We start from the raw sequence: 72,089 nt of genomic DNA, 5'->3' as shown, positions 1-72,089 counted from the left end.
CAATATTAATTCTGCCAATCCATGAGCATGGAATATTTTTCCATCTCTTTGTGTCTTCCTCAATTTCTTCCAGAAGTGTTCTATAGATTTTAGGGTATAGATCCTTTACCTCTTTGGTTAAGTTTATTCCTTGGAATCTTATGCTTTTGGGTGCAATTGTAAATGGGATTGACTCCTTAATTTCTCTTTCTTCATTCTCATTGTTAGTGTATAGAAATGCCATTGATTTCTGGGTATTGATTTTGTATCCTGCCAAGCTGCCAAATTGCTGTATGAGATCTAGCAATCTTGGGGTGGAGGCTTTTGGGTTTTCTATGTAGAGTATCATGTCATCAGCGAAGAGGGAGAGTTTGACTTCTTCTTTGCCAATTTGAATGCCTTTAATGTCTTTTTGTTGTCTGATTGCTGAGGCTAGGACTTCCAGTACCTATGTTGAATAGCAGTGGTGAGAGTGGACATCCCTGTCTTGTTCCTGATCTTAGGGGAAAGGCTCCTAGTGCTTCCCCATTGAGAATGATATTTGCTGTGGGCTTTTCGTAGATGGCTTTTAAGATGTCAAGGAATGGGGGATCCCTGGGTGGCGCAGCTGTTTGGTGCCTGCCTTTGGCCCAGGACACGATCCTGGAGACCCGGGATCGAATCTCACGTTGGGCTCCCGCTGCATGGAGCCTGCTTCTCCCTCTTCCTGTGTCTCTGCCTCTCTCTCTCTCTCTCTGTGATGCCTATCATAAATAAAAAAATTAAAAAATTAAAAAATAAAAAAAAATTAAAAAAAAAAAGATGTCGAGGAATGTTCCCTCTATCCCTACACTCTGAAGAGTTTTGATCAGGAATGGATGCTGTATTTTGTCAAATGCTTTCTCTACATCTAATGAGAGGATCATATGGTTCTTGTTTTTTCTCTTGCTGATATGATGAATCACATTGATTGTTTTACGAGTGTTGAACCAGCCTTGTGTCCCAAGGATAAATACTACTTGGTCATGGTGAATAATTTTCTTAATGTACTGTTGGATCCTATTGGCCAGTATCTTGTTGAGAATTTTTTCATCCATGTTCATCAGGGATATTGGTCTGTAATTCTCCTTTTGGTGGGGTCTTTGTCTGGTTTTGGAATTAAGGTGATGCTGGCCTCATAGAACGAATTTGGAAGTACTCCATCTCTTTCTATCTTTCCAAACAGCTTTAGTAGAATAGGTATGGTTTCTTCTTTAAAGGTTTGATAGAATTCCCCTGGGAAGCCATCTGGCCCTGGACTTTTGTGTCTTGGGAGGTTTTTGATGACTGCTTCAATCTCCTCCCCGGTTATTGGCCTGTTCAGGTTTTCTATTTCTTCTTGTTCCAGTTTTGGTAGTTTGTGGCTTTCCAGGAATGCATCCATTTCTTCTAGATTGCCTAATTTATTGGCGTATAGCTGCTCATAATATGTTTTTAAAATTGTTTGTATTTCCTTGGTGTTGGTAGTGATCTCTCCTTTCTCATTCATGATTTTATTAATTTGAGTCTTCTCTCACTTCCTTTTAATAAGGTTGGCTAATGGCTTATCTATCTTATTAATTCTTTCAAAGAACCAACTCCTGGTTTTGTTGATCTGTTCCACAGTTCTTCTGGTCTTGATTTCATTGAGTTCTGCTTGAATCTTTATTAACTCTCTTCTGCTGGGTGTAGGATCTGTCTGCTGTTTTTTCTCTAGCTCCTTTATGTGTAAGGTTAGCTTTTGTATTTGAGTTCTTTCCAGTTTTTGAATGGATGCTTGTATTGCGATGTATTTCCCCCTTAGGATTGCTTTTGCTACATCCCAAAGATTTTGAATGCTTGTATCTTCATTCTCATTAGTTTCCATGAATATTTTTAATTCTTCCTTAATTTCCTGTTTGACCCTTTCATCTTTTAGCAGGATGGTCCTTAACCTCCACGTGTTTGAGGTCCTTCCAAACTTCTTTTTGTGATTTAGTTCTAATTTCAAGGCATTATGGTCTGAGAATATGCAGGGGATGATCCCAATCTTTTGGTATCGGTTCAGACCTGATTTGTGACTCAGTATGAGGTCTATTTTGGAGAAAGTTCCATGTGCACTTGAGAAGAATGTGTATTCAGTTGAGTTTGGATGTAAAGTTCTGTAGATATCTGTGAAATCCATCTGGTCCAGTGTATCATTTAAAGCTCTCGTTTCTTTGGAGATGTTGTGCTTAGAAGACCTATCGAGTATAGAAAGAGCTAGATTGAAGTCACCAAGTATAAGTGTATTATTATCTAACTATTTCTTCATTTTGGTTATTAATTTATTTAAATATTTGGGAGCTCCCACATTCGGGGCATATATATTGAGGATTGTTAACACCTCTTGTTGGATAGATCCTTTAAGCATGATATAGTGTCCCTCTTCATCTCTCACTACAGTCTCACTACAGTCTTCGGGGTAAATTTTAGTTTATCTGATATGAGGATGGCTACCCCTGCTTTCTTTTGAGGACCATTTGAATGGTAAATGGTTCTCCAATCTTTTATTTTCAGGCTGTAGGTGTCCTTCTGTCTAAAATGAGTCTCTTGTAGACAGCAAATAGATGGGTCCTGCTTTTTTATCCAGTCTGAAACCCTGTGCCTTTTGATGGGGTCATTAAGCCTGTTCATGTTCAGAGTTACTATTGAGAGATATGAGTTTAGAGTCATCATGATATCTATTCAGTCCTTGTTTTTGTGGATTGTTCCACTGAACTTCTTCTTAAAGGGGAATTTTAAGAGTCCCCCTTAAAATTTCTTGCAGAGCTGGTTTGGAGGTCACATATTCTTTCAGTTCCTGCCTGTCTTGAAAGCTCTTTATCTCTCCTTCCATTTTGAATGAGAGCCTTGCTGGATAAAGTATTAAATGTCTCACATACCCCTTATACTGCCAGACTAAAGTATTGCTGGGGAGCACCAGTAGTGGGTGATTCTATCCCAAATTACAAAGAAACATTGGTTTCTTGAGAAACATTCCTGATCTTCCACAGATAGGGAGAATTTGAGCACAACAGGCAACTGTTGTCACTGGGGTGAGGGTGTAGTGAACACATGGGGTCTCCATACTATTTGTTGGAATAGTATGTGGATCTATAATTAAGTCAATACCAATTTCTTCTTTTTTTAAAGATTTTATTTATTTGTTTATTCATGAGAGACACAGAGAGAGAGGCAGAGACACAGGCAGAGGGAGAAGCAGGCTCCATGCAGGGAGCCTAATGCGGGACTCGATCCTGGGACACCAGAATCAGACCCTGAGCTGAAGGCAGACGCTCAACCACTGAGCAACCCAGGCATCCCAAATCAATACCAATTTCAATTAAACATAAGTTATGTGGGAAAAAAAAAAAAGAAAAAAGAAAAACAATGAGTAAAACTAAAGCCTGGTTCCTTACGGACATCTATAAATCTGATAAGCCAATGGGCAAACTGATCATGAAAAAAAAAAGATACTAATTACCAATATTAAGAAAGAAAAGTGATATAACTACAGGTTCTAAAGATATTAAAAGAATACTAAAGGAAGACTAAAGCGCTAATAGTAGGCATCGAGAGAAGATGTCAGTAGTCAGGAAGAATTTTCAAGATATATTTTTTAAGTTAGTATAGCAAGACAGAAACCATAACTGACAGCAGATATACATTAAGTGACATTTTTGTTTCATTGCTATGTTCAGAATGATAATTTGCATTCCTGAACTTAAAGTTTAGTTAGGAAGACCAATATACAAATATATATCACAAGTAGCATTGATATTGAAGCTGGAAACAAATTATCGTTCAAAATATGGAACGATATTTGGATGGATATTCTGCAATGGTACTTTTTTAAAGGATTTTATTTATTTATTCATAAGAGACACAGAGAGAGAGAGAGAAAGAGAGAGAGAGAGGCAGAGACATAGGCAGAGACATAGGCAGAGGGAGAAGCAGGCTCCACGCAGGGAGCCTGATGTTGGACTTGATCCCAGGACTCCAAGATCATGCCCTGGGCGGAAGGCAGGTGCTAAATCACTGAGACACCCAGGGGTCCCCTCTTTAATGGTACTTTTACATGAAACTCAATAATGCATTTTATTTGGGCTTTTCTCTTCATATTCCACAATGTGTGGCAATTCCTTTTTTTTTTTAAAGATTTTATTTATTTATTCATAGAGACAGAGAGAGAGAGAGAGGCAGAGACACAGGCAGAGGGAGAAGCAGGCATCATACAGAGAGCCTGATGTGGGACTCGATCCAGGGTCTCCAGGATCACGCCCTGGGCTGCAGGTGGCGCTAAACCGCTGCGCCACCGGGGCTGCCCAATGTGTGGCAATTCCAACATGATTGATAGCAACTGACATCTCAGCATCTTTGAAATGTTTTAAGTTTTAGGAATTTTGTAGGGGGACACTTTGGGTTCAGTATACAGTAACCAGAATGGGTAAGAGGAGAAGACTAGACCATGGGATATTACAGTAATTTAGTGCTGATGTGACAAAAGCATAGCTATAAAGGGTGGGCTCACTTACTATTTCAGAGGTAAGTTATAACTGATTTGGTGATGGATTAGATATGGGAGTTTGAGTTATAAGAAAGCAGAGGGGGTGACTACTTTTCTTGTTTGTGTGACTGGATACACATGGCAATACCCTGCTCAGAAAAATAGGTGAGGAATATTATGCAAGAATGATACCACACTATGAAGCCTTAAAAAAAAAAAAGTCCTAGAAAAGTAACTAATTTACCTTAATGGATAATTCTATCTAAACCCAAATTAAATGGACCTTTGGTAAAATGTCAGTGAGCACTGATTTTTGTCGATGATAACAATTGATATCCTTGAAAAATGATAAAATATTCTTGATAAATTTGGGCTGGGAAAAACGGCATATAGTTACAGTCCAAAAGGAAACCTAAGAATGGCCAAGGGGTATAAACTGATAAATAATTAAATAGATAATAATAATACTAAATAGTTTTTTTTCCTAATATGTAATTAAAGACTTTGTTCCCATGAAAATTAAAAGAAAATGGCAAAGTGAAAAAGTTGAACTACATTGCATAGAAAATTGATTCAGGTTTAAAATATGTTTAATAGAGTGCTTCAAAAATTATTTCTGGTAGAAAATTCATCCACATCAATATAATTCTTATTAAAATATTTGCTTTCATAAACACGTAGTTAAAATATTCATTAGATACTAAACATCAGCCTGAAGATGGTAGTATTCTTTATTTACCATACATATTTTGCCTGCCTTTTATGGGCTAAGGATTCAACATACATTGGGCCTACAGAGCTTATTACCACCATAACTGTCCTAACTCAGCTGGCTGTCAATTAAGAGACACAAGGAAATACATTGGCAAACCTGTATTGTAAGTGTCATGATAATAGTTTCAAAGGAGCCCCTGGGGATATATTAAAGAACAGGAGGGTAAAGATCAATTCCATGATACAGTAATTCTTACTAGAATCTTATTGCTCTTCATTTGTACTACTCCAAAGATGTTCTTAAGGTAGTCTTTGCTATTGCTATGTAGATCCATGCTTCTAGAATTCTGGACAAATTTGAAACCCCAAAATCTTCATGCCACAGTACAACAGTTGTTGTTTTGTTCTGTCAGGGATAAGTGCTACTTCATGTCAACCCTCTATGCCCACCTCTTCCCTTGTACAAGTAAATCAGTAAGCATGTGTAACTGAAGTTCTACTTTGCATCTCCCCATTTGCCCAGTTCAATATAAGTGCATGGTTAAGTTCTCAGGAACCCTGAAGAAAATAGATAAACGTTTTTATCCACTTCATTGAATCCACTGAAAGACAGAAATAGCTGTTGCTTTATTTTTTGTTAGTGAGAATGCCCACTTTTCTTTGCCATTCCAAAGACTTTGTCCATGTAAGTCATAATAATAGGAATGGTCCAGCTTCCAACAACTTGTTGCCATGAGAATGAGAGGATTTCTTTAAGAATTCTCACTTATAGACTCAAGGGCCAGACGGAAATCCTAGCTTGCAGCTGAGCCACGAGAACAATAGGTAAATCGATAGTCACTGAGCCTTTAGTAGTGGTATGAGAATAGACAACAGAGAAAAAAACTGATACCATTCTCATCATCATGACTAGCTACGCAGAACACGGATCTCATCTATAAATTGAGATCTAAAGTAATGTCTGGTGTTAGGAGCTTCTGCTTCTGTCAAAAAATGATTTATATAAATGCACATAATGATTCCTCTAATATCTAGGAGAAAAATACAAAGACATTACATTTCCCCCACCCATTTCTTTGTCTTGCTATAACAATTGTTCTGCCTCAGGAGTGCTGCTAAATATACTTCAGATATGGCATAGCCACAAGTATGTAGGATGGAGTTTGACTTTGGCACATCATCACAATTTTATCTTTTCTTCTTATTGTTGTAAGATTCTCTGTTAAAGGGAAAAGAAGATCAACAAGTTTATTTTTGTCTCACCTTAGTTTTCAAAGCATGTAATGCCAGTGATCTAAATCTAAAATGAAGAGTACATTTCTGTTATTAATGTTATGGTTGTAGTATTTCCTCTACAACACAAAAAAAGCCTATGCTACTGTGCTATGATAAAACAATAACAAGAAGAAAATTTTAAAGTCACATCTCTCTCTTCTACTTTATTTTATTTTTAAAAAATTTTAAGATTTTTTTCTTTTTAATTTATATGACACAGAGAGAGCACAAGCTGGGGGAGTAGCAGGCAGAGGGAGAGGGAGAAGCAGGCTCCCCACTGAATAGGCTTCTCCTCACTGAACAGGGAGCCTGACCGAGGGCTCGATCCCAGGATCCTGGGACCATGACCAAGCCAAAGGCAATTGCTGAACTGACTGAGCTACACAGGTGCCACTCCTCTACTTTCCTTTACATTGTCTGCAATTAATTTCAAATTATCCAGGCACATTATCCTAAACCAAACCTCCAGAAATACTACCATCAATATTCTATCATCATCTAATTTAATGGTTTTAATAAGAATGATTTCGCCAATTTCATTATATGGATAAATTCACTAAGTATGTACAGGTAAGTATGTACACTAAGTATGTACAGGTAATGTAAGTATTTTGACCTGGGTTCCAAAGGCATTTAAGAAAAACTCATGGGACTTGCATTTAGTCTATTTCTTAGCTACAATCAAAGCATATTTTCCCAAATTGCTAATAATTCTCCCAATATCACAGCAGCTAAGGACTAGGAGTGCTAGTGTCAGCTCAGGAACTGGGAGAAAGTAGTCTGAGCTAAAGCTAAAAATATCCTAGAGATATTGATACTATTTGCTTAGTACAAAATGGTATCATTCCCAAAAAAACATATTCAACTAGAGGCTTATTTCATTGAGGTCAAACTTCATACTTTTCTTTATAGGAAGAAACATTGAGGATATGCAATTAGAGGAAGAGCTAGAGGGAAAAAAATCAATGTGGAACTTTGGTGCTAGAAATATAAACTTCAAAAGATTAAAAAAAAAAACTATAGCACTATAGACAAAAACATAATCACAGCATTCAATCAAAAAGGTTGAGTTCTTATTTTCCATATGAATATATTAGAATATCATGCATTTCTGTAATTCTGATTTTATGTGAGAAGCTTTTCAAAAAATATTTATATCTTTATTTGAGAAAGAGAAAGTGTGAGAGCATGGAGAGGGCAGAGGGACAGAAACTCAAGCCGACTCCCAGCTAAGCATGGAGCCCAGCACCAGGCTAGGTCCCACTAGCCTAAGATCGTGACCTGAGCCAAAATCAAGAGTCAGATGTTGAACCAACGTTGATCCTGGGATCAAACAGGCACCCTCTGTTTTTTAATGAGGTTAGCAGATAAAGCTCTTTACCTGGTTTCCTACTTGGTAGCTAATTTACACTATCAATAAAGAGTAACATTTTAATCTTTAGTGGAATAGTAATTACTAATATTTAAACCTCATAATACTCTTCAAGGTCTATACTATAATAGATTCATTAAATAAGAGTACAAAAGTTAAGCAACTCCTACTTGTAAGGGACCACACTAAGATTTAAATCCAGGTTAGTTTGATTCTTAGAACAAGGAGAATTCCGACTGTAATATGCTCTGATCTTCAAATAGCTTCATGAATAAACAAAAATGTACACAAGAAATCATAAATATACCAGGTAACAATATGTAATATTATGTAACAATAAAGAGCTATTGAAATGTAAAGCCATTGTATAGATCTTAAAATTGATTGAACTGTAAAGCCATGATGTAGAACTTAAACATAATATACAAATAAATCTATACAGAGACATTAAATATTATATCTTTGTCAAGTGATCATAAAGGTGGGAGAAATTAACCTGAGCTGATGAAATAAAGAAGAATGAGTGGTGTGAGGAGTGTAATTGCAGGAAAAAAGTTAAGCCTTAGGAAGTGGTTGGATGCATTTGGGAAGAGACATAAGGGTAATGATGAGCACATGATGAGTATCCTAAAAAGTAGAAGTCCTGATTTCTAAGATTTGCCAGTTACATGCTCCTGTACAAGCTATAAAATGATGAAAAGGTACATTTAAAGAATATTCAGAATTTAACCCAACCGCTTCCTTCTACAGATGGAAAAACTGAGGTCCATGAAAGTTAAGGACTTCTCTATTTCCTGAAATCCTCACTAATTATCTATAGAGCTACTGGGCTCAGTTTACATGTCTATAAAATAGGGAGAAAGTTCTATTTCTCCCTAAAACTAGACAAGTTTATCACTTGTCTAGTTTTAATGCTAAAACTTGTCTAGTTTTAATGCTAAGCCTTAACACTTTTTTTTTTTAAATAGCTTGTGAATCTTGTAGAGTATACTTGTCACACTGTACAATTACTGTTTCTTCTATGAGGAGAACTTGTTATCTCTCTTACAGCACAGAATATTCCTTCAGGAGACAGAGGCTCTTCTTTCCTATTTAGTACCTGAAAGTCTGCATGGATGAATGAAGTTGATGAAACAAGGTAAATGACTTTAAATAGTAAAGACTTAATAAGTACTACATTTTTGAAAATTATATTTTCCAACGTAATGAGATGCCATTTATCATCCTACACCTTAGTATAGTAAGAAAAAAAAATTAAAGATTGTATTTATTTATTCATGAACAGAGAGAGAGGAAAAGACATAGGCAGAGAGAGAAGTGGGCTCCCTGCAGGGAGCACGATGTGGGACTCAATTCCAGGACCCCGGGATCACACCCTGAGCCAAAAGCAGATGCTCAACTGCTGAGCCACCCAGGTGTCCTAGTATAGTAAGAAAATTTGATTTTCTTTATTTTCTTAAAATTGGATTAAAGAAAAACTTCTTTAAGTACTATTAATCTATTTTCTTACCATGAAAACTTTTAGACAATTAAGACCATAATTCATATAAAATTGATTTTGTGGGCAGCCTGGGTGGCTCAGCGGTTTAGCGCTGCCTTCAGCCCAGGGTGTGATACTGGAGACCCAGGATCGAGTCCCACGTCGGGCTCCCTGCAGGGAGCCTGCTTCTCCCTCTGCCTGTGTCTCTGCCTCTCTTTCTCTCTGTGTCTCTGATGAATAAATAAATAAAATCTTTTAAAAAAATGATTTTAAACCTTTAGCTTATTTGAGATTTTTTCATATACTTAGTTGATATAGGTAGGCATTAAAATTGGTAACCTGTCAAATTTAAAACTTACAGAAGTTGGGGACGCCTGGGTGGCTCAGTGGTTGAGCATCTGCTTTTGGCCCAGGGCGTGATCCTGGAATCCCAGGATTGAGTCCCTCATTGGGCTCCCTGCATGGAGCCTGCTTCTCTCTCTGCCTGAGTCTCTGCTTCTCTCTGTGTCTCTCATGAATAAATAAATAAATAAAATCTTTAAAATAAATAAATAAATAGATAGATAAACAAATACACAAATAAACAAACAAACAAATAAATAAATAAAATAAAACTTACGGAAGTTTACTAGAATAAATGACAAAAGATTGTGGCCCGTAGAGAGACAGACACACGCAGACACAAACACAAACCTAAACAAAAATATATTCCAACACTACAAAATATTTACTTTGAGTTTGGATCTGTTATTAGTGTATTTAATTAACTAATTATTTAGTAATATCTTGTTCTATCATTTTGTTTAATATTTTAATGACATTCTATTTAACATTCTGAAGCATAACAATGTAGATAAACTCCAGCATCATTTACCGATGCACACTTGTTCTTTCCCACTAATAGGAAGTTACAGTTTTCTTTTAATTCTAGAATTTAGAAGCAAATGCCTTGAACCCTACTCTCCTAAAAGGAAAAAGAAGTAAAGAGTACTTAACCGTGATTGAATCAGACAGTTTGTACAAAATCATGGGAAATGTGCATTCTAAAGAGGCAGATAATTGTACAAGCATATTGCATAGAATACATAAGTGGAGCCCTGGAGGTCAAAAAGTAGAAGCAAAGCAATTAAGCTAAGTATCCACTAAATTGTTTTTCATTGTCTAATTGAAAAGTGATCACAAGGAATCAGAAAGGTTTAAATTGAAAAGGTTTTTAGTTGAAATCTGACCTTAAGCCAATGTTATTTAATTAAATATGGCAAATAATGTATTCAGAAAGGAACTTTTCTAGAAATTCAAAATTCCACTGAGGTAATATATTTGGATCCTTTCCGAGTTCTTTCACTATTATTCAAGCATATTTTCCAGCTTTTAGTTAATGAAAGGAGCAAACTTATTTATACCAAATGTGAACATTATGAATTTATTTGTAAATCTTATCTTAATCACTATGTTTCCAGTGAAATAGACTCATCCATTCATTCACTGCTTTTGATAGTAATTTAGATCATTTAAGGTAAACATGAAGCATTGGCCTATGTAAATTCATCCATTCACTCATTACTTTTAGTGAATAATTGATAACGTTTAAAGGAAACTGAGTATTCACCCAAATCCTACAAGATTAATAGTCCCTTCAGCTAAAAGACATCACAAGCAATCAAAGCTACTTATTACTTCATATTCTTGGTTAAACTTGATTCTTACGTTGATCCAGTATAATAATTTTAGAGTTTAGACCCTACTAAAATAAAAAAGAGAAAGAAAAGGAAAATAAAGTTGTTCTTTGAGGGATCTATTCAGAAAACTAAACCCCATACTTTGCCCTTCTGCCAACCATTCTTTTCAGGTACCAGAACAACCCTTAAAATACAGATGTAGAAGATCAAGAGGCACCATGCATGGCTTCATCAAAGGCAGCATGTGTTCAAACTCAGCTTCTCCCTAGGCCTAAATGCATTCCCTTTATGAAGCTACAACTTTCAAATTGGTTTTAAAGGGACTATTCTGTCTTTGAATAAATGGAGTAGGGCAGAGAAGAGTAGTTTCTGTTGCTCCAGTTCTTTTAGGCTCTAATTCTTTGCAAGCTTAAGACCAGGCCAGCGACTGCTAGATTGTGAGGTGTCTGGCTACAAACAGAAGATGAGCCTCCTAGGCCCTAAGCAATGAACCTTCTCTCACAAACATACACCCTACACAGATTGTGCTCTCTCAGTGTTTCTAGAATAATTCCATGAGGCCCTATTAAGAGTTTGCTTAATCAGAGAAAATATCAAAGCGTTTAATTGTTTGCAATTCTTCTGAAGTTGCAGAAACCAACAGCCAATTAGTACTCAAACTCCTCTTTTCAGATGAAAAACTAATCTGTTTTTAATAGAAACTTTTCCTACTCATTTTTTTTTCCTGAAAACATACTTTGCAACCCAATCACATTTAGAATACAGTGAAACAGAATATAAAATGATATTTTTCTGCAAACTATCATCTTTTCTGGTTCATTTTCAAGATCTTTGATATTTACATATGACCTTTCCATTTTTATTAACAGTTTATTGGATTTTTGCATTCCAGCCAGCAGAAGAGAAAGGTAATTTACAGAAAGATTTGACAGTTATACACACAGCTATAAACTTCAGTCCATTAACTTATTTCTCATGTAACCTTTAGTCAATTCTACCAAAACAGCCATATAAGCACATGCCTTTTCCTTTATGTTAAAAAGCTCTCATTATAGAGCCCTATTTATAGAATGCCAAATGAAAGGAAAATCATTCTATCATGTCTCTTTATGGCTTACAGATGTTTACAGCTCTTATTTTTTAGGGCACAAAAGTAAAAGTCAAAGATTTTTTTGTGTGTGTGTTGCTTAGATTTCTATTGGATGTGAATGGATATTAATTTTATACTTTTTCCTTGATTAACTTATAATTATAGATTTGATAATGGCAATATCGTTTTAATAGATCTACTTTAAATAGTGGCTTAGAATATTTTCATGTAATTCATTGTATTGTCTGAAGCAACACATAATACCATTTCTATGCAAAATATGGGAAATGATTTGTGTTAAAATGATATTTGAACCTTAAAGTTTGCTAAGGCATTTCTTTAAAATGAAACAATTTTGGTAGCTTCTTGAAAACCTGAAGCTGATAGACTTTTGCATAAATAAAAGGACATGACTGAATTGAAGAAAAGTGGAAATGTCGTGTATTATTCGTTCTTTAGCACGGAATGGATTGTTTCTAATTTAATATTAATATTTAAATGCATGACACAGCAATCTAAATGGATTTTTTATTCCATTATGCCCAGAGTAGTTTCTTTTTGAAAAACAAAACAGCAAAACATTAAATGTAAGTAGTGAAGTATAAAAAAAAAAGGAATTAGAACAGAAGAAAGTATCTTTTTACATGAATTTTGTTTCATTTGCAAAATGCAGTAATTTAGAGTGACTTCTCCAATGCAATTTCACTGTAGAAAAAAATAGAAAAACAAAAATATAAAAATTATGAAAATATATAAGATGTAGAAATAGAATTAATCATCACAGAAGCCTATAAATCTCAATTTCTCTCCTTACCTTCTGTAGGTAGGAAGGAAGAAATAAGTGAAATATATTGATGAAATTTGAAAATTAGTAAAGTAGTCCAATTAGGGCCAATTGAGCTATGCAAGCATGATACTGGGAATGTGAACCCTGAGATATTATTAGTGCTTATACCTTGTTGATGGATTTCTACAAGGCCCATAAAGTGGGTATGAAATGCATAAGATCAAGAAATCCAAGGCTTTCTAGAATTCTTAGGACATCCGATTCCTATTTATATATTTATCTGTATGTTATAGAGTTGTAAAGGAGGAAGCATATTAGATTGTCATATTCTTGTGTTATATATTAAACAATAATGCCAGCTGACCTTAGGAAACAGAAGTGAGAGACAAATTTACTAAAAAATAGTGTTTTACTGTACTTCATCTCCTTTATTTCTGCTTAGCCTCTTAAGGAAATGGAAAAGTTCCATAGTGCCATCTGGTGTGAATTAAGGGAACAGCTTCCTTCAAGCAGCATCTACTAGAATATTCCTTTAAGCAATAAATCAGACTGCTAAAGAAAAGTAATTATTGACACACAAAATGCATGTAACCAATCTGATTAGAACATATATGTTTTGTCCAGTTCACCTTATTATCTTTCTTCAGGGAAGTTCAACTGTAATTGTTAGGATGTATAGATTTATTAGTTCATATTTATGCCTTTTTAAACTATTTATATTTATGTAAAAACAAAAGCTGAAACTTTTATCAAGTTTCTTATTGGTGCATTTTAAAACCTTCTTCACATTTTCATTTAAATTGTCATTATTTTACTTTGCAAATAAAAAATAATATTGGTCCCAGGATTTTCCTGTCAAGTTTACATTATGTGTGTGCATGTGAATATTTATTTGAATTGCAAAAGTCCGATGCAGACCTTCATGAAATGTTAGGGAGTTATGGATATTGTACTTTTCCATCATATATCTCCTGTTCATTTTATTTTATCAAATTATATATGTAATAATATATTGTATATAAATGTATCTATGCAAAGATATATAATAATATATAATCTATATAAATATATATACTATTTATAATTAATGCCTATGATTTCCATTGAAAACCTGGTATATTTTTTCTTCCATAAATAACATCACACTATGCTAAAGTTTTCTTTAATTTCTAAACTTTTACTCTTTTTACATTTTGTGTATCATACCAAACTATTTGCCCTTTATTTTTCATGTTTTCTATTGCCTCCTTAGTCATTTGAAGGCCAACACTCCCTCTTTTATATCTTCTGTCCCTTTCTTAAATTGCATACATGAATGTCCCAAGTTATAACTGAATATGGCCTAGACAAACTCTGGAGGCTGTTTTTGAGACTAGAGTCCTGACTTCTGACTTTATTACCTGATTTTAATAGATAACACTAAAAGAGGATTCCTTAAAATCCTCTACAGCAGAAATTGAAAAAAATCATAGTTTTTTCATATTTTAAAATGGTAAAACACTATTTTCCCCCAAACATCAAACCACTAAATATTTTTGGCTGTAAACTATGGATATGCAAGTTGCAAGTCCATTACTGTTGGAGAAACTGGGCAATACTTATCTATAGTACATGCTTGTATATGTATATGTGTGTGTATCTGGGATACATCCCTAAGAAAAACAATTTTCAAACAAGTCAACAAGGGGAAGAAGATCACTTTTTAAATGCTTATATATCCTCAAAATTAACAGTTCTCTCCGGTCAGGTTTCTGGCCAGTTACTCTTCAAAAATGGATTGAACATTGAGACTAGCATTAATCACCATTTACACTCTGTTCTCTATATAGAAAGAAATCACAATGGCCTATTTTGACATTGCTTAGGTAAATCCTATCTGAGGCTGAAAGTGTAATTGAATGCTTCTCAAAACATTAACCCTCGAAAGCCATATGGTTATTCTCTGAGGTATTACAAGGAAACTGGATCAAATACTGAATGCCTTATAAACCAATAATAACTGATTAAGACAAAGGGATACTTAAAAGGTATAAACTTGGCTTTTTTTCTTTTTTTAAAACCCCTGGAGTGATTATGAAAACCAACTAGCAAACTCTAAATAAGCGGTAAGTAGCCCCAAGTGAACAGCATATAATTATTTGTGATACATACTCAAAGGACTTGTAAGTGTTAGTAAAACCAAATATGTGAATTATATAAGTTAAGGAAAATTTCCCTAAAATACTGATTTCTAAATTATATTTTGAATAAGGAGTTAAGTGGAAGACATTACAAAGAGGTCATTCGGACTTGTTAATGGAAGAGGCACCATGAAATCCAAGTCCTGTAGATGGGAGTACATACAAAATATTAAAGAAATCTGAGAACTGCCTATTCTAATACAAAGATAATTTCAGCAGAACAATAAATGTGTTCATATGGCATTTCTCATTAGACCAATGAAGTAGTATTGGAAAGAGAAGTGATTCATTTTCCACATTTAGAAGATCTTTTTTTTTAAATTTATTTTTTATTTTATTTCTATTTTTTTATTTTTTATTTTTTTTTTTACATTTAGAAGATCTTATGTGTATTTTCAGGAAGATGAAAACATTCTGTCATCAAAGTATTTCTACATGTATGTGCTGCAATGCCACATACACATTGCATTGAGAAGCAGCATCAGGAGAAAAATCCGAAAGAGCATTGGTCACAGATGTGTGTCAGAAGAATTTGAATGCTGACTCTTGTAGCTAGAGCTATATATATATATATTTTTGTGTGTTCTGAAAGTAAGATGCAGGGGTTAATGGACCAATTTTGCCCATACCTGTTACAATAACCTCAGATATTAGAAATGACTAATCACTGTTAAGAAGCAAAGTCCTAGAGATCTTACTGTATAACAGCTAAGTCATAGCCAGTCTTAGAAAATGAAGCCTTGGAACAGTTATTTGAAGATGTTATTCGAACCGTCAATTAATATTTATATTAGTACTCATTTAAGACCATTAGGATATGCAAGTTGCAAGTTCCTGCCAAAGATGCTACTTTGGAAAATATTAAAATGTATTCAAGTACAAGGGGAATTGGCATTGGTATTTTTCTGCTGAAGTTAGGTATAAAATAATTATTTCTTGGTCTACACCAATGCTATTTTAGCACAGGGAATTTTTTTTATGTGTACAAGGGAATAACAATGGCAGATAAAAGTTACTGGTTCAAGAAAAGGCTCGGAGGCATTTACATTTTTATACTAAGACCTAAAATTAAGACTATATGCTAATGCGGGAGGTTGTACTATAATTCATTTTAATGCTGAGCACACTGTAAAACTTTGTCTCCATACACAGAAAGTACTGAATAATGAGGAAACAACACTTGTGATGGGATTGGTTGTATATTTATCATTGTACTCACGAAATGAAAGTGTGCAACCTTGTTAGCAATACAGATCTGATCTGATATGAAAGATACTCATGATGCAGTACAAATTACATTCATATGTATATTAAAAACCAAAATTTGGTTCTTTGTCTTATTCGACTGATAAAATATTTGTCCTTAAGGGAAATGTAATTCAAATATTTCCATGATGAAGTACAATGCTTCTCTGCAGTTTTTTTCTGATTGGGGATATAAAGGTGACAAGTGGCAACTCTTGAAACCTAGAGAGGGTTGTGCTGTATGTTTAGAATGATCGCAAGGCTCCAGAAATATTCCACATCAGCTGGGAACATTAAAGCAGCAAAATTCACTTCAAATGCCCATTATACAAAGATTATAAGCTGAAATGACAGCTGCCTATAGAGATTGGAAAATTTTAAACTTTTCGTCATTCTCCCCTGTTCTATCTTTCCTGAAATAATTCAAGCTGCAGTTAGCCATCCAAGCAATCATTTACATTCTTGGACTCGCTCAGCAAATGCTCCTGTATAATCAACCTAATTCCTAAGAACATTTAAAGGCATAATGATACTGAATATTTTAAACTAGATCGTAATACTGTACTGTGTTGCAATGTTATAGCACCTTTCAAATTAGATTCATGGGTCACTAAAATTCATTATTTAAAGATTAGAAGTCTCTGTCATAGATCAGCATTTTTATAAATGAGGGTATGCTATCAATCTAGACAAAGAAACTTACTTAAAAATATAGAACATTGCAAACCAAGAAGAAAGGAGTATTGGTGCTTTTAGAAATTATATCTCTCCTTCAAAATACATTTAAAGTAGTTTATCTATTAACCTTACCCCCAAAATAAAGAGTGATTTAAAAACATTTGCAGCTTTCACCATCAAGTACACATGTCATCCTCCACATGGTCAGCCAACCCTTGCTTCATCATGCCTCAAGCCTCACCTCATGCCATGCTTTCTTTCCTGCCTTTCTCTCAACTCTAGCCCTTGTAAGCTTCTCTCATCAGGTCATACCTTGTCTCTGCATCATCTTTTCTTCCTGGCTTGGAAAGCCAAACACCAAGTTCTATTTTATAAATTAGGTCTTGGTTTAAATATTATTACCCTTAAGGCTCTTCCTTTGACCCTCCCCAAACTTGGTTAAAGACCCTTCTAAAACGTACTGTTACTTAAAACTGCTATTTTGAAAACACGTATACTCATTTTTGATTCCTGCTTAGTGCTTTACAGTCACCCTTTGAAATTATTAGTAATTTTATCTTCGAATGTATATTTTATAAATAAAGTGCAATGAGAACACAGTATATATGTTACAGACTTGGAGTCTTGGCTCCTGTGAGATCCATCCTTCTGCCTCCCCTCTGTATGCAAATTGATCCTCAAGCACCCATTTCTCTGTCCCCACCCAGTAATCACTGCCATCTTCCACCCCTAGTGGGGGCTGAGATGCAGAAATGAGGAAAGTTAGTGCACAAAGTCGTAAGATTGAGCCTCAGGGGCTTGTGAAGGTCTGTACTTGCACATCAAGTATGCTATGCCCAATGGAGTGTAATGTCAAGTCGAAAATAAAAAATCCATGGCAAGTTAAGATAGATTATGAGACAAAAGTAAAAGCTTCTTTCATGCTTATTGAATAAGACATCCTCATTTTCATTTTACACTACTTTCCCAAAATTATATAGCCAGCCATGCTTATGACACTGCACCTCAAGAAATCCACATAAATAACTTACTGATCTTCAATTCTTTGCTCAAGGAAGACCTTCACACTAAGGTTTTGAATGACCACATTTCTAGGTATCAAATACCCTTCCAAACATACAACTTCAGTTCCAGAAACTCAAACTATCCCTTAATTTTTCTCCACAGCATTTGCTTTTATCTGACACATCATACAGTTTATCTATTTACTCTTATGCATCTGTTTCCCTCCACCATAAAATGAGCCTTATAAGTTAAGGGTTTAGCTAGTCCTATTTATTTGAAAATAACCATGTTCGTGAAATTTGACTATCCTGTTTGTATCAGGCAGCTTTGTACTTAACGTCTCTTTGTGTTTAACTTGGGAAAGCACTATCAATTGTGAAGGGCAGTATACCCAAGGAACAACTTTATGTCTGTCTAATCACTGGGTCCATCTATATAGTGTAGAGAAGTAAGCCTAGGCTAGATTGACATACAACAACTCACATGGAGATTATACCAGGCTCCTCTGCCGCATGTTAAACAGAATCTAAAAAACAAAACCAAAAACAAATAAACAAAAATCCTGTATCTCACTGATATATAGCAACAAATATTAAGAGAACAGGCAATTCTTTATTAAGAAAATATAAATACATCATACTTATCTGAACTACAGAATATATTTAAGATGTATATGTTGTTTAGTATATATAATGCATATACTAAACATTAAGTTAAGCATATCTATGTATATATGTGTATATGTATGTGTAAATGTTTATATATTTTACTTAATCTATAGAGAAAAAATATTTTGGTAGTTTTAAATGAATGTGTGTTTTTGATGTTTCAGTTTTTTCTGGGATTTATAATTCTGTTGGGATAATCAGGTCTTTAGAGAGGTGAGAATGAAAACCAAGCATTATTGAATTATAAGCTGTTAAGAGAATGATTAGGAACAAAGCTATAGAACAATACACCACATTAGAAATTATAAAGTGTATTTCATCTATTAAATAATAAGAACTATTTTTAATCCACTAACTTAATTTCAACTCTTTAATTCAAAATTAAAATAATAATTGAAGTGCCATTATTTATTTATTTATTTTTATTGAGGTATAATTAAAGTTTCCTTTATTGGTTTAGTAACAAAGGCACAGAAAGCTGCAGTGCATTTAGAGAACTACAAAGAGCAGCAGCACAAATAGGGAAATTCAAGAGTTTTGAGCAAGTAATAGTAAGTATTTTGGTAAGCCATCATAAGACAACACGAAAAATTGAAGTAGGAAAAGAAGGTTCACTTTAATCAATGGCTTCAACATGTATTTGCTGAACATATAGTATGTTTTCGGGTACTCTTCTATGCATCTGGAACACAACAATGAATACAGCAAGAAAAGATCCCAGCCTGAGCCATCAAACAGTGAACTGAATGAAGGAGGTGAAAGTGATTACCAGAAGAAAGCCACATTTGGAAGGAGAGTTGAAAGAAGCTAAATACACAGTACATGCATGCAAGAAATCTGCTGAACAAAACAAATTACACAACACTTCCAAAATGACTCACTGCTTTGGGGAAATACAAAATAGAACACAAAGAGGGAAAATTCACCAAAAATTGCAATCATAACAACTATGAGAAAAATGGCACTGAAAAAGAGAAACTCAGTGAAAATATTGTAATAGAATCAATCCCATGTAGCACACAAATTAGATTTCCCAGGAAGCCAGGTAGGAAAAGCCAAATGTAGACAAAGAAAATGAGGGGTCAGGATCAATCATTCATTTTAAGCAGCAGGTCTCTCTCTGGTTGTTTATTAGAATCAGTAATATCTATGTAAATATAAATATGTATACATATATACATGCACATCTATGTGCATATACGTGTGCTAACACATATATATGTACTGTATGGCAGCCACTAGAAAATATGACCCTTTAACTGCATGGCAGTGTTCCAGGGAATTTTACCAAAAAATGATTCATAAATACTTTTCTTTGAAGTTTCATTTTTAATGTATAAATATGAGACATACATTTTTTTGAATAGAATAACATGTTTTATTCCAAAATGCAGCCGTCTTCCCAAAAACAATTGTTCTGAAAATTCAGTATAAGTTGTATATTAGAATGTTTTTTCCCCTTTCATGATTTCATATACTCTGAAAGTACAGATATTATTAAGTAAAGGTTCATATTTTATGTAAAATCAGGTTACTGTATGTAAAAGAAGTGTATGTAAGCTATTTGTCAGGAGCTCAGCTGAGCTAGAGCGAGAACTGAGAGCTGAGCCACGAGAGCAGTCTATTAAAGCAATAATGAGCCAAAATGAAAGTAATATTGAAACCTATAATCACAAAAGTAATTCAAGAGACCCAAACCAGAAAAAGTATTTCTTCTGTTTCATTTCTCCCATGGAATGGCACACTAGTTAAGGGTCTGATGTATCCACACAGATTGGGATCATTGCATCTGTGTCTTACTTTGTTGAGGGAATCTGCAACAAAACTCTCTGGTAGTTTTCTGGCCCCTGGGTGGTGGTTGGGAGTAAGAGAGAAGGGTTAGGAGTGGAAAAGTACTGGGTATTGAGTCAGAGTGGAAAAAATAGTTTCTTCAAGGTTTTTCCCTCCTCTTCTCATAAAGAGACTTTGGCAGAGATACTCACAGAGGCTCTGTGCCAAAGGTCCCAGATAAAGAGACCTGGGGATGCAGGTGTCTAAGCTAAGAATGCAAAAATACATAAGAGCATGACCTGCTAGAAGGTCCCGAGTCCTTGACTGCAGTTCTTTTCAGAGATTGCAGTGTATTGGCTGTGCACCAGTTTGGTGGGAGGGCAGGTTTCCTGGCTAAGGCCTGCCAAATAAAGCCTTTGTAATTGTATACAGCATGACTTGAAAAATCTCACACAAATTTTAAGCATGGGCCAGACTCATTACTCTTAAATTCAACGTGAACTATAAAAACCCAAGTCACAATTTTGTAATATGCTTAAAAATAAATAAGTAAGCATGTTGGGGGAAGTTACTGTTTCTTAACAAATCATTGTGGCTAATATTTAACCCTGTAATTAGAAGAATATGTTTTACATTTTTAGGATGTAGTTTATATTTTGAAGGGGCTAGGGAGAAAGTACTTCTGTTCGTAAATCGTTCAACTGCTTATAGCAGAAATCAAGAAATCCTCTTGATTGCTCTTACTTCTCAATGTTTCATATTTAATTCATGAAACAGCATTGTAAGTTTTCATTCTTTGATAGTCATTCTATTCACTGCTTGCCATTTTTTGTCACTTACCAACATATGCCAAACTAGTCATCTTTCATCTAGAGAGCTAGTAATGTCAATGGACTAATGTCCCTGCATTCACCTCTAATCTAGTATCTGCAAAATGCAAATCTGATCATGTCATCCTCCACCTCCCAAATGTTCTTAATTCCTGTATCTATCCATGGTTCTGAAAAAAAAAAAAAAAAAAAAAAAAACAGTCCAAAGTTCTATATGACACTCATGACATACTCACTATCTAACTCTATATGCTCATCTTTGCATCATCGTTCCTACAACTTCCTAACACACTGAATTATTTCCAGTTCCTCAGACACTGAATGCTACCTCTTATGTCAGAGCCTCTGTACATGCTATTACTCTGTACTTTCTTCAACTCCCATCTCAACTCAACTCATTCTATACAGTAGTTTATTTTCTTCACACTCCTTATCACACTGAGCATCATATATCAACTTGCTTATATGATGAAAGAAAGAGATATTCACATTTAAGAAGCCCAAAAGACAATAGATAAGAAAACTGAAGGAGGGACATCCGGTGGCTCAGTGGTTGAGCATTTGCCTTCAGCTCAGGGAGTGATCCTGGGGTCCTGGGATTGAGTCCCACATCGATCTCCCCACAGGGATCCTGCTTCACCCTCTGTCTGTGTCTCTGCCTCTCTCTCTGTGTCTCTCATGAATAAATAAATGAAATCTTTAAAAAAGGAGAAAAGAAAACTGAAAAAAATACACAATGAGACACTGTTGTAGAATGAATATATCCCATACCAATTCATACCAGTGTGATGGTATTTGGAGGTGCAGCTTTTAAGAGATGCTTATACCCTGGTAGTGTAATCTTTATTAAGTGGAAACAATATCCTTACAAAAGAGACTCCAAAGAGTTGTCTTGTCCATTCTACCACGTAAAAACACAGTGAAAAGGCACCTGTCTACGAAATAGAGAGTGGGCTCTCATCAGATCCTGAATGCATTGACACTTTTATCTTGCACTTCCCAACCACTAGGAATAAGAGAAATAAATTTGTATTGTTTATAATCCATCTAGTCCATAGCATTCTGTTATAGTAGCCTGAATGGGCTAAGACAGACACATCATAATCAAATTGTCAGAAGACATAGAGAGAATGTAGAAAACACTAAGGAAAAGCAATATACACATCAAAGGACCCCCACCCACCCACCATAAGACTATCAGTGAATTTATCAGCAAAAACCATGTAGACTAAAAGGAATTGGGATGATATACTCACAGTACTAAAAGAAAAAAAAAGTTATTGTAGAATGTTACATCTAGCATGAGAGATAAAAACTTTTCCAGACAAACAAAAGTTGAGATGACTATTTAAGTTGTCTTACAAGAAATGTTAAAGAGAGTTTTTCAAGTTGAAATGAAAGGACACTAAACAACAAAATGATAGCATAAGTTAGTATAAAACTCATTGGTATAGGTATGTAAACATGTATAGAACACTGTATTACTGTAAGGGTAGTGGGTAAATTACTTTAAATTTTAATAAAAAGTTAAAAAAAATATTAAAATAACTATAAATTTAAACATATACTAAAATATACAAACTATTGGGGTGCCTGGGTGGCTCAGTTGGTTAAGTATCTGACTTCAGGTCAATATTTCAGGGTCCTGGGATCAAGCCCTACATTGGGCTCCTGCTTCTTCCTCTCCCTCTGGCCCTACCCCCATTCATACACCTCTCTCTCTCTCTCCCTCTCTCTCCCAAACAAATAAAAAATTTAGAAATATTTTTTTAAAATGCAAACCATAAATAATATAAATCATGACAATAACAAAGGATGAAAGGGGTAAAGTGTAGAGTTTTTGCATATGATTAAAATTGATGTCAGCTTAAAATCAGATGTTATAATTAAAATATGTTTCATGTAAGCCCTTAGGAATATATACCTATAGAAGTTATAAAAAAAGGAAAAGAAGAAGAAATCAAAGCATATGAATACAAAAGAAATCAACAAAATACAAAGAAGACATCAAGAGAGAAAAAGGCAAAAAACACCCCAAAACTACAATACTAAAGGAAACAACTAGCAACATGATTATAGTACGTCCTTTGTTATCAGTAATTACTTATAGTAAGTCCTACATTATCAGTAATTACTCCAGAAATTTTCTGGACAGCATAGTACTAATAGTCAACAATAATATATTCAACACTTAAAATTTTAAAATGAGATATCTAATGTTAAGTGTTCTTACCACAATAAAGTAAAACAATATTTTTTTAAAAACCTAGCCAGATTGTTGATGAAAAATAACTTTTGTCTCTAGAAATAGTTTCTATGTATGATTTATAAATTAAATTTTAATAAGACTTTACAACATAAAAGGAAGGTGACTGTATTTCAAAGAATGTTTTTAAAGCAAAGACATTTCTCATGTGTTCATTTTATACTTTTCATAAAAGACCAATAAAATCTTAATAAATTTAGAGTGTAAATTTTAGTTTTTATTATATCATTACTTTGTAAAGACAGAGAAATTTGGTCCAGCTCAGCACTTTACAGATACATAATAAGGTAATTTTATACTACTTTGGCTCACTGATCTGAGAACCTCATGGTGATTATTAATAAGAAGATAATTTGAAAAACCCACCAAATCATAAAGTTTGCATTTAAATTCTCAAGGTACCTAGACCATACTCTCACCTCCATTAAGATCCTCTAACTAAGAAATATAAAGTGTTTAATAACCTTTAAATCGTCACTTTTAGAGTTCTTGTGCCTTAATATTCGCTCAAGAATTCTGTGTGTGCATGTATACATACATTCACATATATATTTGAATCTATACATATATTTTTTAACATTTGTGTATACATATCCCCTCACATATGTTTAGGTTGACATCCAAAAATTTTGTTAGAAATGTAAGTAGTTGCATATTTAATTTCTGAGGTATTATAAATATTGAATTTAAAAATAAAACCATTACACAACTCATTTAAATACTTCAACCAAATCTAAATGTCATGGCAATTTGATATATTTAAAGGAAGATGAAAGTTGAAAGTTAAATTACTAAAACCCTGGAGCAAAATTCAGACATCCCAGTGTAGATTATGACATGTGTGACAAGAACAAGTTAGGAATGCATAGACATTAATCCAGATTCCTAGAACTGTCACACACTTCTAAGGCCTGCTATGAGTTACTTACTGAAGGTGCACTGCAAGCTAATGTCAAAGTACTATAGTTATAGACTGAATGTTTGTTTCCATACAAAATTTGTAGGTTGAAACCTAATCCTTAATGTGATGGAATTTAGAGGAGGAGCCTTTGGGAGATGAGTCCTGAAGGCTCTGTTTCAAGATTCATTAGTGCCCTTGTGTTAAAGAGGCCTCAGAGAGCTCCCTTGTCCCTTCTATCATGTGAGGATCTTGGAATTCTCAGCCTCTAAAACTGTAAGAAATAAATTTCTGTTGTTTATAAACTACCCAGTTTATGGTATTTTATTAGAGCATCCCAAATGGACTAAGACAGAAATCTGCTTGCTATGTAGTTATAGCATAAAATACTCATTCTGGATAGTAGTATGTTTATCATTTTCATTATAGTCTATGGATTAACCTATTATCAAATATTTCTTTATTAACATAGTATATTTCCTTGTAATCATACTTATTTCATTTTAATTAGGGACAGGATATCTCACCTTAAGACTCAGTCTTTATTGTTTCCATCTCTCTCTTTTAAACATTCTTCTAAATTTCCCACCCTTCAGTAAACACAATAATTAATTTCAGTCACTAGTATAAGTGTAATTTTGGCACTCTGGTCTTATAAACAGAGCTATAGTTATTAATCAGCATGACATGGTATTCTTGAAACGAGATGGTTTATAAATCCATTTATCATTCCTTACCTCTATTTTCTACACTCATTGAAGGAAAAGGATATTTCTTATCATTGTAATATTTTCCAGTGATAACGGGAGTACCTATTGGGATGAGTATAGGTGAAACAGAAACATGAAATAAGAGATTAAACTAGATGATGCTGTGGTCGTTGGCTGAATTACTTTGCATTTGTGTAGGAAGGGGGGTCATGCTAGTGATTTCAAAAGAATTAATGTTCCTCCATGAATACCTTTCTTAAATCAAAAAATGGCATAAATACTAAAGGGACTAGAGTTCCAAAAATTATGAGTGGAAAGACCAATCTATGATGCAGTCAATATTTATTACAAGCAGAACATACTTTAAGATTGATATCTACAACATTGCCCTCAAGGCTTACACTACCATTTTAACTCACTGCCTCATAAACAACATAAGGCTATTTTATGGGTGATATCAGCCATTCTTCATTCCTACTATAGATGTCCACTTGAGGAATAGGTCACCTCTCTAAAAATAGACTTTTGGTACTGTCAGCTAGAAATAAAATTATATCATCCAGGTGACAAAAATTCTCAAATAATCACTTCCTTGATAATGGTAGATTCCAGAAGCACATTATTAAAATCATATCATTTGACAAAACACACGATGAAATAGGAATGTTAAGGCAAATAATCAAAATTAATTTTATTATTATTAGAACCAGTAGTTTGTTCCTTTGACAAATCAGAGTTAAATCTACAAGTACAGTCTATTAATCTAACTTTGCTTAGAAAATGAGGCATGCATCATACTTATTTAAACATAATTTATAATTATGAATTGGTGATAATATACCAATTAGGACAATTAAAGATTTTTTTTTAATTTGAATAATCCATTACACTCTGAAGTTCAAATTTTAAAAGTAATTTCTTTCTGTTCAACTATGATAATTGTGAATATTTATTTGGCATTTTCAAAATATGATGTACTAACTAATAACTTTGTCTAAAAAAACCAAAAATATCACAGATTTAAAAATATCTCAGAGTAGTACTTAATACCCAACTACAGGTGAAACACAAGTAATAACACAGGAAGTTCCTACAGTACATAAAATAAAGAACTATTTCAACAGTATGGTTAGCAACTGAAAAGATAATAAAAGTCTTAGAAAAAATGAATATGTTAATATTATTCATATTCCTTGAATGTAATTATAATAATTTATTAATATAATTCAGCATTGTACCCCACATATTCATTAAAGAGAATGAGCTGCTTTCATAATAACAAAACTATTTGAGATTAGGATGTTATACAACACTAAACATAATTTGTTTATAATTTTTTAATATTACAAAAATATTTTCAGAAGTTGAGACATTTAGACAACAAAACATAACTTTTGAAAAAATTAAAGATTTTATTTATTTATTTTAAGGAGAGATAGTGAGAGACTGAGCACAAGCATGAGGAGTGACAGAGGGAGAGGGAGACTCTCAAGCACACCCCACACTGAGTGTGGAACCTGTGGCCAGGCTTGATCCCACAATGATGACTTGAGCTGCAACCAAGAGTCAGCTGCTTTCCATTTTCTTTTTATATAAATTCCATTATTAAAATGTTAAAAATTAAAATTTTTCTGTCTCTTAACTATTCTTTTATCTTTTACTCCTCTACACTAAATATGAAGATCCTAAATACTATTTAAGATTCACTAAATTTATATTTGTCTCTACTCCAAAGTTTATCATTTATGTGTTTTTTAAGCAACGAGTATATTTTTTACATCAGTAAAAATATAGGAATGTATTGAAAAAATCTTGTAATCAACATATTAATCTCTATTTACATATTTATCATTAAAATGTAATTTTCACAGGTCATTATAAAATATTGCTAGCATTGTTATTGATCAAAGAGAATAATCAAATCTTAGGAATGATACCTTCATGGATTAGAGGCAGCCTGATATAATATATATCACTGTAGTGGAAAAGGATACATGTCGATGAAATTTCCAACTACAGGAAAGTTAGGATAAACACAATCCCAGCTACATATTTTGCAGAAATTTACAAAACTATTGTAAAATGCATATGGAAATGCAAGAGGCAGAAAATAGTCAAAATGATCTTGAAAAATAACAAAGCTGAAAGAATCCCACTTTCCCATTTCATAATTTACTGGATTATGTTGGCGAATGTTACACAGAAACTAATTAGAAAGAGGGCATATCAATATATTTAAATGATAAATTAGACAAACATCCTAACAGATGAGAGTTAATATGCAGGCACAATTTCTCATTTCATAGGAAATTAAACCTTTTCTGATTATAATAGCCCTTACTAATTATTATAAAATACAAATGAGAAAAATATACATTTTTAACAATGCTAATAAATCAGCTCTATATATAATCATGACAAGACTATATGCCAGATATTACCAGCTATACAAAAGTTAAGAACACCTACATTATGGAAAAGTCAACTTTTTTTCTTAATTTAAAATCTACTTGTAAGACAATTATCCAGAATTTCTAATATATCAAATATATATATATATATATATATATATATATATATATATATAGTAGAGATTTTTGTCTGAAGAGTAACAACCTAGCACAATTTGAGTCAATTTGGACCATGCCATAAATTCCAGGTCTTAAAGGAGACAAAAAAAAAATGATACCTAGAAAATTTATCTAAACACTAGAGTTGTTTTTTTTTGTTTTTGTTTTTGTTTTGGGGGTTTATTTTTAAGAGGAAGGGATAGAGGGGGAAAGGGGAGAGGGTGAAGGGAGAGAGAAGAGAGAGAGAGATAGAGATTCCTAAATAGGCTCCAGTCAGATGTGGGGCTTGATGGAGGGCTCTACATGAGGCTCAATCTTACAACCCTAAGACCATGACCTGACCTGAAATCAAGAGGTGGACACTTAATCAACTGTGCCACCCCAGGTGCCCCTAAATATTAGAGATTATAAAAGTTGCAACTATAGTAAGGCAGTTATAAGAAAAGTAGTGAACATTTTATAAACATTTGTGCAGATATTTTTAATCGGGTAACATTAATAACACTTTAATATTTCACAAATAATATATATCTTCTGGTGTCTGAAAATTCCATTTAGCTTGCCTTTTCTATTATTCAAGTATATTGATTTTATTAATCAATGTATAATCAATAATTAAAGATTCTAAGAAAATAGTTGTCAATAGTTTAATTAGACATAGTTTTGGGGCACTAAATAAATGTTAATAGAAGTTTTCCTCTAGTATATAAAAGTATCTTTGACATTCAAGGACCCAACTATATAGTATATGTACCCGCATTGCTATGACAATGTTGGGAAATTTTAATGAATTATGGAGATATAGAACAATATATATGAAATTAGAACCATTCAGGGAAAATAATTGGATGCACTACATATGTCATCTAATTTTGGTTTATTCCACAAGTATTTTTATATTGATTTAATGGAGATATACTTTTCATAATCATGTGTATGTATATATTTTAAGGAAGTAGAGTAAAATTAATTTTATAGTTTTTAGCTATAATGCAGTTGTCTGTTGGTATTAGCTTGACTTCTTTTTAAGTATAAATACAAACTTTATAACATGAAGATAGCTATGAATACTTCTGCATTATTGGCATTTGAGACCACACATAGAGATTGTATAAGCTTATGGTCTAAATACTGCAAAGACTGTATGCATTGCTATCTAGTCTGAAATGTAAATTGAGTTGTCTACTGATATTGAAAGCTTCAAATTAAACAATAGACAGTGTATAACATCATGTCACAAAATTACAGTTGTTGAAAAGGAGCAAAGGTTGTGACCATCATTATTGGCAACGTGTAGTGAGTAATGATAGGTTATCTGACTTTCAAAATTGCAGTGACAAAAATATTTTATATGAAGGGTAAATAATATGCAATTTCCCAATGAGCTAAATTCATCATTTTTGAATGATAGATTCTGTTAATATAGAACAGAGTATAAAATACCATTTCTGAGTAGAAATTAGTTAATGAAGTTAATGCACTGACTTGAGGGAATTTTTAGAGATAGTTCAAGAAAAAATATTCTGAATACAGAAACATAAAAAAAGCACTAGAACCTAAGCAAAACAAATTACTGTCAGATGACTTAAAATTTTGTCCTAGAGCCCTGGGTGGCTCAGCGGTTGAGCGTCTGCCTTTGACTCAGGGCGTGATCCCAGAGCCCCAGCATCGAGTCCCGGCTTCCTACATGGAACCTGCTTCTCCCTCTGCCTATGTCTCTCTCTCTCTCTCTCTCTCTCTATGTGTATCTCATGAATAAATAAAATCTTAAAAAAAATTTTGTCCTAGAATTACCACTTACATGTATATTGATCTGGATAAGTCTTTTAGTTTTCACAGGTTATGTTCCTACATTGAAAAAATGTTGGAATAGATTATACTCTTCACTCTGACCTTCTTCCTTCCAACTTTTGATTATTGTGTATATGGTACTCAGGAAAAATAGTTATGTCGTGTGCCCAAGAGTAGTTATCATCTTAACCCTAGAACCTACTTTTCCTACCACATCACTTGTGTGTGTATGTGTATCTTAGTACCACTAACCTCCTTTAGTCCAGGTTGGCTCACAATTGGCAGGCTCTTTTATATTTCCATTGACTTGTATATGTAGTCTAAAATAGTTCTTTAATGAGTTTTTAAATAGTTCTTTAATAGTTCTTCAGCCCAGGGCCTGATCCTGGAGACCCGAGATCGAGTCCCGCGTCAGGCTCCCTGCATGAAGCCTGCTTCTCTCTCTGCCTGTGTCTCTGCCTCCCTCTGTATCTCTGTGTCTCTAATAAATAAATAAAAATCTTTAAAAATTAAATGTGTATATGACTTGCATATAAGAATTGTATATGAAACAGGTTACTTACAGCAAGTTGAAGGATTTTCTGGATAATTATCTCACTTATAATGTAGGATGTCAAGGTTTATGCTGAAGGTAAAAAAGGAGATGACAAAGTGAGAAGTTTGAAGTAAAGGAAAGTGATTTAGAAAGCCCTTTTGTTGAAAGAGTGAGAGGTTTGCCTATTGCATGAGTTTCTTATTGATGCTATATTAGATTACCACCAACTTAGTGGCTCAAAAGAAATTTATTACCTTACAGTTCTGAAAGTCAAAAGTCCAAATTGCATCTTTTTAGACTACATTCAAGGTGCTGATAGAGCTGCATTCCTTCTGGAGGAAAGAGAATAATTTTCTTTTTCCAGTGTCTAGAGACTACCCTCTCTTCTTGATTGGTTGTCTCCTGCCTACAGTCACATCTTTCTAATGGGTACTTCTGTTAATCACAACACCTTTTGACTGTCCTGCCCTACTCATCTCTTTATTAGAACCCTATATTGGGCCTACCAGATAATCCAAGATAATTTCTCCACCTCAAGATCTTTATGTGCAAAATCCCTTTAGGTATGCAAGTTAATGTGTTCACAGGTTTTGGGGATTAGGATATGGATGTGTTTGGAGATGTGGGGATTTAATTATTCGGCCTGTTATATTACATCTCTGGTCTCCAAAGATTAGTGGGCATCTCATATGCAAAATGCATTAACTCAATCTTAGCATGCCCAATGTCTCAACCCATTACAATATCAGTTCAAAATACTCAAATCTCATTGTCTATATTACCTATGTCATATGGGTGAGACTCCGGGTATGATCCATCCTGGGGCAAATGCAATCCCGATGTGTAAACCTGTGAAACAGGAAAACATTAACTACGCCCAAAATACAATGGTAGGAGAAGTATAGGATCCTAGTTACAGATATTCCTCTTTAAAAGTGAGACAGTGGGAGGGAATATAGGGTCAGTTCTGAAACCCAGCATATTAATAATATTAGATATTAAAGTCTATAACTTCAAAACGTATAACTCCATTCATGACTCCACCATCTGTCTTTGAGGCTCTACCCTCAGTTACCTATCATTTCTCCTAAAGGGGAATTCAGATGTGGGAATATTTAATAGAAACATTGTCTTGTGTTCCACTCCTCAGAATACCTAAAAGAGGAAGAGAGAGAAAGAGATCTCTTTTTCCTTGTGTTGATAAAGAAGAAGTTGTGTGATTATAGCAAGATTGTGGGCACCTACAAGCCAAGAGAAGATTTGGAATGAAATCTAAGTTGAAAGCACATTGACCTTGAACTTCCCAGCTTCCAGCACTATGAGATATAAATTTCTGTTTTTTAAGCCACACAGTAGTATTTTATCACAGTAGTCTGAGCAGAATAATACAGTAAGGGATGAGAAATTTGGGAGGAAGAATAATTTTTAATCATATTCCTTCTGAATTTTAGGAAAAACACTTTTTAAACGTCATTGAATGAGAAATTGAAAATAAAAGGAAGCTATCCAGACAAGATTATAAACTTTCATTTTCTTGCCTTTGCCCTGGTTAAGTCCCTTTTAAATTTTTGCCAGGACAACTCTAATAAGTAGTTTTTTTCAGTCTTCCATCTTCTAGCGTTTTAGTCTTCCTCCTTCCCTCTAGCTAGGACAACTCTAATTTTTTTTTCAGTCTTCCTTCTTCCTTACAATCCAAACTCTTCATAGCTCACAATGTATCTTTTCTAACAGGCAACTGTAACACCAGCATTCCCTTCCTCCTAGAGTCCTAAAGTTTTAATGAATCATATATATTACTTATATTACTTAATTCAACTCTTTTTTACTTTTGGCTAATGATCGTTGTTCCTAAATCCAAAATCAGATCTGTCATTCACTGTGGACACCTTCACTAACCATCCTTTTTCAATGATATCTCTGAAGAACAAATGCCCCAGACTTTACAAAATGAATTGTTTTAATTATAGATTTGTAAACACTTTCAATTATCAGTCTTCTTTCTCTAATTTTTCCCTCCACTTTATATACAATCTTCAAGTACACACAGCCCTTTCTAGCCTTTAAAAAGGGCAACAACTACAACAAAAACTTGCTAAAATCTTATAATGTATTTATGCTACCAACTAAAAACAGTATTTTAGTCTCTGTATTACTAACTTATTTAAAACGTATCATATTTTACAATCAAGATGCCTTCTAGTCACAAACACTGTGTCAAAGCTGACTCTTCTTGATTCTGTCTGAGTTCTATTAGATAATGTTAAATATCTCTTAAGATCTGAACTCCTGGAATGCAATTTTTAAAAACTTTTCTATCTTGATTCTTATTACACTCAACTCTCAAGGGTTCCCTTTGCCTATCTGCCTCTTAACCTTGGTGCACCCTAGATGTTTGCTCTTTCTCCTTTGTGGCTTTTTCTCATCCATGGTACAAATAACTCAAATAGCTAAATTAAAAGGTGATGGGTATTACTCCCAGTATCTGTCCATATTCAATATCCCTATGGGGCAGATAGCTCTCCCTGGGACTAAATTCTTATTTTGAAACAATGTTGCTCAAGGACCACCCTTCTCATTCTGACAAGAAAAAAAAAATATGACCATTATTTTTTGCATTCAGCTGGGTTGAGTACATTGCTCTGACCAGTCAGGGGACAATTTAATACTTCACTATTTATTTTGAGAGAAGACCATCATAGAGTTTATAATTAAAATATGGCTGAAAAGAATTGCTCCTATTTCTAATTTTCCCAGAACTACCATGAAGTTCTCTGAATTTTACACAGATTTTTTTTTTCCTCAGAATTGAGCATCACTACTGCTTTAGAAAAATGTTCCATGTGAATACTGTGGTTTCACTGTCAGGAGCTGTATTTATGTGCAGTTTTTTTTTACTGGCAGATGGGGAACAGCAATTTAATTGCTGGAATTAGAGTGTAAGTTTTCTATAGTTGTTTCCAATATGAAAGATGTTGACTTTGACAGAATTTGTTTGTATATTTGTAATTTGTAATGAAGAAAAAATATATAAAGATGTTTTAATATGTATGGTGTTGCAATAAATCCCAATACCTTGAATCAGGGTTTGCTAATTTAAAAATAATAATAATAAAAATAAAGGGCAATGAGTGGCTCTATTTTTAATTTTTTGAGGAACCTCCATGTTGTTTTCCACAGTGGCTGCAATTATTTACATTCGCCCCCAAACAGTGCACAAGGGTTCTTTTTCTCCATATCCTCACCAACATTTTCTAGTTCTTGTCTTTTTGATAATAACCATTCTAACAGGTGTGAGGAGATATCACATTGTGGTTTTGATTCTTATTTCCCTCATGATTAGTGATGCTTAACAGCTTCTAATGTGCCTGTTGACAACCTATATATTCTCTTTGGAAAATGTTTATTCGAAGTCTCTTGCTCATTTTTCAACCATTTTTTGTTGCTATTATTGAGTTGTATGAGTTCTTTATGTATTTGGAGTATCAACCCATTATTGGGTATATGATTTTTCAACATTTTCTCTTATTCAGTAGAGCTGCTATATGATTCAGCAGTTTCATTAATAGGTATCTATCTGAAGAAAATAAAAACATTAATTCAAAAAATATGCCCTCCTATGTTCATTGCAACATTATTTATAATAGCCAAGATAGGGAAAATTGCCTAACTGCCACTAATGGATGAGTTGATAAAGCAGATATGATAAAATAATTACAAGTAACGATATGATATTGAGCACTTAAAAATTTAAGAGACTAGATACATTAAGTGTTCTTACCACAAAACAAACAAAAACAAAGGAACACAAAGAAAGTTTTGTAGGTAATAATAGGTTTGTCACCTTGGTTATGGGTATGGTATCCCAGGTGTATTCATATACCCAAACTCATCCAGTTGTATATAATAAATACGTGCATTTTTTTGTTTATCAATTATCCCCCAATTAAGTGGTAAAAAATGCTATGGAATCAAAAGACAGACTTAGATATGTGATTGAGATCATGACCAACTGTATCTTCCTTTCTCAAAATGAAACAAAATTAAAGATATAATTTTAAATAAAATTAAAAATAACATTAAAATAGTCAATCATCCCACAAAGTTAAATACTGTTTAAATAATGGACAGAAATATTGATACATTTCTGTGAAATATAAAATAAGATGGAAGCAGGATTAATGTTGATCTAAATAATCACAAAGTCTGAAACAACATATAATCAAATAGAGGTCACTTAACAAGTGCTTTTTTTTTTTTAATAACACATGGAGGAACATCCTTTAATCATAGAGAATGAAGCTGGATTAAAAGAAAATGGAAAAGGATAATTAATTAAGATAGTCAGTGGCTATTTTCCCCCTCAAACTAAATGTCAGAATGGTAACTTCAAAAATAATTCAATATCTATATCTAGAGATATTCAGAGGTGACATTTTTTACCCTAGAAAAATGTGGAACAGTGCTCTGGTGAACTCCAGCTTTCAGAGGGACAAGAAGTCAACCATACAAAAAGCTAGGTTAGTCATAAACCTTAAAGTCAAGTCCAGTAATTCCACTTCCCTGTCAATGAATACATTTTAGTGTTGTAATTTTGACTTAAGTACTAAGGAAAGAAGATTTTTAACATAGAATCGTATATCTTTTAAAAATTCTGAACCTCTTCAAAAATCAAAGCAAAATAGAAATAATTTTGAAAATTCAGATATTTAAAATGCTTACAAATAACACATGATATTTTTGTAGAATTGTGAGCAATTCAGCAAAATAAATGCTAAGTGAATTGATATTAGGAGGAAGATAACCTAAAGTAAAAGGAAAAAAGGAAGCAACCAGTAAATTGAATTCTAGTGAAATTTACAATAAGTGCTGTGTAACACTTGTGTAAACACTTAACAAGTATTAAGTAACGATTCACACAACAGATCTAATATAACATATGGAAACGTCTGCAACAATAACTCCAGATTTGTTCATTTAATGATTATTGATTGCTTTCCATGTTGAAAAAAAAATTAAGCATTGGAGAAAATGTAGTATACAAAATGCACAGGAACCCATTAAGCTTATGAGGGGAGAAAACCAATGTAAGATAAGTAAAATGTCTTACAAATTTTAAGGAGAAAAAGCAGAAAGTGGGCCAGGAAAAATTGGGGAAGGCAAGGAAAAACTCCAAATTTAGCCATTAAAGAACTCCTTGAAAGTAGGATGTTGGATTAAAAGACTAAGGAAGTGAGGAAACAATATCCTGGGGAAAGAACATTTCAGGCAAAAGGAATGGTAGCTACTGGATTACATGGACAGCTCAAAATAGTCAGAGGCCTGTGTAGTTGGAGATTAAGAATAAGACAAATAATTTAGTAGAATATGATGTCAGAGAAATAGCTTGGGTTGGGTAAGAAAGAAGGAAGTCCGATAACATGTATCCTCAAAAGTCACTGTTAAGATTTTGGCCATTATGAGTGAAGACTATGAAAAGAGGAATGACAGGATGTGATTTATATTTAATATTTTAACAGATTTTTGTTGTTGTTCTGGCTAATGGTTGAAAAACTACAGGTGACCCAGGGAAGAAGCAAGAAGACTAGTTACAAAACTATTACAATATTCTAGGAAAAATATGATGATGGTTTAAACTAGATGACATTGATATTTTCCTTACATTTTGAAGGTATATGCAATGATATTCTTGACATATTGAATTGGTTTGAGAGAAAGGATTTAAGAATTACCCTAAGTTTTTTTCACTTGAGCAAGTAGAAGCATGGGGAAAGATTCTTAGAGAATTCTTAGAGAATCAGGAAAGATTCTTAGAGAAACAAGAATGGGGAACACACAAAGTTCATTTTAAAGTCATAATAAATTTAATATTCCAATAAGATATCCACTTGGATACTTTTAGTTCACTGTTAGATATGTAAGTTAGGAGTTCAAGAGAATTGGGAAAGAAATAAATTTTAGAGTTATCAGAATATAAATGATATTTAAAACACTGGGACTAAATTATACAAGGAGATTAGTGCAGCTATAAAATATAAAAGTAAATCATCACTGGACCAATTCTCAATTTAGAGGTTGGAGCAATGAAAATAATTCAGCATGCGATACTAATAAAGACCTGAAGATGAAAGAGGAAAATGAGCAGTAAATGGTGTCCTGGAGCCAATAAAGAAAGTGTTTCAACAAAGGGAGAGTGATTTCTTTTTTGTAAACCTACCAATAGGTTAATAAAGGTGAGGACTGAGAATTGACTTTTGCATTTAATGCCGTAGAGGTGATTTTTGACTTTTACTAGGGCAGGTCAGGTTAAAGTGTGATTGAAATAGCTTTTTGAAAAATGAAAGGAGAGAAACTTGAGACAGCAATAAAAACAGCTCTTTGGAGGAGCTTTCCTGTTAGTAGAGAAGAAAAATAGGGGATAGGAAAAAGGGAAGTGGAATCAAAAGAAATTCTTTACTGTTGTTATTGCTTTGTTTTTTAACCTGGATGAAACAGCATCATGGTTGAATGCTAAAATGAAGAATCGTGGAGTAAAGAAGAGGGTTTCTTTCCTTCCTTCACTTCTTCCTTCCTCCCTCCCTCCCTCCTTCCCTTCCCCCTCCATCCCTCTTCCCTCTTTTTTCTTTCTTTCTTTCTTTCTTTCTTTCTTTCTTTCTTTCTTTCTTTCTTTCTTTCTTTTTCTTTCTTTCTTTCTTCTTTCTTTCTTTCTCTTTTTCTTTCTTTCTTTCTTTCTTTCTTTCTTTCCTTCTTTCTTTCTTTCTTCTTTCTCTTTCTTTCTCTTTCTTTCTTTCTTTCTTTCTTTCTTTCTTTCTTTCTTTCTTTCTTTCTTTCTTTCTTTCTTTCTTTCTTTCTTTCTTTTCTTTCCTTTCTTTTCTTTCTTTCTTTTTCTCTTTCTTTCTTTCTTTCTTTCTTTCTTTCTTTCTTTCTTTCTTTTTTTTTCTTCTTTTTTTCCTTCTTTCCTTCCTTCTTTCCTTTCCTGATATAGATAGATATAGATATAGATATAGATATAGATATAGATATAGATATAACAGAAAAGACATGGGAAAACAGTTGGTGAGAGTAGGTGATTTTTAGTCCATGAACAGAAAGGATTTCTTAGGAATGTGCATTGCCCAACCATAGAAACATGAAAGTAAGTGTAGTAGCAAGAATGCAAATTATATATATTATGATGAAATGGGGCCTCACTTTTAAAGATAATGATAAGAGTCTGGGAAACGAACTAGGGGTGGTGGAAGGGGAGGTGGGCGGGGGGTGGGGGTGACTGGCACTGAGGTGGGCACTTGACGGGATGAGCACTGGGTATTATTCCTATGTTGGCAAATTGAACACCAATAAAAATAAATTTATAAAAATAAAAAATAAATAAAGATAATGATAAAAGATGTAAATATACTATCAAACTCAGCAAAGTAAAATTAGGGAACATTTCTTTAAATGAGCTTCCTTCAAAAGGAAATGGGTGTATTCTATGTCTGTAAACAAATTTTAAATCCAAATGAAATAAGAAACATTTTAGGAAAAACAAAATGAGCTACGTATATGCATAAACAAAATTAACAAAATCAACAACAAAGAACCTAACTGGACCACCAATAATTTAAAGAAATCAAAGACATTTAAACCCAGTGGATACTATTTAGGGTCATGGTCATTGAAATCAGGTATTTTCAGGTTCTAATGCTTATTGTGTGATCTTTGCCAATTTTTATGTCCCAGTTCCCACATATTTAAAATAATTGGTTGGGCAGCCTGGGTGGCTCAGCGATTTAGCACCGCCTTCAGCCCAGGGCCTGATCCTGGGGACCCGGGATCGAGTCTCACGTTGGGCTCCCTGCGTGGAGCCTGCTTCTCCCTCTCCCTGCATCTCTGCCTCTCTCTCTCTCTCTCTCTCTCTGCCTCTCATGAATAAATAAATAAAATCTTTAAAAATAAAATCTTTAAAAAAATAATAAAATAATTGGCATAATATCAGCTTCATAATGATTTTATTGTTGCATGAGTGAAAAAAATTGATTTGTGTAAAGTTTTTATTCCATTGCCTAGCATATAAATATTGTTGTTATATACACTCCCTGCTGCTGTCATCTGAAGTACCGATGAGGTTAGCCATGCAAGATGACTTACGCATCTGGCTGTCAGATGCAGCACCGTTGGAACTATCCATTGGAGCATCTCCATATAGTCACATAAATTTACATCAGTACGGTTGAATTTCTTACACTGTAGCTCAAGAGTTCAAAAATAAGTGTCCCTGCAGCCAAGGTGGTTCTCTATGACTAGTCTTGTAAACCTCACAGTGCCATTTTTGCTGTACTCTATTGGTCAAAGCAGTTATAAGACTGCCATATTTAAGGGGTAGGGGATAGATCCCCATTTTTTTTATGGAAATAGAGCCAAAGTGTTGTAGACTTTTTTTTTTAACCACCATGCATGTCTAGAATGTATTATTTTGAGAAATGCAAGAATGGTTTATCTTAGTACTTTATTTAAAAAAAAAAGATTTTATTTGTGTATTCATGAAAGACATACAGAGAGAGGCAGAGACACACGCAGAGGGAGAAGCAGGATCCCTGTGGGGAGTCTGATGCAGGACCCCATCCCAAGACCCCTGGATTGCAACCTAAGCCAAAGGCAGACGCTCAACCACTGAGCCACCCAGGTGTCCCTATCTTAGGACTTTAAAAGACGAAAGGGATCTTTTTAATAGAGGTAGAAAAAATATTCAATACAATTCAATGCTTATTCTTGATTAAAAATTCGAAGAGTAAGCTAGTAGCAATCTTCTGCAAATGTTATTGACTTCCAGGGGAAAACCCCACCATCAGCTGAACAGTAGGCATTCATTTAACAAATATTTACTGAGCATCTATTCTACATAAAGCACTTTTCATTAAAGTTAGAGCAATGAATAAACAATGTCTATACTTACATGGAATCCACTAGAACAGGAAAGAAAAAAGAACATTATACATGATCGTATGTATATGTTTGGGAAATTTCTACTTTTCTTTCAGATACAATCCGCTAATTAACTCCTACATTAGGGGTTGGCATAACTACGGTCTGCAGGCTAAATCCATCTCATCTTTTGTGTAAATAAAGTTTAACTGAAGCATGATATCCATTCTTTTACTTATGTTTCTGGCTGCTGTGATGCTGCATTGATAGACTTGAATAGTTGAGACAGAGACCACATGGTGTGCAAACTTGAAAATATTTACTAACCAGTTATTTAAAGAACAAATTTGTCAGCCCTTTTCTATATTAAGTTTCTGGGATTTGCCAAGCAAAATCTTTTGTTATATAAACAACACACTTGGATTCTGACTTTAATAGATCCTTTTATATTATATTAACTTGATGTTTCCTGTGTTACACATTACATTTTTGAGGATAAGAACTCTGATGTAATCATCTCTGAATACCAGTGCCTAATCTACTGTAAGATATATTACAGTTACTCTATCAAAAAGTTTACAGCTGCACGAATAAATGATTGAGCTCTGTGTCCAGTCTTGCCTCATTACTCTTTCTCTCTAGGTGATCTCTTCTTAGAAGAAATAAAAACCGTTTCATATTCTCCTCAAAATTAAAATTATTTAAAGATTTAAACATTTGAGACAATATTTTGAGAGAATGTTGTAATATACTGAAGTCACAATTCAATTTGAAGGATTTCATAATGCAAATTTAGATTTTCATTTTTTTCTCTTAGATTTACAACAAAGACAATTTAGCCTTAAATTTCTTTAAAATCTGAATAATGAACCTGTGGTATAATTATTGACATAACAACTTTGTGTATTTCCTCATTTCATCTGGTTCTTATCATTCTTTTTTGAGCATTGGACTTTCATACAATATTCTTATATTGAGGAAGAAATAGAAATAAACTAAGATGTAGTATGAAGAAGTGCTTCAAACATTTTCAAGAACTGGTTGACCTCCTCTTAAAGCACTGAAACAAGCAAACTATTTCAGAATCAGTTTAAAGAATGATTTCTAAAACTATTGCTTACTCTGTGTTTGTGTGTGTGTATGTGCATGCACAGTTACTTTTTAAATTAGTCATGAATGTATCTTTAGCCTGCAACAGAAGGCTTTTGATAGAAACTATTTTTGATTAAAAATATAATCATCTAGGAACACATTGGGAAACTTCTCTATCTTTTTAAGTGCTGACATGGTTTAGGTACATTTCAATCTACTGAAGGGCAGTGACTGGTTGGATTTATTAGTATGTATGTATGTATTTTTATAAATAATTTAGCTTTTTAGTAGTAATGTATTCAACTTACAAATAGAAACTAACAATGAGATGATCAAATAAATATAGTAGAGTAAAATCTGCATTTTCCTTAGAAACTTAGAAACGAAAACATTCTCACATAAGAAATATCAAGTTTTTTTTTCTTTTTTTAAGGTTTTATTTACTTGAGAGAGAGAGAGAGAGAGAGCACAAGCAGAGGGAAGGGCAGAGGGAGAGGGAGAAGACCCCTTGCTGAGCAGGGAGCCTGCCTCAGGTCTTGACTTCAGGAGACTGAGATCATGACCTGAGCTGAGGCAGACACTTACCGATTGAAGCACCCAGGCACACCTCTCAAGGTATTTCTAAAAGGTGATGTATTAAACGAGGGTAAAGGAACAGATGACTATAATTTGCTGGTTAGGAAGTAAAAAACAATCTGTGATAGAAGAGAAATAGGTACTCAGCACAATTTAATTATTTTCAAGCCCAGAACTCCAAGGACCAGAAATGATAGTCTGGAAAATACTTTACTGGAAAAGTAAAGTGAGGGTAGGGTATCCTTGATCATGCTTCTACAATACAAAATAAATGAGGTGATAGAGTGTTAAAGGAGTGGAGGATCTGTTCATTCATTTTCTTCTGAACTACACAACATTGATGTTTAAAGAAAGAAAATGGAAATTTTCTCATAATTGGCTCCTAATGTTGGTATTTCTATAAAGTAGAAATAGAAAGTCCTGTCCCAATAAACAGAGAGGATTAAGTCCCTAGGGACACTCAACTGCAATCATATGAAAGACTTGAGAGAACTGTCCAGTTCAGACAGTTAAAACTACAGAAAAAATTTTGAATAATGGAATTACTATGTGATTCTGAAAAGTGTTTATAAGCATTGGTGCTGCCTGGAAAAACTGAATCCTAACTGTAGGATGCTGACTGAAATTGCTTGGGAATTATATTGTGACTTATGGAGAACTACCCCCATGGGAATTATAATAAAACAGCGTTGTTCAGGAAATGATTCTTTCTAGCTTAACAAATGGCCCAAAATAAACAAAATATATTTCAAACATATATACCACCATATTAAAGGTGATGTCTCAGAGGAATGAAAATATAATAGATATTTTATTGATATATATATATTTAAATCTATTATAAAAAGATGACATTGAAGCTAACAAATTTAAAAAAAAATTAGTTTCCTTTCCATTTTGTCTCATTATTTCATTCATGCTTCTTATATTTATTAAAGTTATAAGTAAAATTAGCACTTTGAAACTGATCATTTTGAATTGGATTTTCCTACTAGAACTTCAAAATCACTATTTACTTAGAACTATACGTTTAAAATTTATTTAAATTAAAGCACAATTCTGAGGAACAACTTGAATCTACTACTTTATCATAAATGTAATTTACATATAGATTCCATATTCTTCTCTGCATTAACAATATAATCTAAAATCTATTACAATGTTTGAAAGCTTATTTGTTCAAGTGCACTTTCTATTATTACCCTACAATGCCATTCAGAGGACCAATACAGGGTGCAACATAAAATTTCATTATTGATTAGAATACATGTTTAAAGGTCAGCTGTAGCAAAGCATTTTAAAACCTGATTAGATTATGCTTGTTAAAGTTTTTGCACACCTTTGAATTTCAAGATAATTATATTTAAACAATATATTGGCAGGAAAAATTATGGCTATGTTGCAAACTGTGACATTATTAGGTCAAATAAAGCATTTATAAGCTTATGACATGTAAAGGTTCTCATGATTTCAAAGAAAACAAAAATTTAGATTTACATTAGTTTTAAGTTAATTAGGTAATTTTACATATTCTATTTCCTTTAGTAGGAAAGCTATATATTGTATATATTTATCTTATATATTTAAGATATGTATTCTATATATCTTCACATGATCATCAACTTTCAGATATTACATTTTTAAATCCTCAAAATTGTTTGAATTTTTGTTCCTTGTACACAGCTTCACATATGTTCACTTTATCATCTCTATTTTCCAAAACAAGAACAAGTTCTTAATTATATTATCTAATAATTTCCTGGCTTTTTAAAAACTACTGAAATTATTCTCCTATAGATGGCTTTTGCTAGGTACTTGGGCTTCAGTCATTTTTAAAATATGAATTTGTGAAATAATGTCTTCCAAAATAATGTTTTATTAAATTTCACCTGATATGTAGACTACTTGAATTTATAAATGCAAATGGTATTTATGACACCATATTCCAATAATGCATTTTAAAACGTTTTTAGTACATAATATAGAATCGAATAGAAAAAATATTCTTACAAATGATCATTACTATATTCAATGAATCTATGAGTAGTTCTATATAACTTAAATTCTGATTCAAAAAACTTAATCATGTATTTACTTTACTGATAAGTAGTTATCCTAAGCATCCTATCACTCTTTGATAATACTGAACAATTAGATGATTAACTATTCCTTTTTTTTTTAGTTTATTATCTGCCTATTAGGGCCCTATACTGAATTACAAATATTTGCATAAAAATTTACCTTGATATTAATCATTGTATCAGTATTATTTATAAGAGTATGCAATTATTTTTACTAAACCATTTTACATACAATTAAAACTCATTGAAATTTGTGACATAAGATGTCCTTTTAATTACTTCTCAGACTATATACAGCATTTTCATAAGATGTGGCAAAAGTATAAGTTGAGAAATAACTTCAATATTTTTCAAAATTCAAACTATTTTAAGAAAGAAAGAAACCCAGAGTACATTGAATGAACTGGTTAAATTAAGCTTTTCATGTATTAAATCATCTCTACCGTCTGTGAAAAAAATGGGATTAATATAATCCTAGGATATAGATGTCCATAATAAAATAATCAAATGTATCATATTCAGAAAGATCAGTAGATCATCCCTTTCAGAACATGCTTACGTATGTATAGCAAGGAAGACAATGGTTTACATCACTCAGTGATCCTCCTTTATCATGTTCAATTATCAGTTCCTTCTGGAAATGAAAAATGGATCTAGGGTGCTTCTCAAATTTGTTGAAACCTTGTATAGTTATTGCTATTTGATAATTTTTTTATTGTTAAGTCTATGAGATAAAGACCAAAAATGTCTCCTTTCCAAAGGAGTGATTTCTAGACCCAGTTTATAATAGTCTCCTAACTCAAATGACAAATCCTCTTTAAAAGTTCACTGCAATTTTCATTGAAATGGGTTTCCCATTATTTTCTTTTAGACATTCTGCATTTATACATAGTGGGATGCTAAAATATTGCTAACGCAGTGAACATTAGTCACAGAAAAAGAGAGTCAATAGACTTATTAATAGAATATTACTATGACTTTAAATATAAATTTTTCATTTCCATTTTTTGACAGGTTATCTAATCATGATTACACAAGGTAACGTTATCAGGAATATCAATCAAATGACATATCTTTAGACCACAGATAAAATTCCATGCCATTTTTAGGCTGCAATGTCACCATGACAAGTATATGTTTTTGCAAATACAAAAATAAAATCACTGTAATTTAATGAATTAGGTAATTTTTCAAAAAATGTAGAAAATAATATCCATGAAACATTACACAAATAGATATTGAATGTTTATAGACTGACTATTGCAATAATAATTTATTTTATTTCACTATATATAGTTGAATTATATTTACCATCTTTTTCACTTGCTTAACAGTGAAGAGTTATCAAATTTTGGAGTCCCTTATCTTATAGTAATAGGCTAGCACTGTGTGTGGGAATTTACTCTTTTTTTTTTTTTTTAAGATTTTATTTATTCATGAGAGACAGAGAGAGAGGGGCAGAGACACAGGCAGAGGGAGAAGCAGGCTCCTTGCAAGAAGCCTGATGTGGGACTCGATCCCTGGACCTGGGATCATGCTCTGAGTCAAAGGCAGATCCTCAACCACTGAGCCCCCCAGTTGTCCTAGGAATTTATTTTTTAAAAATACCAAAAAATATCTATTTGGATTCAGATACTCATAACAAATCTACCAAGAAAAGTAGATTTTCTAATAAAGCCAGATACAAGATAAATATTCTTAATATAAAGGTTATGTAACATTGTGGTTTGTGTTGGTCTCAGCCTATAGAGAGCTAGAAATGCGTGGGACGCTCATCTGGATCCAACTATTACTAGTGCTGACCCCTCCTACAGCATTTCTGCAACCAGAACCAATGTTGTGGCTGAACCAGCCCTTTATTAGGACTGTAAGATGTGCCTCAGCAACAACCATGAGGGGACTTTGCAAAGATAAGGTTTACTACTTACAAGTCCCTGAGGTTACACTGCACACACAAGGTCACAGGTAGAGATAGCGAGAATGTAGAACTGGGGTTCCGTTTTTATTGGGGTCAAGGGCAGAGTGCCTAGGATTTTTCAGGTTCACTTTTTATTGATAAATTTAAAACCTAAGGACAGGATTCAAGCACAGAAAGGGAAAAGCAAGCAGTCAGATGGTCAAACAGAGCTTTCTAAAAAGAGGAACTTGATGAGTAGGGTGGCCTGGCTCTATATCTAGCTGTGTATCTGGCAATGTGTTTATCCAAGATGGATATTTTTCAAGTGGAGGCCTTGGCAATCAAAAGGTTAATGTCCAGCCCTCTCATTACAATAAAAAAAAAATCTAATTGTTAAATTATTCTGGAAATTAGTTCAAAACCTTTTTTTCTTTTTTAAATGGAACATAAATTTTGAAGGAAGACAAAAATCATTATCATTTGCAGTTGATATAATAATTTAATTGAAATACTCAAGACAAAAAAAAACTGAAATACTCAAGATAATCAGGTAAAATCTAGGAGAATAATTCATTGATGTTAGTACAATGACTGAAAAAGGACTTATTATTATTTTTTTTGATGGTTGTCACTCAGTTGGAAAACAGTACCAGAAAACAAACACAAGAATTTCTCCATATCATAATGGGAAACCAAAAAGAAGCTTCATTTGAAATGAGTTTGGGAGGCCGGAGGGGGGTTGCTCTCACATCCACATCATACATTGATAAATACCACCAATCGCATTCCCTCGGAGGAAGAAGCCTACTTTACTCCTCTACCAGGAGAGTTTCTTCTGCTGGAGAGCCTGTCAACAAGCTCAACCAATGATAGCAGAACTCAACCAATGACAACCTGGTACTACCTTCAATTCTCACTTCCTTCCAATGTACTTTTGTTCAAAGCCTCCCCTCTCAGCTTCCTTCTTCTCTCTACAAAGTTCCTCTCCTTTTATCTCTCCACTTGCCAATATTTTAACAAAGCTTGCATGTCCCAAATTGCAAGTCCTCTGCTATGCAACAGTAAACTCATTTTCCCAGTAAAATAACTGGTGGTTTTATTTTTAAGGTCAACACATATAACTAAATAAATGAGAAAGTTTAGTGCGATAAAGGTACAAAAAATTAAACAAAATATCTTATTGTGAGTATATTTATCTCCTGCTGCTATATTTATATAAGCATTTGTTTCTTTGTCTTGATTTAAACAAGATATGGAGTTATCCAAGTATGTTACTTATATACATTTCATATATATAGTATATTTTATATACATTATATAAATACTTAATATAGTGATATATGTTTAGTGTCCCAAAACCTACGCACATACCCCAAATCCACAGATGACTATGGCTAGAAGACCCATACAGATAGATGCTAATTATTCTTTTTATTTTTCAGAAAATATAGGGGTCATATTAGGTGGACTATACATGCTTATCATATGAATAAATTAAATAGAATAAATAAATAAATAAATAAATAAATAAATAATTAAATAATTAAATAATTAAATATTGGTCTGAGATCATCAAAACTATCGGCAGTTTTTATTTTACTTTCCAAACATGTAGGCATGGGTAGTTGAAAAAAGGAAAATATGTCCCTCTAAGCAGTTTTAGGTGTAAGGTGCAGCACGCTAGAGTGTTTACCTGACTTCCAGTGAAGACCTGGGTTCAAACAAATGTTTTGCACCTGCAGAGAAGAAAAGACCCAAAATGAAGTCTAAATATCACGGCAAAAGGGATAAGGGCTATGTAGGGCAATCCTGACTCCCGGGCTCTCCTGTGTGCTCCAGAATAGATTAAATGCTTGAAAAGGAAGAATATGTTTTGGCAGCATTGCTAGATCTATATCCCTAGGGCAAAATTGAAGACATAGTTGCATTCAATACAGACATAGATCTCCAGAAAGATATTTTCATAAGCAAGCATTGCAGGCATTCAGCTTGCGTGCCAAGAATCTCTCAGGAAACAGAGTGCAGGCCTGGAATGCACACGCTGGCATACAGAGGAGACTTGAAACAGTAAGTGCTTCAGTGACACCCATAGCAGCAGGAGATGGCAACAATGGTAGTATCAGCAGCAAAAAAAAAGGCTATTTTTCCATTTATAAATGCAATTGAACATATGGCTAGCTTAATTAGGACTTTTCTCATTAACTCAGAATAGGCAGCCTCTACTGAAGCACCCTCGAAAGAGAATCTACATGAATAACGATCTATAGGTTTGCAAAAAGACCATTTAATAAGTTGGAAACCAAGAAGTCAGCTATGAGCATCTGTGCAACATTTGCTTATTTTTACCATATTTAGTCATTCTCTGCTGTGTACCAACAGCCCTCGAGCCACATTCAAAGCTCCCATTGATAAGAATGGTTCATTTAATGCCACCTTCGTAGAGTCTGCCGGTTTAGAAGTTGAAGCACCATTAAAACATGAGAAAATATTAGCAGAGCTGTATGCAAAGAAAGCATGCATTTGTATGTTGTAATTATGCTAAAGTTATAGGAGAAACATGATAAATCAATTCGGAATTCTCCAATAAGGAACTGTAACCCTGACAGACCAGGTTCTCTTTCTTCTCCACAAATAAATAAAACGAAAGTGAAAATGATATTAACATGCGAATCTCTTCCAGTCCAGATGCAAGTCAGGATGAGAGCATAATTCTTCAGAATAGGCCATTGTTTTGTATTTCATTGTGTACCTAACACTTAGGATTTCAAGTGAGGCAAGGATAGGAAGCTGAATAAGGAGCAGGTCCTTACAATTACAATATCCAGGATAATTTTGGACAAAGAAGTAAAGGTGGGTGATATTTCCATTGAAAACGTAAAGATGCAAATTAAGTAATGAGGACAAGAAGTTAAGGGCCCAGACTTCAGAATTAGAAGAACTGATTTCAAATATCCATGACTCCACTTCACTTTAGACAAATTACTTACCTTCACTTAGCTCATTTCCCAATCAATAAGATGGATGTGTTAACATTACTCTGCCACAGAGGGTGGGTGTGAATGGTAACCATGCTAATGCATTTAAAATATTTAGCAACACATCTACCATAGAGGCAGAGTGTAATAAATATAAGATGTTATGATTAAGAACACATGGATTTTAGTGTTTAAGTTATTTGGTGTAAGGCCCATTGCTTTTTTGCTTTTCATTGATGTCCACGGAGCCATAGATTCAATTGGTTAAGTCAGTTTCCCAATTTCTTCTAAAATTATCAAAATCAGCTAGCATACCTGTTAAAAATCCAAGCTCTCTAGGTCTTTCCTGAGAGATTCCAGTTTAGTAGAAATAGGGAAGAGAATGGAAATCTGCCAAGTTTTGGAATCACAAGCCTTGTGGCTAGAAATGAAACACAGTCCAAGAAACATCTCTTAGTGCCTTATAACAATACAGGTAATAACCTGGAAATGATATATAATTGTAGTCATTTTGTTTCTTCATATTTATTAAAGATTTAAGTAAATTCTAAACACTTGCTCTTCCTGAGACTAAGCAATCCTTCACTTTTTTGAAGGAGAAATCTAAAATGCTCCCAATGTAAATTGAGTGTGGTAAGTTGCATTAATATATAACAGCAAAACTAGCTTTAAGCGAGGGCTTATTATATTATTTGATAATCTTATGAACAGCCTGGAAAATCAAGTTAATGGGATTGACTCTAGCTTGACATTTAGATAAATTTAGACAACTGTCTACGGAGTTATTTAGACATTATGGACAGAAAGCCTTAGAATAATTTTGGTTTATTGTTATTTATATATCATTGTCTTTCATTTCTAAGAAAACAGAGTTTTGATTTAAAAACAAAAACAAAACCCCTGAAAATCTGAGGTTGAAATTAGGAAGTGAAGTTCCTGTATTGATTTAATAAAATTTCTCAATCCTTTGATATTCACCTCTTATTCAATTTTTCTGATCAGTACAGACATCACCTTGACATGCTCGTCTTTTGTTGATCTTGCCTCAGCGGAGCCTAAAATCCCTAATCTTCACTCCTTCAAGTAAATAAAATACAATGATATATTTCAAAAATATTTGTTGACATCCCGAATGAATCAAAACTTTGGGCTTATATAAAGTTCTCAATACACCATAAATAAGTTGCTTTCCATGGTTTCCCTCTATTTTTCTTACTGTCTCCAGATATAGGCCATTATCTTGAAAGAGATCTTCACTTCCAATTTGTGGGCCTATTGCTCCAAAGCAGTAACAACCTAGCATTCTCCCGAGAGGTGATCACTGAAATTCAGATATCTTCAAATACAAAATCTACAATAATGAACCTTCTCCTCAGCTTACCAACGCCTTACTTCTACTTACTAACTTATTTCCAGCTTCTAGTCTGCATACAAACTTTTTATTAGGAAATTTATACCAGATATACCTGTTAACTATCATTTTTAGTTGACATTGTAATTCTTACCACAGTGCTACTTTCTCATTCTCTATTTTTCATTTGGTGTTTGCATGTGTGTGCATGTGCGTGTATATGTATAGTAGATTGTCTCAATAAATTGTGAAGGCCTTAGAGAACAAGCCATTTCGTTATAAATTTTCTGGCATTGTCATCTTAAATATGAGTAATTTATCAAATGTCATTAGGCAAACTCCTCCAAAGTTATGAAGGCAAATTTAACAACAAAGAAACTTTCCTTTTGTATTGCCAACATAGACTGTAAGTATTATTTTTTCCTTCTATATATTTCCTAATCTTTGTGATGGAAGACAACTCTCCATGGGCTTTTCATGTTTCTGTACATCTTGGAGCAGAAGCACTGATTTAAATTTGTTCCAGACTATTTTTTCAAGGAGGTTTGTATAGTGAACCAGACTTGGTGCAGAGATAATATATCCCTCCAGAACAAAGGGCAGGCATGCTTCCTACCATTTTATGAAAGATCTGGGTTCCCTAATCTCCAGGCCTTACTTCTGAAACAGAACTCACAATATGTGCATGTATCCTCTGGCCATCTTTGCATAGATGCATAGAAATCAGTGGTCAGAAGAACAATGAGAAATGATGAGACAGTGGCTATTGCCTTTGCTGTGACTAAAAATTGTCTTTTTCTCTGATCCAGGACACTCATTTCTTCTACCAGCGTCTATGAAAATCTGGATACTATCAGGACACCTGGGTAGCTCAGTGGTTGAGCTTCTGCCTTCAGCTCAGGGCGTGATCCAGAGTCTGGCTCCCTACAGGGAGCCTGCTTCTTCCTTTCCCTAAGTCTCTGACTTTGTCTCTATTTCTATGTCTCCCATGAATAAATACAATCTTTAAAGAGAGGAAAAACAAGAAAAAGAAAAATCTGAATACTATCTTGTTGGCTTGCAAAGAAGGTAACATCTAAAACACTTCTCAGTCCTTGACAGATATAATTTCTTTTGCCTAAGCTGCCTTTTAGTTATCCTGGCCATATGCTCTGTAATATGCCCTAAAGATCTAAAGTTAATGGGGATCCTGATATTAATGGTGGTATGAAAGGAAGGGAGAATTAAAACTGCCTCAATTATGTTGTTGTAAAATATGTATTTTGATTTCCAAAATCAAAGATTTTAAGTATGGAAAAGTATACTTAACGTGCCAATAGGTCTCTGATTAAATGAGGATATTCCTGCAAATGAATTTTCATCTGTTTGGCTCTGGTCTCCTTCAAATCCACCTGTATCTCCTTTCCATTCTAATCAGATATGATTGCCCTCAGGGGAAAAGCTCTGCTGTCTTTCTACTGAATCATGTTTTTCTGAGTGAACTCTACACAAGCAGCAATTCTAAGTCACACATTAAGCAGCCAAACTGATGAGTGGTTAGGAATTAAGGTTATAAAAAGTTCCAAGATTCTTAATTTAAGTAGTAGGGAGGAAAAGGAGATAGAGAAGATTAAGATTTTTCCAAGCTAGTCAGAGAACTACCCAAATTCAGGACCAAAAGCATCAGCAGTGTTTATGGCTCAAAAATAAGAATTAGTTGAAGAAAGAGGAGAGGTTAGGGAGATGAGAGAGACATGTCAGAGCATTACAAGAACTGTCTTCCTTTCATTTTATTTATTTATTCTTCAACAACCTCCAAAACTCCTTATGTATATATTTTCTAAATATAACCTGTGCTTTTTTTTTTTTTTTTTTTTCTATCTTTGAGAAAACACTCCCTCCCACCACCTGCTGATGCACTGGCCTCCTTAACCTCTGATTAAAGCAAATGTTCTGTGAACTATGATTTTTTTTTTTACGTTGCTTAAATATAGCATCACATGGGGTGCCTGGGTGGCTCAGTTGCTCAAGCACCTGCTTTCAGCTCAGGTCATGATCCCAGGGTCCTGGGATCAAGCCACACATCTGGTTTCCTGCTCACGGGGAGTCTCCTTCTCCCTCTCCCTCTGCTCCCCCTCGCTCTGCTCCTCTCTCTCTCTCTCAAATAAATAAAATGTAAAAAAAAATACAGCATCACTTAATAAGAATTTTTCATAACTCATCTTTTCCACCTCTGAAAACAGTATTTTCATTTCCCATTGATATATTCTTACTTTCCTTTGCATATAGATTCTGCTTGATACCATTCCCTTGGGTTTATAAAGAGGGATGCTAAATTATCCTTTCTTTCTGACTTGTTACTTGCCTCAGAGGGATGTTGACAATGATTCCTAATTCTTTGAACCCTTTCCCAGTGTACCCTGCTAAATACTGATGAGACCATGCTGTCTTCAGGAGACTATTTCCCTGCGGCCTCACATCTGATACTCTTAATCTCTGAATTATGGTGCCATGTAAAAAAAAAATGTTATGGTATTGGTATTATTTCTTTGTATTCATTTTTGTCCTCTTGATTATTTTTTATATTATCACTAGAAACAATTTCCATGCAACAATTTCCATTCTTTCCATGCAAAGAGATACATGGAGTAGTGTCATTTTAACTTTACACCACCAGACAGTATTTTCAAAGCTAGAGTCAACAGAATTGATGCCAAGAAGAATTAACACTTAACTCAACATTATCCTCCATGGGAGGAAAGCCAAGAGACTGATGTGGTTTGCCAAAACTCTGTAACCTTTTAATGTGAGCACTGTCTTTCAGTGTTATTATTTTTGCAGGGAAGAATAATCACAAACTCAAGTTTTATGAAAACTGTTTGCCTATTGTGCGATGAGGAATTAAAAGAAAAAAAGAACAATATTGTAGTCTTATACTGAATATTGCCTTTCCACATTATTTAAAAACAGTTTTCCAAGTATTATACTTTTTTCAATACATTTAGTAATAAATTGGGCACATAAATAGATTTGTTAGGTTAAGATGTATCATAAAAGGTGAAACCAGTGTTGTGCTGGACCCAGCTTAAACTGGTTTGTGAGTGCCAATTCTTCACATCTCTCCCAATTTCAAGATCCATGACAATATTTGGTAGATTAAAATTGGCCATTCTGGGAGTATTGCTAACACAGAAATTGACAAATGCTATATTAGGGGTTTATAATTTTTTTTTTTTCTAAAGAGCTGGTTTACTGCAACACAGATTTTTGCAACCAAATATATAAACACAAAACCACAGGTTATTATTAAGCCTTAGATATTAGATTTTCTGTTCAAAATGCTCACCTTTTACATAAGTTTAAGGAAGTATACACAGAGGTATCAAATTGCAAGTTTGACACAGATATCAATTAGTGCTTAATACTTCTTATTCTAACAATTCCTACTCAGATCATTACTAAGTGAAAGAAAAACATGTAATAAAACATGTATTAGAGTTGACATATGGGTATGCAGAGTTTCTATCCTCTACATACACTAGAAATCTAACAAAAACAAGAGACTTGAAGACTATTCTACTATTATCTTTTTCCATTTTTATTCTTTTAAAAGTGATCATACCTTATAATGTTTTTTAATTTTAAAATATGGTATGTATTTTTAAAGAAAGATTTTCAAGTATGTAAATTACTTAATCACAACTTATTAAAATACTACATAATTTTGGTTAACATTCTGTGTCTCAAAGTTTTAACCCATGCCTTTATAGGCATGGCATTAGATTTTATAATCTAATGGTTTATTTAGTCCATGTTATAAAATCCATATGATAAAACAGGGTTCCATGTTCTTTCCTCCATGGCATGTTTACAAGTTTATAGCTATGTATTTGTGATATTCTTAATCAATATTTTTCTCTCACAGAGTAGGAGCTAATTTTGTTTTACTTACTATTATATTTCAAGGAGTGACACAGTCCTGACGAACAATAAATAATTTTTGAAAGAATAAATAAATGGACAGAAAAATTAAAAAATATCTTTAATATAGGTATTTTTTCAATTCTTTCTCTAGAATAATTTTCTCTTAATAGAGCAATTTGATAATCACCAAGGTATCTTTTACTTTACAATCTATATACTTGTAATATTTTTCTTGACTCTACTTGGAGTGCTAACCCTCTCTAGATTACTTGGTGAATGCTTGCATTTTTCATTATTAGTTCTTTGATACACTCCTTGTTAAAGTGGGCCAAAGCAAAATTCATTCTTCTAAGATTTGTTTAGTTAGATCTTATAGTAAAACATTAAAAATAATAAGTAAGGTTAAGTTAAGATAAAGGTATTCAGTAACACAAAAATGGAATTGTGTATATTGATTGGAGGATATATTACCTTTTGCATGTGTTTTTGCCTATTTTAATTAACTTAAAAAGTGGAATGAGTTAACATCTCCTATTTTCTGGTTTTGTGTGTGTGTGTGTGTGTGTGTGTGTGTGTGTGTGTGTGTTTTGCAGTGTGTTAGCTACTTTAATTATTGCTGATCACTGACCTGAAGCAAAGAAGCAATTTTCTTGTAAACGTACTAATTACCAACTAAGTGCTTGGTATTTGGGGCATAGAAAGCAAGGAAGAAGGGCAAGAGTTAAGAAGCTAATAATGAGTGCTTAAATTTGTAGCATTCCTACTTTCAGAAACCAGATATCATTTTTCAATGTGAGTTTCATGAACAATCTTTATTTACTTTAAATATTCTACCCAAAAGTAGCATTACAGTGTATAGCTACCCTGAGTCAGTTTTGTAAATGTGTCACGTTGTCAAAACCAATGTAGGATAAATATGACATTTAAATTTCACTCCATTATTAGTTATTCGGTGCTATTGTTAAAGAGAAAAAAATAGCAGGGAAATTAGAGATTTATGCTTGTAAAAGCTCTCAAAGTATTTTAGTCTAACACTATAATATTTTATCATTTTATCAGACTTTGTTATTGTATTATCTAACCATTATGAACATACAGTCTGAAAAAAACATTAAATTTTTCATTGAATGCATACTAATTCAGAATACACAAAAGGAGATAAAGTTTAGCATGTAATTAGATATTATAACAAACAATAAACAATTTATTTAAAATTAAAAGATACTTTGGCAGCCATCTAATCCTAACCGAAACAAAATAATTATAATAACTAAAATTATATTTAAAATATAAATATAAATTTATTACTATGTTCTATGATTATTATTTACTATTATTTTTAAAACGTTATTCTATCTTATATACTGTTCCACCTGATTTTCTACAAATGTGTTTTCATTTCAAACTTGCTCTGGTTAGCTCTTTAGTCTTATAACAACAACAAAAATTACTTAGCTCTTAAGAGATGTCATGTTTGTGTTATTAAAGTCTAATCAGCCAAGAACACAGGCTTAGGGCTCTAGTGTGACAGCATCAGACTTTTTGATATGATGCAATGAAGAAAGGTGCTTCACAGAAACTGAGGGATGCTGCTTCACAAAAGTTGCAGGGAAATGTCTTTTGCAAGGTCCGGGTTTGTGCTGATGGATAACAGGGAGAATTTAAGGGAAACAGACTGAATTCTGTTTCAAAGGTGGATGTAAAGAGAGTAATAACCAAAGACAGGGTGATGTCGTGAGGTGTGGGCAGCGTAGCAATTGGGTAACTATAGTAATGAATAAAAAAGCAGAGTAGTTCTGGGGCATCATTGGTAAGAAAGAAACTATAACTCAAAAAGGGGGCTCAGGGGCGCCTGGGTGGCTCAGTTGGTTAAGGGTCTAACTTCGGCTCAGGTCATAATCCTGGGGTCCTGGGAGAGAGCCCCATGTTGGACTCCCTGCTCAATGGGGAGCCTGCTTCTCTCTCTCCCTCTACTTTTCCCCATGCTTATGCTCTCTCTGTGTGTCAAATAAATAAATAAAAGCTTAAAAAGGGGGGAATGCGGTTCATCTGGCATGTTACAACTGCTATATGACCTTAGAAGAAACAAGATTTCCTTTTAAATTTGCTTCTGGCTTTCTTTATCTACACCCCTCCCACCACCAGACTGATTTTAAAATAGGGTTACTCTGTTTCCTCTTCATTCTAAATAATTCTAAATAATTCTAAATAAGCTGATTTTTAATCTTTTTGTACTTAAAAGTTTTATATTCTTTTATCACCATAAATGAGTGATAGTCTTAGTCTGTTTAGTCTGCTATAACAACAACAAACAAACTATAAACTGAGTAGCTTATAAAGAACAGAAATTTATTTTTCACAGCTCTGAACATTGAGAAGTTCAAGATCTAGGTGCCAACAGATTTGGTGTGTGGTGAGAGTTCACTGCCTTGACAGCTGTTTCTCCGCCTTAGAAGGGGCAAGGTTCCTTTCTAAGTTTCCAACCTCATTACCTATTCACCTCTAAAAGGCCCCAACTCCCAATATTCTCCCATTGGGGGTTAGGATTTCAGCATATGAATTTTGCAGGGAGGAGGAGGGTATCAACATTCAGATCATTGCATATTACTATATAAACTTCAATAATTTTAAGCCATGATTTTTTTCCTTTAAAGACAATTTATCCATTACTTTACAGTTTCTGAGGGTGCAGAAGTCAGGGAATGGGTAAGCTGGGCCATCTGCTCAATTTCACAAGTCTGCACTCAAAGTATTGGTCAGGATGTGATCTCATTTGAAGACATGACTGGATAACTGAGGAATAATCTGCTTCTGAGCTTATTCAAATTTTTGGGAGAATTGATTTCCTGATGGCTGTGGACTCAGCATTATTTCTGGCTGTAGGTGGAGGCTATAGTCAGATCAAAGATGCCACCTAAAATCCTTAAAGGCTGCCTACAGTTTGTTGACATATGGACACCTCCAAAATAGCCACTTAACTTACTTCATTAAGCCTGCAAGGTGAATCTCTAGCTCTTGGCCATGTAATGCAACTTAATCATGATAGCAATATAGCACTGCCTTTGCCATAGTCTGTTAGTTAGAAGCAAGAGGCAGGCCCTATTTGCACTCAATGGGAAGGAAATACAGAAAAGCATAAAACCAGTAAGTGAAAATAATTGGAGATTAACCTACAATGACTAATGTCTCCACAGTGACTAATGTCATATTTTATAGTCTGAAACAAAACTCTATATGAACAGTATTAGTACTGCTCAATGACATCCATATTTTTGTTTCATCTACATTCTTTACTCATTTTATATGAAGGTTTTTTTCTATAGACATCAAACACCTGAAGGCAAGGTATTTTAATATATTCAATTTTATTTGAAGTCTATTAAAACTATTGACTTTTCACTTTGTGTCCATATTTATATATATATATATATATATATATATATATATATATATATATAAAGTCCGTGGTGCTCTCAGGGAATATTAAGCAGTGCTTCAAGTACATGATTGTAATTTCCATAACCCATTACACTGATCCTGATTTTCTTTTGCCTTCCATCTCATCCATTATCTAAAGAGTGTATTTGTTTTGTAATTTCATGATATTAAAAAAAAAATGTTCAGATATACACCTACCCGTCATCCATCTCTCAGCTGAAGTACTATGTTGAAAATATTTGTGTTACTTTGTTGTTGGACATTTGTTTAAAAGCTATATTGGATTTTAATTTTTAGTCTTAGAAAAGTCCCTAAGGAAATGATAGTGATATTGGCTATTTTCTAGGTAGCTAAAACATGACTGATTTTGAAGAAACTATTTTAAAAAATGACTAACTCTTGACAGGTAATTACAACTTTTCAACACCTTTTTAGAAATGTTGTTACAGTTAGAGGTATCCTTTCCTTTCTTCAGCCACACAAAGCATCTCTTTCATTATGTGTCCTGTGTAGAGTCAATACTACAGAAATTAGTCTATAGGTTCAATGAATAGTTGTTCAAAAATGTCCCAGCATAAACAAGTTTTTGTGCATCCACAGTGATACACATATTTTTTAACTAATTCAAAGATCTTGGTTTTGAGGTGCCTGGGTGGCTCAGTAGTTGACTGCCTTCAGCTCCGATTGTGATCCTAGGGTCCTGAGATTGAGTCCTGCTTCAGGGAGCCTGCTTCTCCCTCTACCTATGACTCTGTCTCTTTCTCTGTTTCTCTCATGAATAAATAACATCTTTTAAAAAAATGAAGATCTTGGTTTTTACCTGAAAAATGTATTTGAAGTTTAATTGTTTTTCTCTTAAGGAATAGTATTCTGGGATGCCTGGGTAGCTCAGTGGTTGAGCGTCTGCCTTTGGCTCAGGGAATAATTCCAGAGTCCTAGAATCGAGTCCCACATTGGGCTTCCTGCATGGAGCCTACTTTTCCCTCTGCCTGTGTCTCTGCCTCTCTCTCTCTCTCTCTCTCTGTATGTCTCTCATGAATAAATAAATAAAATCTTAAAAAGTAAAAGGAATAGTATTCCAATAATAAATCACAAAATTGAATTAAAAGAAAAGTTGCATTTATTTGCTGTATATTTTAAAATAATCATTTTATCAAGATGAGCTCATCAGAATTTTAAGAGACTTATTAGCTTTGCATCTCTAACCCTAGTTGTTCAAAGGAATATCTTTAGGAGTGAAGCTGAAGACAGTCTGTGGAGTCTTACCCCACTTCCAGCACCGTTTGAACCAAAGGAACTCCACTTTTATCTTTCAATCTATGATTATCAATTGATCGATTGATACGGTTTGTGCACATCAGCAATATTTGCAGTAATAAAATGTTGTAAACAATGAAACTCTCAACTTAAAAGAATGTTTACTATTAAATGTATACAATGGAATATAATATAGCCATTGTACAGGTCATTTAAAGTATTTTTCCATTAAATTGTCAATTTATAGAGACTTAACAAAAGGTGTAATACAATGTAACATGAATTGAAAATACAGGCCAAAATGTTTTTACACTAAGAATCTATTTTTTAACATTATTTATAAAGAAAGATTAAAATTTAACAATAATGTAAACATGAGGTTAAAGAATATATCTACGTGGTAATACACTTGAGGACTAAAAGAAAAAGTGATTATTGCTATATTGATCATATCTCTATGAACTCACTGGATGAAATTATTTTCTTTGATTTATTTCAGTAACCTAGAATTTATATAGAGAGAGTCCTTGTAAAATTGAGCTTATAAACCTTTCACTTCTTTGTGAAATAAAGAAAAGGAGAATAGATGAAAGATGAGAAATTAGAAGGGTGTACTAATCAGAGATCTTCAAAAACAAAATGCATATTCCCAAGGAGCAGTTAGGTGAGATAAAGCCCAAACACTAAAATGCCAATTTATTAATGCAAGATGTGAAATTTTGTCCTAAGAAAATGCAGACTCACCAAATATAAAAAGATAACCCACTCTTCTGGTCTACTTAAGAGTATCTCTTTGCCTTTGCCTTATTTTTATTTTTCCAACCATATTTCACACTGCAAAATATAGAAATGGTAATTTGAGAATGCTCAGTGGGATTCCCTTAGCTTCAGGCTAATGGAGAGGACTCTAGAGTCCTTCCAAGGAATTTCTAGTCCTTAAATCCTCTGAATTACTGACCTATCTAAATTGAAGATTATATATCTACTACATGAGAATTGCTTACAAACTGAGTAAAGCAGTATACTTGAACAATACAGGATTGACAAAAACTCCAAGAAACGGGCACCTGGGTGGCTCAGTGGTTGAGCATCCCAACCCTGGATGCTCCTGGTCGTGACCCCGGGATCCTGGGATCGAATTCCTCATTGGGCTCCCCTCAGGAAGCCTGCTTCTCCCTCTTCCTTTGTCTCTGCTTCTCTCTGTGTGTCTCTCATGAATAAAATAAAATAAAATAAAATAAAATAAAATAAAATAAAATAAAATAAAATAATAAAATAAAATAAAATAAAATAAAATAAAATAAAATAATAAAATACTCCTAGAAACAACCCCTGACCTTACATATGCAATCTTCTCATTCCAAGATCCTGTGACCTTTCACCCACTAAATTTTAGAAGAGCTTTTCTTGGTGGACATCCATATATCAATATGAGACCACAAATGAAGGAAAGTTACTTAGAACAAGGTCCTGTAGGAATTGCTTTATAGGATGGAGAGTAGAAACAGTGGTCCTTTTATGCAAAGGACAAAGCTCTCAGCCCTTGTCTACATTTTGAAAATCCTATAGCCAATTGGGTTTGAGTTCCCATTGTATTTTAGTCTCAGTGAATTAAAGTCTTATGAGCCAAATGTAGAAATTGTTAGAAGGGGAAATCAATTGAATGAAAGTGGCCCTGGATCAGGTTGCATAATTGTCTGCTTCTTTCTATCAGGAGGAAGAGATTTGGGAAAAGAGAAATTTTTTTTCCCTGGAGGTAAAGAAGACAGCACAAGGATCACATTTTCTTGCACAGGGTATGCCCAGTGTTATCTATGTTATGCTCAATATTCCCATCTCCCATGTACACATATCAGTCAAGTCCAATTTTAAATCCTATATATCAAAATAAATGAGGATAAGGCTGTGTGAAACAAGAGAATAGGCCAGAAAGTCTCACAAATTACTTGTAAATTTAGTGGAAAAGCATGTCTAGTTAAAGAAGAGGAAGAAATGGACATAGTTACAGTGCATAGTTTCTACAGACATACTCCAAGCAGGGTTCCTAAGACTAAAGCCAATAGGATACTATATATAATATTTGTCATCTAATTTGGGTGTATTCAGGGAAATGGCTTTAAATTGGCTATATAGCAGTTAAATAAAAATAAACAGTGGAATAGAAGCTAAGCATGTCTTTCCTGGACTACCAGGATATTAGGTATAAAATTGGAAAATTTATCTAGCATATTTTATTCTAAACAAGGCATTGAAATGAGAGAGTGAGCCTCAACAACCTTTGAATTTTTTTTCTAGATCTATCATTCCAAATTGTTCCCCATTGTTTGATCTTTAGATTTGAAATCATTTTTTTCTAATCAACACTGTATACTCCCTGGTTTAAGGGAAACATACATATTTGCATATAGAAATACTAGTGTCTATTAGATGTATAATAAATAAATAAATAAAACATACTCTTTGAAAAGTGCGTTATCAGTCTTCCCTCACAGGCAGGGTGCTGTGGACTTCTTTACTCACTACTCCAATCAGAACATGTCTTGAAAAAAACCAATTGTCTCTTTCCTGTAAGTAGTTAAAAAAATAAAAATAAAGTAAAAAAAAGGAAAGTGGAAAAATAGCTCCCAGAGAAGAGGGCAATGTAGACAACATTCAAATTGATGCTAATTCCTTTAGAATGATCCATGGAAGTGCTAAGGATTCAGGCTCACTGCCCCTGGCCTAAATGTTCTGAACCTTGCTTCCTCCCTCAGTACTGTACTATCTCTACCGTGTAAACTGAAAATTACAGCTGTAGACACTCTGCTAAACAGTAGGCATTTTTCACAAGACAACCTATTATAGGAAATTATAGCAAAAAGGAAAAAAAAAAAACACTTTCTACAATGCACAGTGCTATTTTACTTATTTTTAATGACAAAAATCAGTGACCATCTTCCTCCAAAGCCTCCCAGACAAGCCACAGCTATAGTTTCTTGGGTGTAATTACATCCCAAGAATTAAACCTCCATATTGATACAAGCTTTTTGTTGTCCTCAAGGGTGGCTTTTGAAGGTAGAAAAGTCTATTCAGAAATTTAAGCAATTAGCATTCAGTTTATGAAAGCTTCAGTCTCAAAACTTGACCTTCACCTCAGGTTTTCAAATGCAGTTTGCAAATCTTAGTAGACTATGCATGAATCCAGTAAATCTTAACAAACTTTGAGTAATTTGTTCTTCTCTACAAGTTCAGAAACTTTTAAGAAAAATTTACATATTTAACATATTTGGTTTATTCTTTAAAATTCAATATTCAGATGTAATCTCCTGAGTACTTAAATGATTCTTATGAATATAAATAAATGAAATTTACAAATACAGTGAACCTAAATGTCTCTTTGATGCTGGAAGGCCCTGCACACATTTAATAAGATTTGAAGATAAAATATAATGTCAATTGCTCACATATGTTAGATTTGAGTAACAAGGTAGTTATTCTAAAAGGCCAAGTTCTCTTAAAAATACAGGAGGATGTCTTTGCACATTTGTTCTCTGCCTTTGGCTTCTTTATTTGTAGCTTCTTATCATGGGCATGTTGGCCTCTCTTTGCTTATTTTTTTATACTTACTAATATCTCTAAAATCACTTTGATTTAAAAAAAAAGCATGTGATTTCTCCACCCTTAATCCTCTTTTATATGACATTCTCTGTAGTTCTTGCTCTGTATTCCTCATAATTCAATCTACATTTTTAAGCTGATTTTTCTCCCTCACCTCTACATTTTAACCTCTGTCTGATTCCTTTTCATATGTTCCTTTGGTCCAATAATCTCATGTTTTCTATTAATAATTTTAATAATATTAAGTAATTATTTTATTTTTAAAAATTCTTTAAAATACAACTTTACAGTTCTTACTTTTTTGGGGTATGATGAGAGAACGGAAGGTGAACTGAGGACAAAGCACAAGCTGACACCCTGCAAACCCCCCCCACACACACACACTCCTGGTGGGATCTGTGTGATGTCCCTCCGGGAGGTTCCCAACTGTCCTAATGTTAATGCCTTGCTAGAGGGAAAAACAACCTTAACTTGAAAGTAGTTTCTTGAAGTATTTTGTTAGTCTTCTATAGCATGTGAAAATCCTTTGAAACCTTCCTTTTCCTTGTCTCCCCCACTCCCAAATGTACAATCAGTCACCCCTACAACCCCAGAGTAACAGTTCTTTCTGCTCAGGGGTCCAGTCCCCATGTTTTAATAAAACTGCCATTTTGCACCAACGACATCTCAAGAATTCTTTCTTGATCTTAGGCTCTGGACCTCACCCCACTGAACCTTAGCTACATTACAAAAGTACATCAGGTATATATTTTTTCTTGTAATTTTGTTGTATGTAAAGCAGTTATTCTACTTATTATCATTTTTCTTTTTATAGTTATATGAGGTTTGACTTCAATCCTTTTCTTTATTTATGTTATATCTAGATGAGGTATATTTTCCTACATGCTTAGGAGGTGTTTCCTTTATTACAGTGGTAGGAATTTTGAGCCAGGATGCTTTTCAAGCCACACAGCTCTAGGGTTCCCACTTCTGTTCTTATTACAGGTGTTAAAATCTTTGGACTTAATTCTTTATGGTATGTCTGTTATTTTTCTTCTCTCAACTTGTGTCCAGAAATTCTTTTTGGTTTTTTTGGCCCTAGATTTCCTATTCAATTAGATCACAGGTTTCATACTGTTGAAAGGATTTATCAGGGGAAAAATATCAGGTGGTAAATTTCCAGTTAATAGGGTCAAAACCATCTCCAAACTGAATTTCAGTGATCTTGCACTCAGCAGTAAATTGGAGACTATAAGCTTACACTACTTTTAACTATTCTCAAACCAGATCATTAAACTTTCTGCAAGTGTTGAATATCCCTTCATTGGAGGTAGTATCTTTTTTGTGTGTGTTTAATTCTTCAATTCTCAAGGAAATAAGTTCCTTGCCTTATCATTTTCTTTGGCACATTTGCTTTTATGCATCAAATCTTCATGCTTATGATAATTTGACCCATTCTATTTCTGTTTTATAATTCATAGCAGTATAGTGTTTACTAGTTTTGCTGACTTTTCCCTTAGGCTGGCTTGCCTTTCTTCTTTCTTTCTTTCTTCCTTTCTTTCTTTCTTTCTTTCTTTCTTTCTTTCTTTCTTTCTTTCTTTTCTTTCTTTCTTTCTTCTTTCTTTCTTTCTTTCTTCTTTCTTTCTTTCTTTCTTTCTTTCTTTCTTTCTTTCTTTCTTTCTTCTTTCTTTCTTTCTTTCTTTCTTTCTTTCTTTCATTTTTAGTGGAAGGGATTCAAATAATTATATTATAAAAGAAAAGAAAAGAAAACAAAACAAAACACACCATTAGGGAAATCTTACTTTCTTGTTCTTTTGTTGTTTAAATGCTCCTTATCTACTCATTGATAGTTTAGTGTTTGTGATGCATTCTGTATAATTTATTTCATCTTGAAAAGTGCCAACCTTATTATTGCCAAAGAATGATCTTTTTAAAATTATAAAATTTTATTTTTTCTTTTTAAAACTATAAAATAACTTTATACACATTTTTTCATGTGTATCATCCTCTCAAATATCTTGCAAACTCCTTGCTTTTGCCTCACTTTTTTTTTGTCCCAGTGTAACTCTGCTCTGTATGTTCACCTTATTCATTAGTTCACAGCATAGCTCTCCTACTTCATCATTACTTTTTTTTCAAAAATTGCTTTAAAAATAATATATTGTAAACTTCTTGCATTACACAATATTTAATTTTTTTATTGTTGTCTTAGGAGCATTTATTCATTTAACAATACTTAGTACCTCCTATGCATAAGGGATTATTCAGGAAACTGGTGAATATGAGATGTGAAGTGTCTGTAAGAGTCCTTTAGGGTTTGCTATTTAAATGATAAAATTTATTTAGTAAAATTAAGATATAAATGATTTTATGGTGATTTATCCAGGGTAGAGTTAGCTGAAGTAGTGTAAAAGGATTTGTGTAACTGAGTATTAACTGTTAAGAACAAATAATTTGGTTTGGTGTTTAGTGTGTCATTGAGTAAAGGACAGGCAGGGCTGGGTAGAATTAGGTAGGGGGCTAATGGGATCAGGTTTACAAAAATCCCAAAAATGCTGAGGTGTAAGGAAACCAGACCACGCTGCTCTAGGTGTGTGGGTAGGGAGAATGTCTTTTTTATGTCACCTGTGACCAACAAAGAATAACCAGACCCTAAAAACAAGTAAGCCATTAAAGATGTTATTAACAGCCCTTACTCAAACCAAAACATCAAAAGAATGATAAGGCCACAAGCTCCCTGGTCAGTTTAAATTAAAGACTCTCAGTGGGGCCCCATGTTGGCAACCCTATCAGAACCCCTCTCACTCCTGAGAGCTTTTCTGTATCCTTGCTTAATAAATTTCTAAATTCCTTTGCTTTACTCACTCTCCTTTGTCTGCAAGATCCACCTGTGGACTCCATGAGACACAACATAGCTCTCCTGCTTCATCATTACTTTTTTATTTTTCAAAAATCACTTTAAAATAATATATTGTAAACTTCTTGCATTACACAATATTTAAATTTTTTTATTGTTGTCTTAGGAGCATTTATTCATTTAACAATACTTAGTACCTCCTATGCATAAGGGATTATTCAGGAAACTGGTGAAACTGAGATGTGAAGTGTCTGTTCTACATCATTGATAATTATATAAATTTCTTGAATCTGGTATAGATGGGTTTAGAAAATTGACTAATCTATAGAGCCAGAACATTCCTTTGAATGTGCTTCCTTGAGTAAAAATCTGGTTTACATTTCTTTATTTTTTTTTTTTAAAGATTTTACTTATTTATTCATGAGAGACACAGAGAGAGAGAGAGAGAGAGAGAGAGAGAGACCAGCAGAGGAAGAAGCAGGCTCCATGCAGGGAGCCTGACATGGGACTCGATCCTGGGACTCAAGAATCACACCCTGGGCTGAAGGCAGCGCTAAACTGCTGAGCTACCCTGGCTGCCCTAAAAATCTGTTTTAGGCCTTATTCTTGCCACTTAGATTTTAAAATGTAAATAGAAAAAAAATGTATATAGAATGTTGTCACTTCTATTTTGAATACACGTAATCAGGAACAAAATAGTTGGTTACATTCGCCCTTGCCATACATGGGTTTACTTGGCAACCTGGGGTATTTCATCAGGTATCAGGCAACTTACCCTTACATTTTTTTCATTCCTTCACTGAAACAAATTCTCTTTGTTACATTTAAACTCACATTTTGAGGTCGCTTGGGTGGCTCAGTCAGTTCAGCATCTAACTCTTATTTTAGCTCAGGTCATGATTTCACCTCAGGGTCCTAGGACTGGAGCCCTGCATGGCAGGAGGGGAGGGCAGGGCATGATCCCTTCTCAGTGGAGAGTCTGTTTCTCTCCCTCTCCCTCTGCCCCTCTTCAAGCTTGCACATTGGTGCTCTTTCTCTCTCAAAAAAATAAATTTCTTAAAAAAAAATAAATGAGCAAATAAATTTACTTTTTAAATTTCCATGGTGCCTCTCTTTTCTCATCAGTTAACCATTTTAATCCACTTATAAATGACAAATGCTTCCTGAAAAGAACATGGATAAATTTCCTCCTCTTAAAAATAGGACTTGATACCACTTATTTGGCCTGGCATGATGGACTTATTCATGAAAAAACCAATTACTACTTTTAAATTTGATCACCTTTGTTCTTATCTCAGTGTGTGATATATTTAAAAGAACTGTTTATTTTTGTTTGGATAGCTTTTAATTTCCACATTCAGTTTTGTACATTAATAACTATGGTTATAGAGACTGATAAATGCCATGGAAATCTTGAGATAGCCGGATGGGAGTCCAGTGTTTATTTTTATGTATGTCTTTTGAAAGATACTATTACAAAGACATATGTATAAACATGCTTCAAATAAATATAAGCATTTAGTCCTCCAGTAACAAAAAAATCATGAGATCAATCATCCATACTAATAGAAGAAAATTAAAAATTTGCAAAGAATGAAATTATTTTTATATTTATCATTAGTTACTTAGAATAAACAGAACAAGACGTTGCATTTTAACATCCATAGGTACAACTATTTATATTTTTGCCAAAGAAACAATTTTCATTAACAAAAATGAATCTCTTTTCCTTTAAAGACACACCTCACTAAATTTATAAGTAAGTTGTACATTTTGTCTTGAATTTGTTTCATATTTCCCAGCTCACAAGTGAGGATTTAGTATAGCCAGAAGCAGAAATGAAAAGGATATATTGATGCCAAGTCAGTCATTATTTTTCAAACACTTACCAAACTGTCTATAGAAAGTGTTTTCACACTTCTATAATAGTTTATCATTTTTACCTGACAAGTTTATCACCAAAATGAAAGACTTAGTAGGTGTGAATTCAAGGGCTATCTGCTAATCATAATTTATTAGCATCTCAGAAAGATGTCAGAGGTCTCTTGAAAAGTTTTTTTTTTTTCTCTGAATTGTTCTGATTTTTTTTATTACTACTAATCCCAGTAATACTACTTCAGGTAAATGTCCTTTCATGCATTTAAACCAGTTAAAGGCACCATACAATACAGAGTCTAAAATGGAGTTCAAAGCCTGAATGTACCTTTTAAACTGTTACTCTCTGCTCACAGGCAGATACACGGATAAACAGATAGTGGGTACAGGGGGAAGGAAAATGGGTAAAGGAAAAGAGCCAAGATGATGGGCAGGTACGGTTGTATACATACATGTGTATTTTTATTTATTTTTTTTTTTTTTTATTTTTTTTTTTTTTTTTTTTTTTTTTTTTTTATTTATTTATTTATGATAGGCACACAGTGAGAGAGAGAGAGGCAGAGACACAGGCAGAGGGAGAAGCAGGCTCCATGCACCGGGAGCCCGATGTGGGATTCGATCCCGGGTCTCCAGGATCGCGCCCTGGGCCAAAGGCAGGCGCCAAACCGCTGCGCCACCCAGGGATCCCTACATGTGTATTTTTAAAACTTGTTTTTTGTTCCTTTGTTGTTTATTTTTCCACTCAATTTATGTTTAATTTTTTTGTGTTTTTCAACAACATGAAAAATTTCTGGCTGTTTTTTATATAAGCATTTAAAACCATAGATTTCTAAGTCTAGATTTATTTTCCTCCTACAATTGTTGATGTGTTGTTTCCTTTTTATTTTGTTCAGATTATTAAAATTCATCTTGTGTTTCTTTTTTCTTACAGATGAGTTTAATTATATTAATTTTCAAATATTTGAAGTTTTTGTAGTACCCTTCTGTTACTGATATCTAATTAAATTTAGCTATGATCAGATAATATATTGTGTATAAATTCAATCCATGTTATTTGGTAAAATTTATTTCATGATTTAGGATGTGGTAATCATAATCAATGTCCCTATGAACTTGAATAGAAGATACATACTTTTATTGTGGGGTGCAGTGTTTTACAAATGCAAGATTGGTTCCATTATTTGATAGTATTCAAATGTTCTACAGTTTTGCTGTTTTTCATAAATCTACTACTCATACTCATTACTAAGAGAAAGATGTTGAAATATCCGACTGCTTACAGATTTGTTGATTTTTCATTTCAATTTATTTTTCTCTTTTATATTGAAGCTTTACAACAGTATCCTTCCATTTCTCTCATCATCTTTTGAGGTATATTGATCTATATTCTTAATATATATATATTTGAAATTCACAAAGCCTTGATAACATTTTGCTTGAATCAAACAACTATCTTTTAAAGTTTTCCTTGCATAATAAAAATTACATTTACTAGCATAGTTTTATCTGCCTATTCCATTATCTGCCATTTCTGGATTGATTCTCTCCAGAGGGTTTTGTGTTTTGTGTTTTTTGTTTTTGTGTTGTTTGTTTTTTGTTTGTTTTTTTGTTTGTTTGTTTTACGGTTGATGGGTCATATTGTGCTGCTTCTTCATTTGTTGTTTTTTGATACAAAATGTAATATTCTTTTGTTGAGTGATAAATTTTGTTGTTTCTTCAAAGGCTGTTAAAATAATTTTTTTTTCTATAGCCTACAATGAATGTATTATATATGCAGCAAGTTTTCTACTCTCTGTCTAAATGGATTTCCAGTCCTTTCTGACCTCTGGGAATTGCTTGTCTTATAGAGCTATACTTTTTCTTGGAGATTCTTTATCAGTTTCAAAGATATTCAGCCTATGCATGTGCGGATTGGTATATAAAGGCTCAAGAGGTGACCATATTAAAATTTCTGCAACACTTTCTCTATATAGCTTCCTCCTCTCTGAAATTGTACCTTCAGGCTCTTTGAATTCAAGTCTATGTCTCCTCAACTCAGGGAGCATACGATGTTTTTCCTTGGATCATATGCTGAAAACTGCCACCACACAGAAAATCTGGGTAATAGTAAAGTTCACCTCCTTATCTTAAAGGTTACTATTCTTTACTGGCCATTTCCTGATATCTGCACATTGGTTTTTCATATATTGCTTTTTATTTTAAGTTTTTATGTCAGGAAAGTAAGTCCAGACTCTGATATTCTCTCAAGAACACTAGAGAAAGTGTTGTGCCTCATTTTATTTTATTTTTTTTCTTTTTTTAAAGATTCTATTTATTTATTCACGAGAGAGAGAGAGAGAGAGAGAGAGAAGCAGAGACACAGGCAGAGGGAGAAGCAGGCTCCATGCAGGAAACCCAATGCAGGACTTGATCCCATGACCCTGGGATCACGACCCAAACCGAAAGCAGACACACAACCACTGAGCCACCCAGGCATCCCTGTACCTCATTTTAAAATAGCTTTTAGTCTTACACAATTTTTCTATAATACTCAAATATGACCACTCCCTACTTAAAATACTTATAATATCTTTTTTAATTTTTTAAAAAATTTTATTTATTTATGATAGTCATACAGAGAGAGAGAGAGAGAGAGGCAGAGACACAGGCAGAGGGAGAAGCAGGCTCCATGCACCGGGAGCCTGACGTGGGATTCGATCCCGGGTCTCCAGGATCGCGCCCTGGGCCAAAGGCAGGCGCCAAACTGCTGCGCCACCCAGGGATCCCCCTAAAATACTTAAATGGTTATACAATACCCGAAAAAAGACTCAAAATTAGAGGACTTTGAAATGTCATTAAGGGGCACCTGGGTAGCTCAGTGGTTGAGCATCTGCCTTTGGCTCAAGTCATGATCCTGGGGTCCTGGGATCGAGTACTGCATCAGGCTCTGGACAGCAAGCCTGCTTCTCCCTCTGCCTATGTGTCTGTCTCTCTCTCTTTGTCTCTCATGAAAAAATAAATAAAATCTAAAATAAAATAAAATAAAATAAAATAAAATAAAATAAAATAAAATATAAATAAAATAAAATATAAATAAAATAAAAATAAAATAAATAAAATAAAATAAAATAAAATAAAATACCATTCAAGATCTGATACATGTTTACCCCTGTAAGCTTTCAGCTTACTGTATCTAAATGAAAATAATGCCATAAATGGGATAATGTGGTTTTTCTCAAACACAGTTTGGGATTTACCCCTGATTTTAACTCTACATCATTCATCATTTTCTCAAAAATCCCTTCGGATTTCCCTTTCTTAACATCTACAGTCTTCTACTAGATACAAATTTAATATATACATAAAGAATTCAGTGTTAACAACATTGGACTTTCCTTAACCATGAAATATATGAGAGAAATATTTTTGTCATTTGTCTATTGCCAATTTCCTTACCCGGTATCTTGTAAACAACCACCTTGTTCCTTCCATTTAAGTTTACAAATATTTTCAGTCAGATAGTAGAAACATCAAAGAAAGGTTGATTCAAATCTCAGATACTGACAATTTTCAGAGTGGATATGGATTAATCCTTACAAAAATTTCTATTTATCTCTTGTATAAAAAATTACCCCATAACTTGGTGGATTAAATAGGAACAATTTTATAATTTCTCATGGTTCTGTGGGTTATAGTCAGCTCAGGGGCCGACTTGCTTAGAACACACAAAGTGGCTTGTTCACATGAATGGTTTGGTGCATTCAGCTAGGGGGCGGGGGTCAAATGGGACTGTCAAATGAAATACCTCTGTTCTTAAACATTTGGTCTCTGTATGCAGCTAGAGCTTCTCACTGAGTGCAGGCTCAATTTTAGAAGGCATGAGGTGAGAGCTGGCAGTCCTAAAAGGACTGAGTATGAAAGTCCCTCACTGTTACTTGTGACATATTCCATTGTCAAGGCAAGTCACAAGCCCTGCCCAGCTTCAGGGCAGAGGAAATAACCTCCACCTATTGATAGGAGAAATGGTAGGTATGCATACAAAAAGAAACAACTGTTGGGGGACTCTACTTGAGACCAATTTCCCCGGGGAGGAGAAGAAACTGTATTGATGTTTCCTTATATCTCTTTTTCAATGTCTTTTTTTTTTTTTTTTTTTTTTGACAATGGGCTTGGAATACATTCCTAGTCCTGGAATGTTGATAGTATGTATCAGTCTTTGTTCCAGTTGTGTTGTGGCATCCTCCTCATCTTATCTTAGCTATTTGAAACATTTATATCTGTTTCCTGGGAACAAAATCTGGTTAAGCTTTATATTCTCAGATGTTATTGCAGATCTCTATCTGTGAAATGATATTTTTCCTCCATTCACTCCTTGTTAACCATCCTTGGCTCAAAACTTAGTTTTTCAGAATGTTATTTTCCATTCTTTATCACAAGGAAGAACTTTACCAAAGATATCAAAATGAACTAATGCTAAAATAAACAGTTTCAAAAGTATACTTGACATATTGTGGCAAAATGAAAAATATTATTTTTTTAAATTTGTGATTTAATCTTTCCTAACATCTCTAGGAGTGAACTGTGAAAGAAAAGTATTTATATTTTGCTTCTAAAAACAAAATCAATGAAATTGGAAATAGTAAATAACTGTAAACATATTTCACTCTACTAATTAGGAAAAATGTGATAATCTAGTATAAAGCACATTACTTGTTATAACTATAAAAAATAGATCTCAGACATCTAGCAATATTTGTCTTAGGCATAAAATAATATTTAAATATTTTTAAATGTGGGGAAATAAATTATTTTACTCGTCTTGTCAAGGATAACTAAAAGATATGCTTTTACATGTATTTATCTTATTGTTGCTGTTATTGTTTACTTTCTCAATATCTATCTCATATACATATTTGTGATTAGAGATATATGCCATCTTTGACTTTAGAATATAATTGTATCATCAAAATAAATTTCTGTTGAGATAGTAGAGATCATTATACTTTTTTATATCTAACCATTCTGTAATAAGCATTATTTAGAAGTTTGCTTCCTTAAATTGATGGTTTTATCTTGAACTCTTAAGAACTATGTCAATCGGGTTTTTTTTTTAATATTTTTAATTTATTTATCTGACAGAGATTGAGAGAGAGAGAGAGAGAGAGAGCGAGCGATCATGACCGGGGTGGGGAGGAACACAGAGAGAGGGAGAAACAAGATCCCTGCTGAAGAGGGAGCCTGATGTGAGGCTCAATGCCAGGACCCCGGGATTAAGACCTGAGCCTAAGGCAGATGTGTAACTGACTGAACCACCCAGGTGCCCCCAATCAGGTTTGGTTTTGCTCCTTAATTTAGTTACCATTGTAGACACAATACTAGCTTTTTTATTTCCTCATATCCCATCTAGATGTGTAACATAAAACTGAAAAAAAAAAAGGGGATATTTATCTCCCAAATGATTCTTCTTAAGAGCAAGAATGTTCTCTTAGTTATCCTATAGAAGACTTTTCTCTATTGATCCAAACTGTATCAAATTATGATTCCCAGAATAATCACTGTTATCAGAAATGTTGTCTTTAACTTAGGCTGTTCAAATTTATTCCACATCTGCAGGCAGTCTCTGTTATACAGTATGCAAATTATATTTGTGTGTATGCTAACATTTTTTTTCTATTTACATCTAAGGGTTTGTTGGATACTGCAATCTGAAATAATTATTCAATCTGAGGTAAATATTCCATAATTCAGCTATTTTTGTCACTGAGCAGCTCCAGAGATGTTGCTAATTAATGAAATAAAAGTTCAAAATAATTTTCTGCTCAATTTGTTAGTTAGCAAAATCAATATTATGAATGGAATTTAATTGGTTAAATTAGTGATTTATTGAAAGTGTGTGGATCAGCTAAACTTTTAGAGAAATACTTGCTGCATTTGAATGGATAGGGTATAAGAATTTATAGGAAGCCCTTCACTTTTAACCATTTAGAATACAGGGTTTCTTTGGAAATATTCCTGTGTTCAGACTCAGGACATAGATGATATAGATGATACAGGTCTGGTGTCTTTTATAAAATTAACTGACTTCAGCTTCTAGAGTAGTGTCATGTTGCCTTGAGAAAGCCTTTCATGAAAAGAAAGTTTCAAAAGTGATGCACTTTGGCTAGTGTGTACCTACTTGCAAGTGCCAATGGTTAGCATCTCTTCCCAGTGCCACATTCAAACACTTAATATTGATTGCTTAAAATTGGCCAGGATAAAAATATTTGCATCATGGAAATCAGCAAATGTTAGGTATCTGTTTTTTT

At 33.6% G+C, this 72,089-nt stretch overlaps 1 long non-coding RNA gene across 1 annotated transcript; it reads right to left on the bottom strand.

Annotated features, from left to right (window-relative positions):
• Positions 1–18,471: 18,471 nt before the first annotated feature.
• Positions 18,472–61,615, bottom strand: LOC140610536 (uncharacterized). Its single transcript, XR_012012149.1, has 7 exons — positions 61,392–61,615; positions 59,955–60,062; positions 47,864–47,969; positions 46,267–46,309; positions 30,809–30,875; positions 30,055–30,116; positions 18,472–18,514 (listed from the first exon to the last, which is right to left on the bottom strand). It is a non-coding gene; the product is annotated as an uncharacterized lncRNA (long non-coding RNA).
• Positions 61,616–72,089: the final 10,474 nt, after the last annotated feature.

This window comes from Canis lupus, chromosome 2, assembly GCF_048164855.1.
Source record: "Canis lupus baileyi chromosome 2, mCanLup2.hap1, whole genome shotgun sequence".
Classification (NCBI taxonomy): Eukaryota; Metazoa; Chordata; class Mammalia; order Carnivora; family Canidae; genus Canis; species Canis lupus.
Note: the sequence above shows the minus strand (reverse complement) of the source record. Positions and strands in the feature narration are given on the sequence as shown.